The 72089-nt window shown below is 37.6% G+C and overlaps 2 protein-coding genes across 3 annotated transcripts in view; both read right to left on the minus strand.

The window, feature by feature from the left end:
- Positions 1-6952: 6952 nt before the first annotated feature.
- On the minus strand, positions 6953-43151 carry LOC139122498 (prolactin-releasing peptide receptor-like). Of its 2 annotated transcripts, none has more exons than XM_070687907.1 (5): positions 43071-43151; positions 26936-27475; positions 18113-18514; positions 10042-10257; positions 6953-8258 (listed from the first exon to the last, which is right to left on the minus strand). In XM_070687907.1, exons 2-5 carry the CDS (start codon positions 27341-27343, stop codon positions 8067-8069), a joined length of 1218 nt encoding a protein of 405 aa, XP_070544008.1. In that variant the 5' UTR covers positions 27344-27475; positions 43071-43151; the 3' UTR covers positions 6953-8066. The 2 variants fall into 2 exon arrangements, with proteins under 2 accessions (XP_070544008.1, XP_070544009.1); XM_070687908.1 differs by having other exon boundaries at positions 43027-43113.
- A 27557-nt stretch (positions 43152-70708) lies between these two features.
- LOC139123320 (uncharacterized) overlaps positions 70709-72089 on the minus strand; it is a 1789-nt gene continuing 408 nt past the window's right edge. The window contains exon 2 of the mRNA XM_070689475.1: positions 70709-71794. Within this exon, the coding sequence (XP_070545576.1) occupies positions 70709-71794 (1086 nt within the window). The remainder of the gene's footprint in view (positions 71795-72089) is intronic.

The following is a 72089-nucleotide window of genomic DNA, read 5'->3' on the forward strand; positions in this document are numbered from 1 at the left end:
CCCACGTTTCCTACCAGTTCGTTCCTTAGTGGCTTATATAAACATGGAGGTATCAGCTGTATCTCCATGACATAAGCACATCTCTTCCTGAATTTTATATTGTATCTATGTTGTTGATCTCTGCATTCTTCTTGTAGGGAAGCAAGAATACTCATGTTTGGATCGTTTTGTGTCTGACTCTGTTCATTAACCCTTGTCACCTCGTTCCTCATGCCGTGGACTTTGGCCTCAGGATGGCTGATGTATGGATTTCGTTTGTACACGATGATCAGCCTTTTCTATGTGTTCGAAGTTCCACACAGTGCATATAGGCTATCTTTTGTTGTGAACACTAGTGTGTCCTTTGTCACTTCGTTGGCTCGATGATGTTCCAGTTAGGAACTTTTTTTGTGATATGATTTTAGAGATTTTCTGTTGTTATCTCATGTGTGGGCAGTGTTGTTTTATCAATATTCATGAGGCCTAATGCATATTCATGATAACGTTTGACGCCCATGCCTTAACCTACTTGCGGAGGTAAAACTTACCACATTAATAGCCAACGGTTACCACCGAATATACATGATACACTTTAAACATACATTACACGCGAGAGTAGGTTTTCCTATTAAAAAAGTTGGAAATAACTCATATCATTTTAGCCCCTTTTCCTCACACTGAATGTTATATCAAAAGGTAAATTTCCTCAGAAGGCGAACCATGTCGAATTTAACCTTGGGATTGCGTCGGACGCCTTTTCGTCATTTCGTTGATGTATGATGTAACGTTCTTTTGAATAACAAATGACTTCCGTATTTACTCTACTTACGTCTGCACGCCTGTACCACCAATTTAGGGTCCATGATGATACGAAGCATTTTCGAAAAGTTTCAAAAATAGAGTGACTCGTCTATTTGTTAAGATAAAATAATCCCCTCGCACCATATCATTGTCGATTCCACATACAAGACAAAATCACAGTTACTGGTGTAGGTGTAGGATTGGGCCGGTCATACATTTCCCTAAACAGAGTTAACTTCTAGCAAGCGAGTACAAATCAAGTGGGCATCTAGGCATGTGTTTTCGTCTTGAGGTTTCCATATGGCTCGCTTCCATCGTTCTGGACGCTCGTTGTTATTCAACCATTAAACGGAAATGGATACATTGGACAATGACGATATTGATGGAACCAAAGTTAATCAAAGTTCATTTAAAAAGGTCACACCTACACTTCCGAGTACACTTATAGGCATACGGGAGAGTAAATCAACGGTACATCTGCCAAAACCAATTGACACGAAAAAAATTACGGTCACTCTGTCTTGTAAAAACCCACTTCCCAACACATTTAGACACATGGCGTCTTCTCTGAATTACATCCTGTAGGGCACTAGTGTCGTAAATCTTTTCCTGATAATACACATTTGATGATAGCAGGAAACGCCGCTTTTGATCAAGGTTCACTTATACATGTTTTTTCAGGGACTTTAATGACTGTATGACCCTGAAAATATTCCACTGAATCTTCTCACCGAAATACACACTATATAACGTATTCTTATGTTTTCAAATCTTCGCGGGGAAACATTTTTTGTTTTGTACTCTCAAAATTAACTTTGAAACATTTGGTACTTGAAACGGTTTTGCTGTGATTCTGCAGTAGTGACATGTAATTTACAAAATGACAGAATAAAATGCTAGATATTGACATGTTTTTAAGGCAAGCTAGTTTAGCATGGGTTCAAAATGACTATAAAATGCTAGATATTGACATATTTTTAAGGCAAGCTAGTGTAGCATGGGTTCCATCAAAGAAATGTAACATAACCGTTGAACGACAGAGATGGATTCCAGGAACGAAGATTTTTTAACATGTTTATTTGACAGTAACCTCTTTTCCTCAGCTCAAAGAAGTAAGATACAAATTCAACGTAATGCACGAAGTAAAATATTCAACTTAACACATGTTACGTAAAAAATTAACATTTTGTGCTTCAGCTTTCTGTTAAAGCCCATTTCTTATCACTAGTATGAATGGAAAGGAGTACCTTAAATTACAAGTATTATATTTATGTATTGTACATTTTCAAATAAAATCATCAGATTAACTACTTTATTCACTTTCTTTTTGATTTCAACTCTCCTACAATAATTTTAAAATTATGTCATAGTTTGAAACTCAGTATTTTTTCCCCTATATTTTCAATATATTTCAAGATATTACTCTTAGCTAATACAGTCCCAATATCGATGTTTATATGTATCACACATTTAACATGAATCGCAAAAAAGAGAATTTCTTATCTTCCAATAGAGTAATTTAAGACCTTTTGGCTTTCTGTGTATCATAAACTTGAAAAGAATGTAATTTTGTTTCTTGAGTCGTTTTCGTAGCTACTGTCCACAACGCCGACATCATCATCATCATCATCATCATCAACATAAAACATCAGTGACATTGATATCCACATGTTAGACAGGATGCGCTTACTATTTTTGAAACACCTGACATCACTTTTTGGTCTTTTGGCCAGAGGTCCATACATCTTTCTTTCATGCATTTGACTTTGTTGTGCGTACCGGTGCTTTACTGTGTGTTCTGTGCTGTTTTGTGTCTATGTTTATAACTAGTGTATTACGAACGTTGACCTAGTTTCATTGATTACGGATGGGTATGATTGCGATTATTATACAATAACATTCCATTTCAAAACCTGAAACGGCACACTTTTGGTCTGAACGTTTCCATCAAATTGTCATGAACAACTTTTTTTTTTTAATATTTTGTGTATTTTTCTGATAAAAACCATCATCAGCCGAAATACCATGAAAGTCATTCCAAAGTAAACATCTTTAATGGTAAAATGTTTGTTGACGTCTTACTTTTAACCATACTTACAGACAATCAATATAGATCTCGGAAAGCTTGTTTGGGATATTGGGTAAATGGTTTATCTAAATATTTAACAATATTTTTCTTTCTGTAAATAAAATGATGAGTTATTTCTCCATCTAGCACAGCTATTATAGAACAATTTTCTATACCATGAAAACTTTTACGCTACCGCAAGCTCTGTAAAACTTGGCATATATAGTCCTCTTTTAAAAATGAGAGACATTCGGACATCCTTTTTTATCTTATATTTTGCACAATCTAAAACATTATGAATTAATTTATCAATTCTCTTCTGAACATATTTTGGTAAACTTGACACCTTTACCAAATAAAAGAGATTAAATAAACCTAAACTTTCAATAAGTAAACTTGTATATTACCTTAAACCGTTTTAGAATACTTGAACGAAAACTAAATAAAGTCAATACTTATTGAATAAAATTCAAATCAACTGAAACTTTTTTTCGAAATCATTATAAATACCAACACCCGGTTTATTTCATCTTAATGTATAATCATCTATATCTATCTATATCTATATCTATCTATCTATCTATCTATCTATCTATCTATCTATCTATCTATCTATCTATCTATATATATATATATATATATATATATATATATATATATATATATATATATATATATATATATATATATATATATATATATATATATATATAGACATTCTCCTCTGATATTACTTTGTCACAATTTTTCCCCGTCATCACTTATTGAGACTGACTACTGACAGTACCACTGGTCACCATGTCTTCTATCGATGTCTATGGTACTGTAGCAAATTCTATGTTAGTTGCTGCTCCCTCAATATCATTGATTTGATGAGACTGTCAAATCAATTCAAAAAAACGTTGAATAGTGATATCCCCTTAAAATGCACACTAGTTTCCTTATAGCGTTCGCTGCTCTAAAGACTTTTTATAAAAGCTTGTCAAATCAATTCGTGACATACATGCCATTCGCTGTCTCTAATTTTTTTATGCACTTTTTCTTTTCCTTTCCCTTTTCCAAACCATAAAATATTTCTTACTTTTTCCTCAATGCTGGATTATTTAGCTCTTGAGCGAATTTGTTTCCCTCTAATTTTCATATACATATAAAAGGTCAAGTCTTCGTTTAAGGTCATTATACTCATAGCAATGAGAAATCAATGGATTGGCACTTAAAACTTTAGTAGTTTTTTGCAATTCTTCACGCATCTCATTTACTTCATCTCTGTGAGTGTTTGCTTTGTTACACAACGTTTAAGAGTAAATATTCGTATGTCTTGAATGGTATCATCGTAACAAATTTTATTTTTCTTTACGAAGTTTTTTGTCTAACCGATGGAGAATTCGGGGTGTAAATATTTACCAGCCAAAATTTATCATCTTCAGCCGCGCCCATGATACCGCTTTCACTATCAAAATACTTTCAATTTAAACTAATTCACTTTCTTTTGAAAACGAAATTGCTTCTCTTCGACTCAGGTGTGATCCATGACTCGAAACAATCCCGCTCCCCCACTCTTGCCCCTTAACTTTTCATCTTTAGCTGAATTGTAAACTTCTTGTAAAAAACAACACGAAATTTACGTTTTGCAACATTTTACAAGTGGTATAGTCACAAACTGAAGACTTTAAAGTCGCCGTACACAAACCTCAGCACAAACAACTTTCCTATAGCCGTATAACTTTCTATAGGGGAGGTTAATGAGCAATGACGTCATTTTTGAAGAGCGCCGCCATCGGCTCATGCGGAGAGGTTTTGTTTGTCTTGGAATCAAGCTCGATTCTGAATCAACTAGCGGCTGGCTGAAATCGTTATGCACATGCGCAAATCGCAAGACAGAAGGACAACCTTGTAAACAGTGAAAATCCGGTGGAATTTTGTCATTTCTTTCGTAAGTTACATATCTTTGAAAATAGCTCTCGAAAATTTATGATTTTCCAAAGTTTTTGGGGGCATTTTGTCTGTCCTTTTTAGAGGACCTGGAAAAGATGAATGAGATTTTTCATATGGAAACCGCTAATTATCCCAGTGACCTGAATAAATCACCTAACATTTCCATCCACAACCAAGTCAGGAACGCGACTGTAAATGTATTGAACGGTTTTTTATGCATAGCCTATTTTCCGTCTTTTGACAAATAGGATTGGCTTGTTTGACCTAGAAAATGGGGAGATGGGCGGTGATAGACCCTCTAAGGACAAGGATATATTAATGCTGACACGTCTATGCCGTGTGTGTGGCACGCAAGACCTATAAAAGCCTGCAAATGTCAACTTATATGCCAATGAACTCATGAAGGTGTGCCAGTGCCACCACAAAGTTGATCACGTCCGTCCAGACCTTTCCGACACCCCCCCTCCCATGGCAGTACGTACGTACGCGTACGTCAAATCGTCGGCGTACGACCACAAAATTACCTCTGAAAACTGTTTCACGCTGCACAATTCGATGACCCCCTGCTGGGATGTAGTTATCCGACTGCCGCAGTCTTTTTGTTGAGGCTTTCCGTTTGTTCTCTATTACCTTCATCAATGGGACAAAGCGAAATGTTTTGCCGTCGCTAGCCATTGTTTACGTAAGTGATTTTGAAATTCGCGGGATCAAGTCAGGTCGTAAGCCATGTGCGCATGAGCACCAAATTTACCCAGCAGCCTAGGCGAAAAGTTATATGGCCATAGGGCTCTATAGGGAAAGTTGCTTGTGCTCAGACGCCTTTTAACTAGGGGCGTGCCAATCACTTTCACAATTTTCGTCTGCTTAGTTTTTGCATTGGGTGAGGCACAGTCGGAGTCAGGAATTTGGGTTAGCTGACCTAATTGTACGTAATGCTTCACATACTGAGGGTGCTTGGTTTGAGCCCCGGCAGCAGTTTTGGTTGTTGTGTAAGAAAACAGTGTAACTGATAAATAACACTGTCTCTCCCTGTAATTGATCAAATATTCCTTCAGCATAGGTATCAGGATGGCGGAAAAAGACTTGGATAAATAGTAGGTGGAAATTGAAAGAATATAGTGGAAATTGGGACCCTTCGTTTCAATCATTTCCCCCTAAGTCTCCAAGCCCCCTAACCTAACTCTAACCCCAAAATAATTTGTCGCCCCTTCTTGAACGTAGCCTTTGACCTCATGTCCATAAAAACACAGATCTTTGACGTCATCAGTTTGTGGCTATACCATTTGTAAAATGGTGCCTTACTTTTTGTTAACTAGTTAAATACAAGAGATCTTTTTGCCTCTAACGTTTATCGTAGCAATATCTAAAATATTCATTTAAGAAGTGAGCTAAATAGAAAAAAACATTTTACATGTAAAGGTACACACCAAAATATCACAACAAAATTCAGCTTTCCACATTGATACACTGTTCTAAGTTGCTAAAAAGAAGAACTAGTCCTTTTTGTGGACATGGTTTTCCTCGTCCTTTTGTAAGCAGATTGAGGCGGTGACGGCCATTCTAAAGTGTTCTTGAATACTTCACGCTTTTTCTTAAAACAATACTCACACTTAAATAATTTCTCAATACAGGTCTTATTGTCTTTAAGTTCACTTCCTGTCTCCGGAGATCTGCATAGAGTTGATCCTATTGACTCAAACTCACTGTATCTGTCGCTGGTCATCATCGCTCGTGTTGATGCCGAAACTGTTTCTGCACCACGGTGTGCGTCCACTGCTACAACCATTTCGTTTCTCTACTGTTGTGACACCAGAGATGTCTCCGTTCTGTTTAAGGCCTCTTCTATGAGCTTCTCGGCTTCTTATGCATTACTTGAAACTGATTCAACAAGCCGACAAGCTCCACACCATTTTTCAGGACATACCCTAGCTGCGTGTCCAAATTTCCCACAGCGATACATTTCTTTCCCTTAGGCACTCCAAAACGCGGTGACTAATTTCCTTGCATCCCTACCAAACTGGAGTAGGCGTTTCTGAACATGTTGGTGGCTTATTACACATCAATCGACAAAAAGAGCATTCTCTGTCCTATCAGGTATCGATACTCTGAAGTTATACGCAAGACGAATACCGTTAGTATCGAAAAATGTCAGTTCTGTAGAATTCGGAATTACCTACCTTACGTAGCAATACCGGTTTCCATTGAAGTAGGGTATATTAACATCCTGATCAATCACAGATCATTCCTTCACTGGCTGACTACGTTCACAGAAATCATCGAGAAAAGCAGCAACTGTACTTAAACTACGTGGAGCGGGAGGTCGTGGATGGAAATGCGTACGGCTTTTTTGTTGCCTGACTCAGCAGTATTTAAAATCACATGAATACAAGATATGTTAAAATCCTCAACCAGCAGCTTTCTCTATCAATCTGCATTCCTTGAATAAATTACCCACGGTTCATTTGTAGATAAATACTGAACTCCAAAAATTCCTTAACTTCCAACCATCTATTTTGACTTCTAATTTCATCTCCACCCTTCTGTACATTTTGACAGGAGTGTCTTGCAAGTAATTTTCACTGTTCTCGCCGCTTTTCTGGCTTATACCTTCGAGGTTTTCGTCTTTTTTTCATTATTTTCGCCTTTTTGTCTTGACTCTCCCCATCGACACACTCCATCTGTTGATTAGTCTTCATTTTCGACGCTTTTTGCGGGCAATTTTGTGGAACTGCATTGACTAAAACTGCTGCCTCTAAAAACAGCACTTGAGAGAGCAAAATTGTGCTAAACTAAGCACAGTAACTCATGAAAGCAAAACAAATCACAGCAACAGCAGAAGAAACTAATTCTGCGCTGAATTGCTGCGAAAATTGAACAAAACTTACGAGCATGAAGAGCAAAGTGTTGACACTACGCTGAGCATTCGCGCATGCTCCCCAAGAAACGAAGATATCATGATTCCGGACATTCAATATTAGAATCATTATATTTGTATACTTGCTATCAGACTACTGATAATTGACAATTATTCTTCTTCGGAAGAATTTCTTTTCCGATATAAGTGATTAAATTAACAAATAAGAGAAATAGTGAGCCTTATTTATAGACCTTCAAGGTCTAGCACAAACTAAGACCTTGGTATCTCAACAATCAAAGCTGAAAGTAAACAGAGTCATCCATGGAAACACTTGCTGCAAAGTTCGAGGCACATCTGACTTCTTGTATTATTTTACTAAAAAGCTGTAGCCAATTAAAGGAATAACTTGTTATGTGGCTTAGTGTCCTATTTTGCTTCAGTAATCCTGGGTCGACGCGATTCGGAACTCTTTCGTCGTGTGTTGGTCAATGTGTCTGTCCCATTGGAAGACGGAGTGGACAGTGAAAAGAGACTCTCCTTGCATCGCCAGCAAATACAGGATGATTTTTCGGGAGCGCGACAAAGCCTACAGCGCATAAATGTATCCTTGATGTCAACCTGGAAAAAATTAAATTTTTGAAGTTGGTTACGGGGAGAGAGAGAGAGACAGGGAGAGAGGGGGAGAGAGAGAGAGAGAGAGAGAGAGGGAGAGAGGGGGAGAGTGTGGGTGTCTGTATGTGTATTAGTGTTTGTTAACTTTGTTTTGTGCCAGTGTGCGAACTGAACGAAGCATAGGGAAACCGCGCATAGTATATAAATTAACTAAAAGTTACAACTGAGAGAAAAATATGAATATAACAAACAGTCATCCAATAACTTAGCAGCAACAAGTCAAAATGATCGCGTGTATTTTTCGAAGGATGAATAAGAAATATAACTTCTTATTCTATTTTTTTACATTATCAAAAATCAGCAACACCTAACACCCACGAGTAACTGTTTTGTGTAAGAATATACATGAAGAAAACGTGTCCCTGTTTCTGTATAGCCACTTGAAATAATAGAAATAATACCTATAAGACGATTCACTACTCATGTCTTAATATTAAAAGTAGTACAATGCACTGCCCTACTCAATTTTAGCACACTATTTGCAACTTGCTACTTCTCACAGAATTCTACAAGTAACCTTGCCACATTGCCCATAGATGTTTAAAAATGTCAAACAAGATACTTGGTCTCAAAAGCCTTGTCTCGAAATTAAGGAGCTAAATATCATTCTTTGTCTCGTTTCGGCGTACCAATCGCTTCCTTTGTAATAATTTCTGTACTCGATCCTTTTCCTGGCCTGTGCTTGCGGTATTATGTAGCGACAGTAACCTTTTTTGCACATATGTGAAGACCATTTCATTTCCCTAATTACACACTTTCGCTCATATAAAATTGATCACAGTGACAGTTTCAACACCTTCCCGGAAAACACCGATTGAAAGATCAGCCACAGCGACTCACTCACGCTCACACAAGGCTGTGCGTGTACGACTTTGCATAACTATTGTTTATGTTATGCAAATACCGCACAGCTTGTGCGAGTGGACAATGCCATACTCGTGAGGGGACAGTTAGTCTGGTCTCCTGCCCCATTCTACCGCTGGCTGCGCTCCTAACGAAAATAGGGTCCTTATCTTCGTTAGCAACGCAGCCTGCGGTAGAAATGGGTCAGGGAACCAGAATGGGAGATAGTCCCTGGCATATCACGTGATAAAAACGCCAAGCTTGGCGTATTTCCCAATGGTTTGAAATAAATTAAGTTGATGAAGCCCTAAACTGCAACATCTGCCACTATATTCGTCCGTTTTCGTAAAAAGTTTCGCATGTTATGAATGGCGGAAATGTTTGTTTTTTTTCCGGAATAGGCGACCAAAAAGATAGCAAATGTGCAAAAATCAGCGTTGTGTACTTCCCCTGTAAGAAATGAGGCAGACAACAAATGTATCTTTACTCAGTCATGTCTTCCGTAGTTATGACTCTATACTTTGGGCATTCTATGTAGGTAGTTTTGAAATAGTCAAGAAGCAGTTACGTCGGTAGTGAGTACACGTAGTCTCAGAAAACTCGTCTGAGAAACTGGTGTCCACACAAGGCTCAAGAACAAATCTGCGGAGAATTTTACAAGGAAATATGAATAGTTTGAACATATGCAACCGACGGGACTCGTTAAGAACTTGGCATTTTCAGACGAAGGATAATAAGAGGATATTCGCCGTTCCATTATTGGTGACAAAGGTACTCGGAAAATATACAAGTGTTCATTATGTTTTATCAACGTCCGAAGTTAGCCAATACGTAAGCGACTACAACATGATGCTATAATAATAAAATAACAAAAAAATGTACCTACCCTAAACCTGTCGTTAAACAACGTATAGATGATGGGATTCATAAAACTGTTCGACATCGCAAGCCATAGGAAACAGGCATTGACTTTCCTCAGCGTATACTGCTCAATTTGATCACCAAAAGTTTTCGGCGAGAACGCCACAATTACGTTGAACACATGAAGAGGCAGCCAGCAAACAGCGAACATTAGAACTACTACGATCAACATCTTGATCACCTGTTGGTCGATATGATAGAAATTACCACTCGTTAATATTTACGAATTATGTAGTTTTGATAGAGGCTATTTCAAATTTTACTTCTTTATGAACGTTTGGAGCACCACGTCAATACATTTCCTGTCACTATAGGAGTGAAATTTATCTTAATAATGCCAACCCAATAAAACTTGAAACGATCGACCGAACAAAGCATTAGCCCTCTATCAATTTTTACATATCTCCGTTCAGCCATATCAATAAGTCATACCATGATAAAATATGAATCGGGTCAAAGATGAATGAAATTATAGTCGAATCGGTGTGTTGATTCTGGAGAAGAAGATTTTTAAAGATGAAATCACGATTTTCGCAAAATCCAATATGGCGGCCAAACCACGTGACCGATCAAAACGCCATTTGTAAACTTGAAAGAGACCACACTTAAGATGTTACATGTAAAATTTGCCACACACCAAATTTGAAGATGATTTGCCCTGTGGTTTTGGAGTAGTAGCGATTTTGAAATTTTCATGAAATCCAATATGGCCGCCAGGTCACGTGACTAATTAAAATTCAAGGGTTAGGTGCACACTTTCTCATTGGCCCTGATCAATGTGCCAAGTTTGATAAGTGTACGTGCAGCGGGTTTCCAGATCTAGACTGGCAAAGAATTGACAGAAGAAGAAGAAGGAGAAGAATTAAAGCTGCAAGCAGCGTTGGCGGGGCCCAAGTGATTAACATGGTGTCCAATTCTTGCACTGATTATATTATGTGCAAAATTTTAGCTTGAAAACAGTCAAGTTCTTGTAAAGAAGAATTTTGAACATCATCTCATGTTTGTCTGTTTCATGCAAAATACGATATAGGGACAAAACCATGTGACCGATCCAATTGCCTTTCACAAACTTGAAAGAGCTCTCACTAAGAATGACAAAAGTGGAATTTCACTTCCATCAGTGTTTTGGTTCTGGAGAAGAAGATTTTTAGAGATAAATTGCGATTTTTGCGAAATCAAATATGGCGTCTTAAACTGAGCACGGTTACCTACCAAAAATTTGTTTCAAAAGTACAAGACATATATGAATTAGATGCTACTCAAAATTGACAATACTGGAAGGTTAAAATATTCTATGAAATGAATGTATTCATCTCTGAAATTTAGGCCGTAATAATTGCAAATTTGGTTAAAAAATAAATAATTCCATTTAGTCATATATTTTTTCATTTCATCTTTACTGTTCAAAGTTTTACTTTTGTATAATTTTATGACAAGACTGTGAAAATTTAGAAAATCAAGCATGGTGACCCCATCTTTTGTCTTTAATATTTGATTATTCTCATATGCCAGAATTCAAAAATTTCCATGTGTTCTTCCTTGTGTTGCTCTCTGGCCTGATCTTGTTTAGGTAATGTTTCACTATCATGAGCGTCATTTGACACAAACTCTTCTTCAACTACCATGTATATCAGAGTCAGAGCTATCTCTGTCACTCAGCTCACGTATGCAGTAACAGTGACACTCCAGTAGCAGGGCGTTATCTGATAGTTACATTTGCCAATAGGCAGTAGCTGTATTAACTTTGATAATTTTGACAATATTTTTGTTCAGTTTATTATACAACTGTGTTCTTGTTCTACTCTCAACAGCATGTTGAACTGTCCAGTATTCAGCTTGCTAGCACAGCCTGTGTATGTGTACCATGCATCAGTGCTGACAACTGACTGTCAGTATGGTCTCTAATTAAACTATCACCTAATACATATTTATATATACAGATTTGTCGACAAACTGAACATTGTGTGTTTGAGCTGCTGAAGGGAGATATATTGGATAGTTATTGCAAAAATCATCAACGGTTGCAGCTTCTGCCCTGTTACTAGGCTCAAGTTTGATTTTTTTACGACAATCACACATGTTTAGATTTTTTCGAGATAAAAGTCATGGAATGTGACAAAATGATTGTAGATTCTGTTAAATTATTACTAACATTACAACATTTGAATGACATAAAGATGGTATTCATTTTTCATTAAATTACCTACAAAAAACTTGGAATCGGAAAATGTAAAACATAAAAGGACCACTAAATTTTCAAGTGCCCCCCTACAGGTAGAGCAAAATTTCCAAGCTCCATGAATTTAGCAAGCGATGCTCGGACAGCGAACAGCGTATCGATGACACTTGGGTCAGGGGTCATGACCAAAAAAGTCTGTGCGGATTCACGGCCAGCTTGAATCATGCCACGGATCGCGGAAATCACGGATCATAAATCCAAATGTTCATGTCTATTACGTAAACAGAACCCTAAAATATAAAACACATAATGTTTTGATATGGAATAACATCTTTTTTGTATGGCATCATTTTACAAGTGGTATAGCCACAAACTGATGACGTCAAAGATGTGCGTACTTATGGAAATGAGGTCAAAGGTTACTTTCTAAAAGGGGCGATAAATTATTTTGGGGGTAAGAGTTAGGAATGGGGGCTTGGAAACTTAGGGGGAAATGATTGAAAAGAAGGGTCCCAATTTTTTACTATCTTCACTCCTTTCCCTCATTTTCTAGTATCCTATTACTCTATCCACGTCTTCTTCAGCCAGCCTGATACCTATGTGGAAGCAACGGTTGATTAATGACATGGGAGAGAAGTGTTATTTTTCAGTTACGTTTTTTACACAACAATTATTACCGCTGCCGGGGTCGAACCCAGCGCCTCCAGCATGTGAAGCACTACCTATAACCTGTACTCCACGAGAACAAGTTGCGAGAAAGGGATGCAATGTTTCATATAAACGTTAGGATGATAATGCTAAGCAGGAACTGATTAATTTATAATGTTCACTTGTAATGATTTGAAAGTCTTTTACGCATTTTCCCTCTTTATTGAATTTATGCCTCTGCATTGATTGCTTTATTCCCTGTCTTTATTTTTTCTCTGCATTGTCATGTTTGCTGTGCAGATTTGTTATTGTTTGAATATTTTTCATATTATTTGTTGTATTTGCACAGTTAAAGTGTAAAATTGTCACTTGTTTAGGATGTTTTATATGTTGAAAACTTTGTGTCTGACATTTATTATTTAATTCGTCATTTGCTGCTTTTTTTACAATACGAAAGGTGTGTGTTTCGTTTTTTACAGAATACACTTTTATATAAAAGTGGTTCATCACTCAACATGTATGAAATGCAATATTTCATTGCTATTGTAGATGAAAGCGTGAACAACAATTCGTTGGGTATGCCACGGAAATAACAAAACAATTCCACCCATCGACGAAGTGAATTAGTACAGAAGCAAACGAAATTCGCTGCAAATATAATAATTTAAGGTCCATACACTGTCACTAGCATGACTTCGTATGGTTTGTGCATTCCCAGTGTCACACATCAGCGGCAGTGGCCCCCTGAGTTGTAAACTTAGGCGTGATATTAGTTTTTAGACCGTCTCAAAACATTTGGCATAATATGGTGTTATGTGCAGAGTTGCAATGAATCGATGAAGGGGACTGTAAACTTGAAGGATAGAGAATTGAAATATGTTGAACAAGTAAAATCCAAGCCTCAGCTTTATCGCCGAAACGCCTCCGCAACATGAACCCATAAAGATAAGCTGGAAATCAGTATGAAGTTGTGAAGCCAATCCAAGTTCGCATGGCATGCATCCACATGCCTTCAAAGGTGTTGGTGTGGGCGAAAGTTTTAGGATCCACAAAATGAAGACAATGATTAGCGGTTAAATGAGAGAACTGATGAGACTTGGACAACGAAGAATAAGGCCCCTGTCACCTATCAGAATAATACTGTAACCTGGAGGAACAAGGCCCCTGTCACCTATCAGAATAATACTGTAACCTGGAGGAACAATTTGATAAAGCATTGGCATTAAGTACGCCGGTCAACAGAAATGAAAAAGCAAGCACAAATATCGCGACCAATGACTCCAATCACCTAATGTCTGTCACTGTGACGACTCAAGCTGTATTTAGACTTCCGGAACTTGAATTCATATAGAGTTTTTTTTTTTACATCCGTGTATTCATAAATTTCCATAATACAACCTGGCTAAAAATCTATTGGGAGGCATGATCGCAAAGATGAAGGAAAAAAAATTGTGGACAAAAAATTAAACCAATCAATAACAGAGTTTGAACTAATATACAGGTGTGATTTTCAGTCTGTAGAAGAAGTAATGCAAATGAAGGTTACACCAGAGCAAGACTTGTCTCTACATTCAAACGCTTTTTTGGCAGGTATCGCAAGCTGGTAGATAAATACAATATCTCTCTTCGACAAATGATCACTGATGGCATCGGTGACATTGGGCCTTAGTTAGTGACCACTACCTATCTGACTTATAGATTGATATATGGCGGGTGCCACATGTGGGGCAGGATGCGCTTACTATTTTCGAAACACCTGACATCACTTCTTGGTCTTCTGGCCAGAGGTCCATATATCTTTCTTTCATGAATGTGACTTTGTTTGTGTACCGTCTATTTACTGTCTGTTCTGTGCTGTTTTGTGTCTATGTTTACAACTATTGTCTTCCGAATTCCGACCCACTGTCATTGGATTATGGATTGGTATGATTGCGATTATTATACAAAGATTTTTTGACCGTCATATTGATTATTATTTGCATTTGAATGAACTCTGAATTCAGTTATGTAACTGTGTGCCGTCTTTGGCAACGGCTATATTGAAAATAGGTCAATATGGCCATTGCCGTCGGGGTCAGTTTGTAGATGACAACAAATTTGATGAATAAAACGTGAGAGGGGACATATTGTACCCGGAATAAGATGGAATTATTGCCGCGATCACATGAACTAACTAACCCTAACCCTAAAAAGTCTGTGATGGTCTTCATTTGCTTGATTTTGTGTCGGGTGAAGCACAGTGGGGGCCAGAAACTTGGGTTAGCTGACCAAATTGTCGGAACTCCGCTTGCTTCGCTCGCTCCGTTCCGACAATTTGGTCAGCTAACCCCAATTCCTGGCCCCCACTGTACTTCACCCGACACAAAAACTAAGCAGTCGGAAATTGTGACAGTGATTTGAAGAAAGTGCAAATTTATATTATTTTAACATTATTAGTTAGTCAGTGCCGCAATTACAGGGCGTCTGTGTTTTGTGTACGGCGATTTTGACGTCATCAGTTTGTGGCTATACCACTTGTAAAATGATGCCTTTTGTTTCACTGACGATCAAGTTAAATAAATGCTCAAATATCGCGACAAGACTTGTGCATTTGCACGACATGAATGCGGAAGTACTTCCACTCGGCAGATGAGCCGAGCGCCTTCTCTGAAAACCTGTTTACGATATCATGTCACAGTACACTGAAAATTCTTGCGAATTCATCATTAAGGAGCCAATTCACACAAGTTTCTAACGTCAGTAGGGATATTTGCTTGTTGGCAGCAATACACCACCAACATTTCGCCGTTCAGGAGTGCCTTACTCGCTCTACGTTGTAAAAAAGCCGTTTGCTTTTGCCTTGACCTAACTTTCCAAATTCACGGTAGACTGTCCGCAATAGTCGTTGGAGATTTGTTCAATATATCTCGCGTGGTGGAAACCGCAATTATCCATAATCACACAGGCACCTACAGCCAAACACGGATTTCCAAACTTATCCGTAACTTGAACAGCCTCTTCGAAAAAGTTCAGTGACTCCAACCCGTTTGGTGGGTCAACGATCACATCGGAATGATCGACACCCGTTTCACTGATACATTGTCATCAAGAAGTTTTCTCATGATTTCGTGTTTCCTTGGCTGCCGCCTTTAGTAAAACTAATCCAAATGCCTTTCGCAAACTTGAAAGTACTCGTACTAAGAAGACATGAGTAAAATGTCAGTTGAATCTGTGTGTTGGTTAGAAGAAGATTTTTAATGATTAAATTGCGACATTTGCTATATCCAATACGGCGAACAAACCTTCTGACTGACCCAAAAGCCTTTCTGAAATTAAAAAGAACTACCACTAGGATTATGAGTGTTAGTTCAATCTGTGTATGGTTCTGGAGGAGAATGTTTTTAAAAATTAAATTACGAGTTTTGCAAAATCAAATACGGCAGCCAAACCATGTGACCGATCCAAACGCCTTTCGCAAACTTGAAAAAGATCACACTTTAGATGATATACATAAAATTTAAATTGAATCTGTGTGTTTGTTCTGGAGTAGACGATTTTTAAGAGTAAGTTACGATTTTTGCAAAATTCAATATGGCGGCAAAACCAGGTGACCTATCCAAATGCCTTTCATAAACTTGAAAGAGATAACACTATAGATGATGCATGTACAATTTCTGTCGATTCGGTATGTTTGTTCTACAGAAGAAGATTTTTAAAGATGAAATTACGATTTTCGCAAAATCCAATATGGCGGCCAAACCGAGTGACCGATCAAAACGCCTTTCGCAAACTTGAAAGAAATCACACTTTAGATGATATATGTAAAATTTTAGTTCAATCGGTGAACCGGATCTGGAGTAGAAGATTTTTAAAGATTAAATTGTGATTTCACAAAATCCGATATGGTGGCCAAACCACGTGACCGATCCAAACGCCTTTCGCAACCTTGAAAGAGATCACACTTTTGATGATAGATGTAAAATTTTAGCTTAATCGGTGAATCGGTTCTGGAGAAGAAGATTTTTAAAGAATAAATTGTGATTTCACAAAATGCAATATGGCGGCCAAACCACGTGACCGATCCAACTTACATTTGCAAACTTGAAAGACATCAATGTTAGGATGACATGAGTAAAATTTCAGCTTAATCAGTGTATTGGTTGTGGAGAAGAAGATTATTAAAAATTAAATTACGAGTTTTTGCAAAATCCAATATGGCGGCCAAACCAAGTGACCGATCCAAACGCCTTTCGCAACCTTGAAAGAGATCACACTTCAGATGATATATGTAAAATTTAAGTTCAATCGGTGAATTTGTTCCCCAAGGAGAAGATTTTTAAAGATTAAATTGTGATTTCACAAAATCCAATATGGCGGCCAAACCACGTGACTGATCAAAACGGTTTTTGCAAACTTGAAAGAGATCACTGTAAGGATGACATGAGTAAAATTTGAGCTCAATCGGTGTTTTGGTTCTGGAGAAGAAGATTTTTAAAGATTATATGAGTATTTTAGAATATCCAATATGGCGGCCAAGGTCACGTGACCGCATGCAATTTTATTTGCAAATTCTAAAGACCTTAGGTCATGCTTGCTATGCAAAAAATTTCAAATCGACTAGACCCGTACGTCTTCTGGAGAAGCCATCTTTAGGTTTTTGGAAAATCCAATATGGCCGCCAGGTCATGTGACCAATCAAAATTTCAAGGTTCAGGTGCACGAGTACTAATTGGCTCCTATTAGCCTTGCAAGTTTGAGAAGTTTTCGTTCAGCCGTTCGAGAGATCTAGGTGAGCAAAGAAGCGGCAGAAGAAGAAGAAGAGGAACTCAGTAGAACTTGAGCAATAACAATAGGGTCCCAGCCGGTCGGCTTGGGTCCCTAAAGAAAGAAAAACCCCAATGAAACCAATAGGGGCCAAGCCTAGTGGCTGGGCCCCTAATTATTTTTAAACTGATACAATATGTGAAACATAACGATGCGTGGGTGGATGGATTGTAGGATGGGTAGGTACGAAGGGAGGTACGTAGGCAGGCAGGCAGGTAGACAGGTAGGTATGTAGCTAGGTAGCGAGGTGAGGTATGTATGTATGTATGTATGTATGTATGTATGTATGTATGTATGTATGTATGTATGTATGTATGTAGCTATGTATCTATGTATGTTGGCTGGCAGTTAAAAGTTGCCATAAATATATGTTTACAAAGTAAGAAAAATACTAGTGTTTTCATACCTTCTTCTGGTCATTAGAATACATTTTGTCCATTTGTCTGTCTTGATTACTATGCAGTTTCCTTCCCCATAACTTTCTTCCAATCCTGAAGTATGCAAAAAGCAGAGCTGACAACGGCAAGCAGTACATTATTAAAAACATACATATTTCAATCGCCGTTTTAGCGGCAGTTGACGGCCACCATTCTGCGCATATGTAGACCACATCATCTGTGCATCTAAACGGTTTTGCTTCAGCAAAAGCGGTTGGTACAGATGCCAACGGTACTGAAGCCAACCAGACTGATGCTATTAGGAGTTTCACTCTGTTTTTGGTCACTCTTGCCTTCATGGGCCATATTATGGCGATGTATCGATCGATGCCAATCACAGCCAATGTGTACACACTCACAAACACAGACACCTATGGGTTAGAGAATGGAAGAAAGCATGAGTTGGTCAAGTACCATTGAAAAAAATTTGCTAATTACAAACTTCTTATTCAAACCAAACAGTACATCACGTGCATGGATTGCTTTTCTTTAGATTTTATTTACATGTTGATTTGACTTCAGTAACTACTTTTTCTACAGATAAAAAAAATCACGTACATATTACAACTTACTAAACGGACCATTTAACATTACACACCATTTTAAACCTTTTTGTATGTGCTTGATCTTTCTATAAAAATGAACTTTTTATTGCATATTGTGAATGGAATGGAGTACTTGAAATGTCAAATATTTCATTTATGTATTGTCCATTTTCGAGTCAAAATAAATTAATTTACTAATATACCCTTTTACAAATTCATTCTTATTCCTTTCCCAGAAAGAAAAATAACACCAGTAATACAAAAGATATAGGTCGAAGGTATCTTTTCTGATTATAAAGATGTGGTATGAGTCGCTAAAGATGAGATAATCTTAGATTTCCGCTCATGGCTATTTTTAGGGGCCCAAGCCTACCGGCTGGCCCCTATTGGTTTTATAGGAGTTCAATATTCTTCTTCTTCTTCTTCTTCTTCTTTTCGTTCTTCCGCTCCTTTTTTGGTGACCTAGAACTCAAACACCGCTCACCGCAGACCTCTAAAACTTGCAGGACTAATAGGTACCTATAAGATCTCGTGCACCTGGGTATGCAAATTTCGATTGGTCACGTGACCTGGTGGCCATATTGGATTTTTCAAAAATCTAAAAACGGCTTTTCCTGATGATCTAGGGGTCTGGTAAATTTGAATTTTTTTCTGTAGGAAGCATGACCTAAGGTCTTCAGATTTGGTAAATAAAATCGCGTGCGGTCACGTGACTTTGGCCGCCATATTGGATTTTTGAAAAATACCCATTTAATCTTTAAAAATCTTCTTCTAAAGAACCAAAACACTGTTTGAGCTAAAATTTTACTCTTGTCATCCTTAGAGTGATCTCTTTCAAGTTTGCGACTAACATTTTGATCGGTCACGTGATTTGGCCGCCATCTTGGATTTTGCGAAAATCGCAATTTAATATTCATAAATCTTCTTCTCAAGAACCAAAACACCGTTTGAAATGAAATTTTACTCATGTCATCCTTTGAGTGATCTCTTTCATGTTTGCAAATATCATTTCAATCGATCACGTGATTTGGCCGCCATATTGGATTTTGCGAAAATCGCAATTTAATCTTCAAAAATCTTCTACTCAAGAACCAAAACACTGTTTGAGCTGAAATTTTACTCATGTCATCCTTAGAATTATCTCTTTCAAGTTTGCGAAAAAAATTTCGATCGGTCACGTGATTTGGCCGCCATATTGGATTTTTTAAAATACCCATTTAATCATTAAAAATCTTCTTCTCAAGAACCAAAACACCGTTTTAGCTGAATTTTACTCATTGTCATCCTTAGAGTGATCTCTTTCAAGTTTGGGAATAACATTTCGATCGGTCACGTGATTTGGCCGCCATATTGGATTTTGCGAAAATCGCAATTAATCTTCAAAAATCCTCTTCTCATGAATCAAAACACCATTTGAGCTGAAATTTTACTCATGTCATCCTTAGAGTGATCTCTTTCATGTTTGCAAATATCATTTCAATCGATCACGTGATTTGGCCGCCATATTGGATTTTGCGAAAATCGCAATTTAATCTTCAAAAATCTTCTACTCAAGAACCAAAACACTGTTTGAGCTGAAATTTTACTCATGTCATCCTTAGAATTATCTCTTTCAAGTTTGCGAAAAAGATTTCGATCGGTCACGTGATTTGGCCGCCATATTGGATTTTTTTAAATACCCATTTAATCATTAAAAATCTTCTTCTCAAGAACCAAAACACCGTTTTAGCTGAAATTTTACTCATTGTCATCCTTAGAGTGATCTCTTTCAAGTTTGCGAATAACATTTCGATCGGTCACGTGATTTGGCCGCCATATTTGATTTTGCGAAAATCGCAATTTAATCTTCAAAAATCTTCTTCTCATGAATCAAAACACCATTTGAGCTGAAATTTTACTCATGTCATCCTTAGAGTGATCTCTTTCAAGTTTGCGAAAAACATTTGGATCGGTCACGTGATTTGACCGCCATATTGGATTTTGCGAAAATCGCAATTTAATCATTAAAATCTTCTTCTCAAGAACCAAATACCGTTTGAGCTGAAATTTTACTCATGTCATCCTTAGAGTGATCTCTTTCAAGTTTGCGAAAAAGATTTTCGATCGGTCGCGTGATTTGGCCGCCATATTGCATTTTGCTAAAATCGTGATTTAATCTCTAAGAATCTTCTCCTCCAGAACCAACACACCGATTTGACTGAAATTTGACATGTAACATCTTAAGTGTGATCTCTTTCAAGTTTGCGAAAGGCGTTTTGATCGGTCACGTGGTTTGGCCGCCATATTGGATTTTCCGTAAAATATAAAATTCCAAGTGAAACGTACAGTAACCAGCAGATGATGTTCAAAATCCTACTTTTTCAAGCTCGAATTTTGCACATAATATCATTAGTGCAAGATTTTTCAATCATGTTAACCGCTTGGGCCCCGCCAACGCTGCTTGCAGCTTTAATTTTAATTTGATTTTTTGAACTTACAGCACTGATTCTAAGTTGTTTGTTTCCTGTTGATTGGTTAGAGTTCTCTGTTATCTAGGCCAACGGCCATTCTAAATATTACCATGCATTCTACAATGGCTTAATAGCTGAGATAGATTTGGATTGAACTGCAAATCCTTCATAAAAGATCTCATTGATTCGATATATTCTTGACACTTCAACACTAATAATGTGATTAAATATCGATACTTCTTGACGTACACGTTATTGTATTCCTTGATAGCGAAAGCGACTGAAAAACCTCCTCATTTATCTTAATATACAGCTTATAAAATTTAAGTGAAAACGTGTCCAAATGATTATCTAGAATACTTTAAATACTAGTATTTCACTTAGAACGGACAATAAGAGAAAGATCGCAAGGAACAGGCATTGAGATCGATGATCGCTGTTTTGTTATTGCCGGGATAAGTCTACATATCCGTTGAACATTGAATGTTGTCTTGAAGTGTCATCTACAAGGCCAAAGGTTCAACAGTACGTTTAGGGCTTACATAGGCCTCACTGACTCGATAACGCCTTCAAGACTTACTTTAGCAATCATATACAATATTTCCATGGCAAGAAACATGAAAATATTTTCAAATTATTGAAGTTCATTTTGCCTTTTAAGAACAATCACCGACCTGATGTGACACTATGAGGTTATCTCTCGATATCACCTCTTGGTGGGGTCGTATTGCTGCGAGTGCGGTTGTGGGCCGCATCACGGAGGTCGAAGACGAGTGTGATGCGGCCCACAACCGCACGAGCAGCAATAAGACCCCATCAAGAGGTGATATCGAGGGATAACCTCTTTATCATATACCTATGCCCACGTTATTGAATGAATAAATCTCGTATATTAAAATATGATACGTTTCACTGTGGTTTTTCTTGATGGACTACATTTGTTTGCGTCATCTCGCTAGGGCGGATTGATATACTAGCGTCTGACGTAATCAATCGGCTGGCTCATTGACAATTATTTTACGGTTGAGCAGAGAAATGCTTGAACTCTGTCACCAAACATGTAGGATATCTACCGAAGTTTCCTTCACAGAGAAAATGAAGCATCTTACTAGATGGTTTATTCACTACACAGACACTGCATCGATGTAAGTTCAAACTTTCTTTAATAACTACGAAACTCAGGCTGAACAGCTGAATTATTTTACGGTTGAGCAGAGAAATGCTTGAACTCTGTCACCAAACATGTAGGATATCTACCGAAGTTTCCTTCACAGAGAAAATGAAGCATCTTACTAGATGGTTTATTCACTACACAGACACTGCATCGATGTAAGTTCAAACTTTCTTTAATAACTACGAAACTCAGGCTGAACAGCTCACGAATTAATTACTACATCGGGAGCGACATTGTTGACAATGATATATCCTCCACATACGCATGCAATCGGAAAACTTTTGTTAAAATTTCAATTAAAATCGGATGGACAATTTTAACAAAATCACGAATAAAATGTTTTTAAACTGATATTTGATCTGGAAGAGTCATTAAATTGGCGAGAAAAAAAACAAACACGGCAATTTCAAATTCAACTTCAATGAAACACAACAGTCACATGTTTGAGTCCAGCGTGTGAAATCTCATGAATGCGTGCACGAACGAAATTGGAAAAATCTGGTTTCGGAAGATCAACAGTCCTGGGAGTTGTCACAACTCGAAGAATCGTATATCACGGCCCTACGACGTTTGCGTGGTGGAGATTTGAACGTGGACGTGGCAACGTTAATGGTGAATGAACCGCCGTAAATAACCGCCCCGCTGAATATACCTGCTGTGGCTGCTGCCTGGGTTTGGTACGTGCTTTCGTTGATGGTCTTGTGAAACTGAAATGGTGGATTTGCTTGTCTTGCTTCCGTCGCATTTCCCGATGATGGAACCATTGCTGTTTCTTCCTTGTTACTGTTGGATAGTATGTTGGAAATCTCATTTTGTTGCTCGAGCGACGCTACGGCGTAGTTGTTTATGCTCTGAACGTTACGGTGTCCAGACAACTGCTGCACTTGAGTTGGGGGAATCCCGGCGTGGAGCAAATTTGTTATGGCCGTTTTCCGCATGCTGTGATTAGTTTTCTTCCCGGAGATTTCCGCTTTATTACACATCGTTTTGACAACATTAGCCAACTTGTTTTGACCCATTGGATTTTTGTTGTACCAAATATGAGTCGTGGGGTGTAATTGATACTGAGATAAAACGGACTGTCCGGAGTGTTCATTTCTTGGGGACGACGGCTAGCGAATTGACGATAAGTCTCGACCGGGCAGCTGTTCATGGCGTTGGGTGTCGCAAATATCTTGGGGTTAAACGGTCGTGTTGAGCTCCCTGCTTGCCCCCATCGCGTTTTTGTTTCCCGCTCGTTGAATTCGAGATATTCTAGGCCGCCGGCGGTTTTCTTCAGCATTATATCACCCCATTTCAGCTGACGATTTTCTTGCCCCCGCGGAAACCGAGCATTTTGGTGTTGTAAGTCCACACTGCATTGAAGAGAGCTTCAGGGGTTGATCGGCCGATAACTTCCTTGTCAACGAGAATTTTTTCTTCTTCCTCAGTCAGTCTGTCGGTTGCGTTTGGTTTGTTTCCCATTCCGTGCTTTTTAAGTTCTACTCTTTTCGCTGCGAGGCATTTTCGCGACTTCTCGAACAACTTATCGCGTATGATGGAAAACCCGTAGCCGCTGTCTTGTAAAAACCGATCGATACCTCTTTGATAGTTGGTAAGTGTATCAGGCTCATAGTCGCTGCCGTCCTTCTGGCGAGTTCCTAAAAAACGCTGCCAGATAGTCGTCAAGCTCAGCAGGAGGGATGTCACATATTCGGCGGATTTCGTTTGGCCTCATAGCATTCAACCATAGCTGAAACTGTTTGGTAGCCGTGTTGGTGTTTCGCACGGTATTTTTCTTTTTTTGTAGACTGACGAACTCCTCCCGGTCACTCTCAGTAAACTCTACATACCGTTGATGTTGTTGTTCGGGTTGGGGTGGTAAATTGTCAAAAACTTCTTCCGCAGCTAACAAATCTGACAGACTGAAAAGCTCCTGCAGGTTTTCACTGACAGACATGGTGGAATGGCAAGGTTGTTGTTATAGTGACCGTCTTATACCGGTGTCTCATGAAAATCACAAAATATTTCAGATGATGAAAATTGTGTAAAATGAAGTTCATTTTACTTCCAAATCGGTACGGTACATGCAAGTGTTGTGTTTGGTATTATTTTTCATAACGCATTTACCATGAATACATGAAATTTTTGAAAGTTGTGCTTTTGAATTTGCCGGTCCTCCGACATGTCGTCTGCGCGTCTATGCTTAGCACGGACGGAACAGCTGATCGGTCATCGATCTGTCAGTGCCCGTACGGTGTGATGCTCTGCTCTTTAATTTGTTCAAATTGGTAGCACTACTAGCAGGTTAATCCGATATCGACACATGTGTTTTATTTAGTTACCCCGCATTTCCCTATGCTTCAAAACCCTGCCACTTTTGGAGATCGGACACGAAATCGTAGTCAAAGTCAAAATCATAGACGGGCACCATGGTTTGTTTTGATTAGGGCACCACCATGTAAGTAGTCTGGTATGCAAATCAACAGGCCGTATCAGGCTTTGTTATGTAAATCAACAGGTCATATCACTTTTTCATATGCAAATATTCAATTGAACGAAAGAAAGACGCGCTGATCATTCCTTTCATATGCAAATCAACAAGGCGTATCACTTCATTGACATGCAAATCAACGTGATAAATCATATCACTGAACTCAGTACAGACACGATACAGGGCATAGGTATATGATAATTAAATATTATTCCCTAATATTTTTCTTCGTTCAGCTCGAAAAATACTTGTGACGTAATGACCGTGTCTATTTAAAGATAGCATAGGCCTAGAAATTTATCACAAACGAAGATACGCTATTTTTCGGGAACAAATATCGACTGAATCTCGACGGCGCGAACACTGTAAACGTCGCGCCTGACCGTGTTTGCAATGCTTACGGAACCCGCTGTAATGCGACCAGCTTCGAGTTAGTTGTTTCCGCAAATTATTTACGTAATTCCTTCAGATTATACAGGCGGTACGCTCTTGTGTTTATATTGTTCCGATTATTAATGTCGTAGTTTGTGAAAATATCGATTTCATTACATGACTTTTGGAGGCATGGACACCGCACTTGACTCCTTTGTTGCATTGAAAACCGTATGTCTACCGTTGTCTACCGCAGGAAAGTAAACAGTGCGTCGAAACTTCCAAACGTTTGCGGGGTCCATACGAATACGAACCTCCATGCATATCGGCGACAAAACTAAAACATGAGGTCTCAAAAATTTGCCTAGTTTATGTATTGTCAGACTTTAATAATCATGACTAATGTTTGCGATCTTGACACGTCAGACACATTTTGATCGTTGGAGAAACATCGGCCGTCATGTTGTTTGTTTACGTTTACGAGCACACCGAAGATCGACAAAAAAAGGTCCGACGCACCAAAATTGATGACATAGACGCGGGTTGTCGTGACGTAGAACGACCAGAGAATAAATCCCGTATTTTTTGTTTGGCGACGACAAACTTGGCTTGTGCATGTGATAATGGTACGGTAAGTTTACCTTCCGATCATATTAAATTGGACAATGGAGAAATGAAAAGTTAGTAAGTCTTACTGTCTGTCTGAAGAACACTAGATGTATGAAATTAAGTAACATATATTAATTCGTACTTTAAGTTATCTATATTATATCGCTCCATTCCTGTAGGTGTTTAAGAGACTTTAGGAAATCGAAGTCACGCTAATTTCGCCTTTAAATACAATTGTGCCTTGCAATTGTCATTTAACCTGCCAGTTATAGCAAAGAGAAATTCACGTGCTCGCCATTGATGGTGACATCAAAAAAAAAGACAACTCGTAAATACACCATCTGGACATTTTAATCATAGTTATATAGTATGGATGTAAATCTCGCATTCTAGTGTTCGTAATTCAAAGGATCTTTCACGCTCAATTCAAGCCTATCGTATTCACATTCACGATATGACGGTTCAGTAAGCCTTCGAACGATTGTTTCACTAATATATAAGAGAAGAAATAGTGTTTTGTTTGTTTTACACAAAACACTAAACGCAGACTATGAAAAGTAAACATTCATGAAACTAATAGACCAGTGGGGTAATCACATTACACATCGGTAACGTTAAAACGGACTGCTGATTCGAGTATGTCGATCTCTATTCCTCATTAATTTAATCGCATTCTGGTAATTTTCTCCGTCCGGAAATGGTAAATCTAATGCTCAATTGTATGAAATAAGTGCATCAATATACAATGCCACAAACATTCTTCCGAATACTTGCTGCTGGAAAACTTGTTCAGCAGAGGAACCGGCAAATCTCAAAACCTAAATGATCGACATCTTATTGTCATAGAATAGATCTGAGATAGGTAGCTCATGGTGTCTATTTATTTAATAACACGATTGAAACTAATTTGGGATAATTGGATCTTTATATTTTTCAAATTCTCAAAAGTGTTGGGTGCCAGATCGCTGAACGTTGCGATATTACAAATTACTCATAAAAATGTGTAACTTAAAAGAAAAGCTGACGAGGTCAATCGACATCACTTTACAATCGAATTATTCCAAATTAGTTCCAGTCGTGTCTAGTGTGAAAAGCAGTGTAAGACGCGTTAACGATGTGTGAAATAAACTTAATGTTACACACAGTAACAAATGGGGAATTCTACTTACATGTTGTAGGAATATCACTGTTGGGCACATACCAGCGCTGAATATCCAATGTCCATACATGATAGTAGGAAAGGTGAATGGCATGGAGAATATGGCCATCGTTAAATCAGCCAAAGCAAGGTTTATCAGAAACCTGTTTAAGACCGTTTTTGATCGACCCAAGAGTAGTACCATGATGACTCCGATGTTTCCTACGACAGACAGTGCTATGTTAACACTGAATGCGCAAATAAAGGTCGTTCTCCACTCGAAGGAAAGGGAGAGGTCTTCGTATTGGATGCTCTCGAGGTATTGCCCTCGGGTGTAATTTTGGGTGTAATGGGTGTAATTTTGTATTAAATTTCGCAGGACAGCTTCAAATGCAGACCAGGCATCTGATGAAAAGTTAAAATAATTTTCACGGGTCATGATCCTACTTTGCAGAGTCAATGAAATCTTCGAAGTATAATGTCAATGGCTATTCGGAGTTTTCTGGATCAACACTGGCGTTCAGCGCAACTGTAATTGTAACTGTGTCCGTGTCGTCACCAAAAATAAGAACTGCAAGCAAATCAACATAATATATGTCAACGGAAGTTGTGTGATGTAATTTATGTGTTCCTACGTTTAAGACAGCAGCTAGACGGAGAACGTTTGCGTATCGTGTAGCGAACAATGGGACTTATATTCCTTTTTCCACAAGAAATACGGACAGCCTTCTTTTTATCAATAAAGGCTCATTTACGTAGTTTTCTACACACTAAATTTATGAATGAAGACTCTTCACTGAACTAGATTTCTTAACTGCTCAGACTTTACGAGATTTATCATATATTCTTACTGTATTATTACTATTTTTTGTAATTTTAATTTTTTTCTGTTGTATTTTGAGGGCTCTGGTGTAAATTACAATTAGCTTTGTTACTCAAACCACCCTGAGGATAAAGTATAATAATAATAATCAACGCTTGCGACCGCTCTACAACAGTGTATAACACTTTTCGTTCTTGATTTTCGTTAAAGTAGCCACTGCTCCTGAATTCAATCTCGTATGAATTTATCTTAAAGACTTGACGTGACACCTGTCACTGAAGACGATTATCGATTTAAGATCTAATGTATCCAAGATAAATCCCAGGTGGTGGCAATCAGAACCCTAAACGCAATCCGTCGATATCATTAATTGACCCCATCTTGCAGAGATATACTTTGTATGTACAATATGAAAAATCGACTATGTACCCAGAATCAATAATGTCTACTTCGTCCCTTCTATAATATGATGTATCCGTGAAAGACAGTGCACTACTGAGACAAATATGTGAAATTGTCTCAACAGCAGCAGTGCTCAAGTAGCGAAGTCAATGTCGGGTTACCCCGGCCGTGTTAGCCAAAAGAGGTTTTTCATTGAAATTATAGACAGTGAACAAGATTGTGTATCTGCGTTTTAATTATAACACGATAAAATAAGGAAGATGTTTCAGCAAGTGGGCTGGGAACATTTTCATCGCTATCTTTCTAGTACATGTTACTCATGCATGTGTATGCCCACCACCCATCTAATCCCCGTCCTTCTACGCATAGGAAACATAACAAATCAGTTAAATTTCGATAGATGTGTACACGGATGTGATAGAGACTGAAGACTAAAGTACGCATTCGCTACGTACCTTCATATTCGTGAACCTGGCATAAGCGACGTTGATCAAGTTATGACTAAATTTAAAGTGAATTCATAAAATATCAAAGGGTTAACGTTTCAGCTATTCTTTTCGTGTTTTAACTTCTGTCACAAATTTGAAATGGAACATTACGCCAACATCTTACAACGAATGTTTCCAAAGTGTGGGCGCAGATGATATTTATAGCCAAGACGGAGTCAGCTTGGACTCTCTGTTGTGCCGCGCAACAAAGTAAACGCATTCACTGACGTTTTTTTCAGACAGAACACCCAAACTAAACGCCATCAAACAATCGCACAAATCAAACAAAAGATTCAATTTGTATCCTTTTTGTAACAAATAATTACGTGTGCAGAATTACTCTGCAGACGGATTAATTGGAAACACACTGAAATCATTCATCATTCCAGCGAGATATATATGTATACTGCAGACCGTAAAATGAAATGACAGAAAAACCGCAACCGTCTTTCTAGGGTTACCTGGATTCGTTCTCAGGAAAAGGACCTATTTCCCAGGAAAAACTACATGGTCAAATAGCCAACTTTGCGATAAAAGTAATCACCAGGCGTAATTTCCATCACTGCGCGAAGGACAGCATATTGTTTATTGTCCTCAAACAAATGCCTGAATATCGGTCTTTTACATAGTGTCTTTTATTTAAGTGTCCGAAAACATACTCAGCTGCGTTGAAGTCAGGCGAGTAAGTTGGCGTGAAAATGTACTGTATTCCCATGTGATACAAGAATAGTGCCAAAAGTTCACCTCCACGATTGTGATGAGTTGGGCAATTGTCAACAATGACGACGTCGCCAACCATGAGCGAAGGAGTACCATCGTCCATTACCGAATTTGCTGCCTAGAAACGAATCAGTGTCAGACGCCCCATGCACTACGTTTGCATGACAAATGCCCGCATGGGCGCTGGCTGACAAGTAGATTCAGCGTTATATTTGGTTGTTTAGCGTACCGCTGTATTTCAACACAGCAAGTGCCGATATCTGCATGTCTACAGGCTATTATAAACTCCCGGATAACTAAATCCTGATTCGTCAAAAAAGAGAGAGTAAGAGATGGCATTCAATTATTGAGTCGATGGTGAAAAAATACGATGGGTTCTAGAATAAAACAAAAATACGGTAAATCCTGTACAGAAAGAGCTTGAACGGCGCGGTATCACGTTTCCTGCGCCCGATCGAGGAGGTGATGGACAGTAGCTTCAGCGAAAGTGAGATAGCGTCAACCGAGCAATCTCCGCAGCACGCAGCTCAATTTAGATTGCTGCCTTCGTATTGCGAGTACTACACACCTTATCCGTGTTATGTGATGCCACCCTCATCACCGTACGTCTATGATCAACGTCCAGGCGAAATTCCGACAACAGCGAGCACACCGTCAGCGACTGTGACTGTGACCGACTCCTCCACCCCTCTCCCGCCAAACACATCAGCGACTAGTATCCGTACCGATGAATGGTTCCCACCCATTCCCTAAGAACCTCCACCATCGTATCCACAAACACCCTGAATGGCAAGGTTAGGAACACGACTGGTATTGCCAGTCTTACGAACTTGTTGACATTGTCTTGCATGTTCTTGTTTTAAAATTTTAGTGTTTCCATATACCCTATCCATGCTTAGGGTCAATTTTTCGACCAAAACGGAAAGCCTTCGTTTCTGAGTTGGATAAAATCGTTGAAATATTGAAATTTAACTTTTTTCATTAGTTTTTGTTCTAGACATGGATATGTTTATCTAACACCCATGATGAAATCAACATGTTCAAAACAGTCCTGGTAACGCCAGCACGCCCTTTCAACAAAAAAGATTTCATGACATTTGCTACATTGTCTGTATATATATATATGTTTTGTATGTAATAAACGTCAGTGGCTACGTTTATTTTGTTGCGCGGCACGAGAGAGAGTCCACGCTGACTCCGTTTTGGCCGTAAGCGACGCGTTGTTCTATTCTTGCCGTCGTTATGGCGCCTTTTAGGGGATGTGTATGTTTTGTGTTTCCTCGGGACCAAATATTTACATTATGGATAACTCAAAAAGAACTGATCCGTGTATTCGTATATGTTTCTGGATATATCTCGTTCTAGGTTATCTCTTCTGGTCCCAAAATCTATGATAATTTATTTTAAAATAGGAGCAGCAGAGTTGTAGTTTGTTAGATAATGTGTCACTGTCGCTTTGTTTTACTCTTGCTGTTGTTATGGTGTCAGTTCGGGAATGTCTGTATTTTGTCTTTGCTCGTGACCATATATTTACATTCTTGATAACTCCAAGAGAACTGATCAATGTATTCCTATATTTTCCTGGATATATCTCGTTCTTGAAACCTCTCCTGGTCCCAAACTATAGGATTATTTGTTTAATTACTGGAGCAGCAGAGTTGTTGTTTGTTACACAGATATTGATATGCATATTTTCGAATTGTAATTAGACTTGATAAATCACTTAGCCGCACGTTTATGAAACAGAATGGATAGGCCGAGCATAATACCTGTCATAACTTTATGTTTGTGGCATGAATGATCAGGTCTTCGTTTCCTAATGTATGTTAAATAGCTTACCGTTATGTACCTTGTAAGTCTTGGATAAGAAATATTACATCTACCTCCGATAACGGTCACACAAATGATAATGTGATTCAAAGAACATGAAGCAGAACTTTCTTCATTTCGAGTCAATTTGCAATATTCATCTGTCACATTTGCTAAATTAATCTACAAGCTGCTATCGGTAACATATCTGTATAGAAAACAAAATATCAAGCTATGTGCCTCTAGGGGGCGATAGCAGGCCACTCAAGGTTTCATAGCTATAGTATCAACAAACATAATCAAGGGTAACATGCATGTAGTAGTATTTATTTATTATTGTGACCTGCAACTCTCAAGTTGCCCAGCCCTATGGACGTATAAGTCACCATTTACATCTTAACAAGAACAATAACAGAAAGTGAGGAATTGTGCATGATTAAGCTAAAATCTAAGCGTTTTGGCCGAGAACAGAGTAACAGACATAATGATACGCCCATTATGATATTTGGTTTAATATTCATAGTACGATGAAAGCAACTTAAGGTAGTACGCTACCATTCTATATAGGAGAGCGCCCTCTTTTGTCCAGAAGATGTACATGTTCCTTTTATACTACCTAACCTGGTGAGCGTGAATAACAGGACAAAATGACAAAAAATCATGCTAGTGACCTTATAATATTTCTTTCAGAAGTTTTTATGAATCAAAAGAACCGAAATTATGTTTTTGCAAATCGACAGTTATTTTTATTTTGAAAGATCAGTAGAGAATAATTAACAATTGTAGCTCTGATATAATCTCAGGTAAAACAAAGGTCACAATCTCGACTTTTTGCTGTTTAGTAAGAAAATTTGCTTGGTGACCCCAACTTTTTTTGCTTCTAAATCAAAGAACACTGTCTGTTTGATAGATATTGCTATACTTTTTAACATTTTGAAAATTATTTTGTGCAGTTATATGAAGTTTATATTTTTAAAAAAGTCTAATTTTACGGTTAAAAGATAAATTTAGGGTCTAATATTTAATTTTTAAGACAAGACATCACAAATTTTAGTTGATTGTCCTAATTCAGCTGTCCTGGCGATGCAAAAATGTGGTATGCACACGGGGATCTCTCAATCGTTTGCGATAAAATAAAGATTCTGCTGGTAAGTGCAAATTTCGCAAAATGGGAGATTTAGTGGTTTTCTGTCAATTTTGGCATGTGTTTTTTCAAAAAAATTGCATGGGTACCTCATATTTTTTTCATATCTTTGCTATGTACACATCAAGATTATTTCAGAAAAGTCAACTTCAAGAATGTCCCAACATTTTTGGAATGGTAGCGTACCTCCTTAAATAACTGTTACACCATAAATTAAGATGAAGCTCGCTATTGATTTTCAGTGAGCAAAATTGCAGCAGATCAAAAAACCCACCTGATTTTACAGTAATACTCGTGTGTGAATATTAATGTTTTACATTTAACGGCTTGAGGATTGATTGCGCTTTTAAGGATGACAAGCCTCGTCATTCGTCAGTGTCACTACATAAATCCAAATCCCGAAGAATCAGCCAATTAGAAAGTATTTGTTGTTGGAAGAGAGAGAAACAAAACACCGACGCCAGATGAATGCAAACATCTCTTGCTGTTAATATGTCAAACGTTACATGGTTTATGGTAATTTTAGTTAATATGTGGGTAGCGATGTTTTCTTTCGCACGTAGCTTCTGAACTTACACAGCGTCCCGTCGTTTGTAAACTGTGAACTTTGTATCTCTTACATAGGAACTCAAATAGAAACGATGAATTTGCAATAAGATAATTGGAAGATATGTATGGAAACTCTTCCATATATCTGATATTTCATAAATATTCACAGAACCATGAAATAAACATTAACGCATTTGAACAACAAAAAAAGGAAATATAGTAGACATTTATTTCCTAACTCCGATAGCTTTATTTACATTTCTTGGTATGAAACAAACTGATGATATATAGGACTTTTTACCAAAGTGTTATGAATGTTAAGTGCTGACTATGATGCTTTTTGTCAAAAACTGTAGACACAATGTCTTTCTTGTAATCTAATCGGTTTTATAATTTCATTACCGGTTATTTTAAGCAAATTCTGAGTAATGCTAAATATGACCCAGGCATCAAACAAAGCAAGTGTCAGTTGTTGCAACCTGATACATACATGGAAATACAGCTGGTACATCGATTTATTGATGCTTTTGTTTTCAAAGTAGTGTATTTTTGGGATCCTTGGCCTCTGCTGGCAGTCTAGCACTTTGGCATAATTAAAGCCCCAGTATTTGTAACTTTTAACCTTTTTTTATGTTCGAATTACATATTATTCTCTTACATCCATCGTGAAATGTTGTTCAGTAAAGAAATAAGCCAAATTTGTGCTCCTGTAGTGATATACAAACGCTAAATATTGCCCGATCGAGTTGGATTGCCGCGCGGGTTTGTTGACAATTTGTAGGCTGTGCACGTGATCGAGAACGCCGATACTGATGACATCATCGAGCCTGCAACATTCCTGGGGCCTTGCCATGCCACGCCACACTGCCCGGGTAATCGCCCATGGTCGCCGGCTGAATGACCTGCGAATGGTTTTATTTTGTTCTTCTCCGTTCAAATACGTACTGCTACTGTGTTTCAGAGGATACAGAACTTTGGCAGAGGAGGCTAACATTCTATTCTGGTACCGTGTGCGTTATATACGGATTATTCAAACTGCAGTCGGCAGTGCACCGATGCGCACCCTGCAGTTGGTCACTTAGAACTCCGGGTACCGATGTAAAATCAAGACGACACTATATACACTTGGCTCACTTCTGTAGGCAAATAGCTATCAAAATTGAGTAACTTGAAGTAATAAATTTCAGCTGATTGTCGCTTTAGCGGCAAGATGATTGCGAAATCGAAGCAACATAGTTTGGCAATGTAGGCTGTCGAATGCAGTGAACGCGATGGCCTTTTGGCAGCAAGTAAGGGAACCGTCAGTATTTACGACCTGGGGGTCATTCAAAAATTGAAAGTGATAAGGGGGTGCTCAAAATGTTTTTTCTTTGTCTTACTACGGCGCGCCAAATGTTTCAAAAATATTTATCGATTCAGTGCAAAAATAAACTGTCAATTCGGTCTCATTAGGAAGGAAATAAGTAAGAAAAGTATAATTAAAAAACAAAAGACAGAAATGTCATCTAATACTTCATTTTAACTTGAGAAAAAATCTTTTAAGCGTAATTAGGAAATAAACAATTTTCAACGATTTGAAAAAGTCAAACATCCATACTTATCGACATACATACACGTATAATAGTTCGCGTAAAAGGTGCAATGAGTGCTGATTTTACAAAAAAATATGTTTTACAGTGGTACGTCCACAAAATTCACAAGAAAATCACTAAAAATCACTACTACCACTCGGAAAAAATAGTACAAAAAATAAAAATGTGAACTACATACAGAAAATCATTATAAAAGAATCAGACAAAAAAAGTCATGCATACATAGAATTATTTATGTACTTAAGAAAATTAAAAAGCACTACGTCTCATAATAAACGTATTATAGATAATCAAAAATATAATATGAATCACCAGCCGCTTTGACAGTAAAGAGAGAAAATCGGAGAAAAAATTCGGCAGTGATGGCTCCAGACAAAAGTGGATCTAATCTACAAAAAAATAAAATAAAATAAAATAAAAACGAAAAAATAAAAAACGCCATGAACAAAATACAAAAAAAAAAACGCGTGGGCCTGTGGAAAGAAAAAACAAATGAGGACTCGCCACAGCAAAAAGAAAAAAAGAAAAAAGAAAAAAAAAACCAAAAAAAAACCCAAAAAAAACCCACGAGCACTCGCCACAGAAAAAAAAAACACGACAAGCCCGAAATTACAATTATTTTATTCAAAAAACCCATGGTTCACGTTTCCTTCGATCGATGAATCCCCAACAGCGGCGAATCCGATCACCACATACTCCAATGTTTGACGAATTATTAATTGAGCATTTCAGTGATAACGTGACATCTTGAAACCTAGCTCTGTTTGGCTGGCTCTACTTGAAACCATACCTGATGAAATGGAGTGGGCAATATCACCTAAAGAACGTCCAAGTTAACAGTGAATAGTTCCAGAGTGTCAAGTTAGCTGAGCCATTTCAGGCAGTCCAAAGGTCAGATCACGAGCGAGACGTACAACCAATGACCCTTCATAGCAACACTGCGAACATATCGATGCCTTAGGCGCGGTATGGCATGGGAGCCCACTGCAGGCCTTCCACCGAGCCGCACTGTCATCGCCGTTTGGCCTACATTTCTACACAGTTTTATACGTGTGGTTCGATACATCGCGTTCAAATACCATGATAATAAACCACCTCGTTGTTTGGTAATTCCTCGTCTATCCTCAAAGATCACCCAAATCATGATAAATTGAATAGTTTTGAAGAAATCTGCCGCGTGTTGAGAGAACGTCCATCGTTTTCCGTGTTCGACAAGACGAGCAACGCAACTGTACAAGCCTTACGACTACGAGTATGGCGAGAGTGTCCGGCCTTCGCAACGCCAGACACTCTCACTATACTCGCAGGGCTAGACCGGCACATACACGACATGTCGATCCCCATTGCAGAAAGCTTTATATCTACACAGTCCAATATATGGAGCTACCATATTTGTGCAGTAGCCTATACATAGCTCTGGGTGGCTAGCCCTGCCACCCAGAGCTACGGTATACAGAGAAATAGCGGCTGCTTGATCAGTGTTTGTCAAGTCGGGCGCGTTCGCGTTCTACATGTACTAGTGAAAACGTTGCCTCGAATTTAAACGGAGTGTTTCAGCCCGAGTATTTTTGCCTTTGCCACACTCCGTTTAGAGGCTAATCCCACGGGATACGTGTGTGAACCATGGTTCGATATATAGCGGCCGCTGCTAGCTCTGCATGGCAGGGCTGTGTGTTACCTTGGTTATACGGGAGGCCGTGTCACGCCCGTAACACAAAGCCCTGCCATGCAGAACTAGGCCGTGGTATGCAATTTTACTATGCATACCCACACGGCGGCTGCTGTGTATCGAACCACACGTAACCGTGGGCTAGCGGCTAGCCATCGTTTTGTTGGGGTTTGGGCACAGACTGTCTATGGTTTGGGAGAGGCGGCCCTACACTTAACAGCGAGGGGATCGCTGGTTGCCTGCGTGTAGGCCTACTGTACTAGCGACGGGACCGCCGGCCGCTGGCTTACCATCTGGAGTGTACATTGGAGCGAGGGGACCGCTGGCAGCCGACGAACCACCACGAGTATTTTGTCCACTTTTAACCAAAGTGGTAACTGTTTAATATAGAATGGGACGTGTCGGTAACTTGGACGTCCATGAGATGATATTGAAGACTAGAAGATGAGAGTTATCACTGAAATACCCCAAATATCTTGTCCAACATCCGAGTGTGATAGTCCAAAACCCTCTGGCATTAAACTGTAACAATCATGACGTTGACAATTATTCAATTTTCATGTTGGGCTTTTTCTGCGGGGTGTCCCACTCTGTTTTCTTTTCTCGAACGGGCCTCTTTTTTTCTACTGAGTTTTTTTTTTTTTTTTTTTTTGGTAACCTCTTTTTTTTTTTTTTTGTAACCTCGCTTTGGTTTTTTTTCCAAGCTGACCTCGTTTTGGTTTCTTTACAGCCTCAACGCCGGCGCGATCTCGGTCGACTTTTCAATTGTGATTCTCTTTCTTTTTTTAGTCAGACCTGATGGTGGTTCGTTTTGTTTTTTGGTAGTAGTGTAAGTACTATTTGTGGTTTTGTTTTTAATCATTTCAATATTTTTTGTGTGTGTGCTTGATTTTTTTTTCTTTTTTTCCCTTGTAATCAGCATTCATTGCACCGTTATTTCAAATACACGTGTATGTGTGCGTCAATAAGTATGGGAGTGTGGTATTTCCAAATTTTTGAAAAGTTTATCTTCTCATTACGGTTTAAAGAATATTTTACAATTAAGCATTACATAATATTCTGCCCTTTTTTGCAATAATACTTTTCTCGTTTATTTCTTCCGTAATTCCATCGAATTTTTATTTCAATCTAGAAAGACGGTTGCACGTCATCTTTATCTGCACAGACACATTCAAATAAATGACACGTATTTTCAAATGAATCTATTTTTATGAAAAGGTACATTAATAAAATGCAATGATATGGACGAAAGAACTTTTTTCTTTATTATTCATACACGTTTAAGACCTTTTTTTAGAAAGAAAATTTGACAGTTTATTTTTACTCTATGACGATAAATATTTTTGAAACATTTGGCGCGCCGTAGTCTTACTCTGTCCTCAATGACATAATGATTTGTTGATTATATATGTTTTACTCTGATACATATTAAATAAAAAGAAAATAAATACTTTAACAGTACAAATAAATATCAACTAGATGAAGCAAGGCAAAAAAACTACAAGTAGGTGCTACTACTAGCAATACTTATTATGAAAGAGAAGATAGTGACGATGAGAATGATATCGTTGTTCATGTACGCAATGGCACCAGCGACATTAAAGATGAGGATCGACAGTGGTGATGATGATGTCACACAGCAGTTTTCTGCAGTCGTTACCAGGGTTGGAAGGAGAGGCAGGGTCATGGAGAAATGTTCTCGACAGATATCACTATAAGTGCACAGGATCTAGGACAAAACTGAACTGTTGTGAATTCATCCTTTATATTATCATAGAAATGTATTTTATTTGACTTGAGTTCAACAACCATTTGGACATTTAACCATATCATAATGACATGCTACCCATCCAAATTTAACAATACTGTATGGTCGGAGACTGCTTATTAGGTGAACTTTTATATCTACATATTATTACATGGGCTCAGGTAAGCCAAACTTTCTGTTAGAGAGGGGGTTACTCAAAGTCATCATGGTTGGCTGGGGTGCCACTCAAAATTTCGGAGTTTCTAATGTAATTCCTCCGACCCCCAGATCGTAAATAATGACGGCTCCCTAAACAGTTGTGAACGCCTGAGTCAGAACGATCTGGACCAGTATACGCACTGCTGTATCTCAGCGAAAATTTAGAAAAAAGCAATGGAGCTACTGCTAAGAAATTTACTGATTCTTGGCTCTTGATGCATCAGTTACTGAGCTTTTATACTGGTAAAAAGGCATTCTGAATACAGCGGTAAATTTCCTCCCAAACGAGAAAGGATAACACGCGGGCATTCTGCAATGGACGGTGTCAATTTTACCTTGCTGCAGGCCCCACACCAATCTCGGCCCGGCCCCGCTGCACTTGTACAGTCTACTACCTCCATGTGGTACAGCCTTACAGGTCTAGTAGCTGGCCAAACAAAAACAACAACGTCGCAGTGTAAATTCCGTAGGTCAGAACCGTTGATCATAAATTTTCAGAACCAGTGATGTTTAAAACTTTGTATTGATCACTTCATGTAGGTTTACGTGAATGACTTTCTCATCGAGCTGCGTCTATAATTGTCCCGGGCATTGTCCATGCAAATTTGGGGCCTGCCTTAGCTCCCTCCGATCCGATCGTCTGTAGACTACAGCCTGAGCAAATTGTACAGTTGTGAAAGTCAGATATGTATCATGAATTTTATACAAAAATATAAACAACAGAATCAAACCAAGAGGTTAGTTAGCTGTCGGGCGGGTGCGCAGGGGACGACTTTGCAGTGAGGCCGGGATCTCTCTTGCGTTCGAACTTCCATCGCATCGCAGCTACCCGATACTTGTTGTACTACTGTAGTCCTTGTGAGGATTAGATACCCGTTACGTTCGATATTATTTTGAAATACTTTTAAATTTAATAAGTAAGACTTTTGTACTGCATTCAAGATATAATTTTTCCTTTCTGAGCGTTTTCAATTACGCCGTACGGCAACGATATGCGAAGTTGATAGGCTGTGTTGCCTGCAGCGTAGCCTGGCCATACACAAAACTTCGTTTGAGTATATAGACGGAGGAGAATCAGTCCCGTCATTTATTTTCAACGAAATTTTCATTATACTCCATAATGGAAGAAACGACTAGTTCAATGACTACAATGGTGAAGTGTTGAATTTTTATTCATATATGTTTTTCTCTCCCAATTCATTCAGCAAACTTGATCTCCGTACCATCGGTCACAACGTGCAGTGCCTTGCATGAAGCTTACAATCGACTCGTCTCCGTCGTTAGTTTAGCTGTTCAAGACGCTTTGTTTGCACGGCTCATTATTGTCGGAACAATCTGTAAACACTTACATATTTATATCTTTCCGGTATTTCACCAAACTTTCGCGCGTTTTTCGCTGAGTCTCCAGTTTCGATGGACCAGACCTTTTCGAAGAGCCTATGGTTTCTACGGACGCCACAGTAAAACTTGCGTAGATGTGGTTGAGCATGCGCGGTGGTGTGATTACGTTTCGTTTCGTGTGTCAACAAAGCTGACTTCTGGTCCGGACAAGAAGTCATTTTTCAATCCTTTTACTGTTAATCGTGAGGCGGGCTGGGCATGCAAACCATGCGATTCAGTATTAATTATGGTCTACTTTCACATACTGAGGATGTCATTTTAATCAAAAATATGAAAAAAAATTGTTAAAAGTTACAAATACTGGGGCTTTAATTAAATATATGATGTGAAAAGTTTTAATTAAAGCTTATTTCGGAAGTGACCATTAAAGCACAGCATCATGCATATATTTTCAATGGTTCACATCCCTATACCAATAGGCAAATAATACCTCAGTGACTTTATTAAGCTCACAGCGTAACTCACTATTTATATTAAATATTGTTGATGATAAACATCATCGGTCGCGTCGTATATTTCTAAAGAGACAAAAATACTGGCCAGCTTAGATTTCAAGTCTAATGCATACCTGGGATATTTTTTGTCTATCCTACCTGATTGCGCTAAATTAGCTCATTTCATTGCATTTTGAGGATGTTCACATCTTCTATAAGTTATGTTTGCACAATAAGACTGTAGCGATGAACTTTTTAATTTCGGCTTCAAAATGTACTTCGTGTACGTACCCTCTCACAATTTGTTATGTCATCTAAAGTGCAGAGCAAATGACACGACAATATCTAGTCACATACTTTATCTGCAAAGAATGCTTGCTTGGACTAGTTTTTTCCTCATCTCATGTATTGTAAATTAAGTAAGTAGATTTTCGATTGAATTCGAACTCACAACGACACCAAGTCATATATAGAAGACATCACGGTCAATATCGCTTGGCAAAATCCCCACCCTTAAAAGAAGTGGGTCGAGCTGAGTTGTTAGAGTTTTTTCTGACTGCGATCCGTCTACTCTATGCATAGAGTTTATGAAGTACTCACACTCTCATACTCGCCATCATACATCGCACACAAACTTAATCAGAGCAACGAATACATGGCATTACTTGACGAAAGACAGCCTCGGGGGACAATTGTGTCTGTAGGCGAAGGATACGATCAAGATTGCTTGGCATGCAGCCAAACAATTAACACTGTCCTCATAAAAAAGATGCCAGTATTCGATACATTTTCAATTTACGTATCTCGTACAGCAAAAAACATATTTACGATCGCAATCTCTCTCATGTTCTAACCGAAGCTTTTATACTAGTGACATATTGTGTCAGATTACAATAGAGCGAACGACGTGCAAAGTCTAAGTGGCAAATTGGATCAAAGATGCGACGCCATCCATGAATAATATAAAATATATGTTTGTTTGAACTAATGTATAAGCCTTTGCAGAAGATACTAAAATCAGGATATAGAGCAAGGCCTATACAACACGTAAATATGACACAGTTACATCAAAAGGTAACATCAAAGATAAATATAATTTAAATTTATTTAAACGGAGATAGAAGCAAGGGGAAGGTTGGATAACACGTACCTATTGTTTTCTCTGCGATATTTTTGGAAATTATGTCTGCTTTAATTTAAAATGCTCTTTCTGCTTCTCAGGATAGACAAAATTACATTGAGTAGATGCAAAGGATTCAATGGTAACTTGTAGATGACGTCGTGGGCTGCCTAGTCATCATTGGACTGAACGTGAATCAGAACTTTTCTCAACTTGACAACTTTTTGTAAAAATGTTGAAATTTCATGTTTTGCATATAGGTAATCCGATTTTGGAAAAAAAATATGGCAGAAATAATTGAAAAACCTCATAAAGTAGTTTAAATATATCATTGCGCCATTCAATGATCAAAATTGTTCCATCGTTAACAGATTTTTGTCTTGGTCTAAATAAAGCATTTGATGATCATTTTCTAAAAAAACGTATTTTTGGGGGGCTAGTACTCGATGCTGAAGCAGAGCGTACAAAGTAGAAAGACGGCGCTCATAGTCGTATCGATTGAGTCAGACCCGAACACTGTTCTTCATTATATTTAAACGATCTCACTTTATTCTTAAAATATTACACATACAATTGATAATTTCGTAAAACATAATTGGTAATTTTGAAACTTTCATACAAATTTGCAAAGCAGAATTCTTTGCATGATGTTCGAATATATTGTCAAAAATAAGCCGTTCTCAGTACCTGCGGCTGAGTGTTGCGACGTTCCGCATGCACGTTCAATATGCTATGAAATAATTTTTACTCAAATGGATGTTATAGTAAGTACCAAATAAATACCTTGCATTAACAATCTATAGTCTTTCCTATTTCCGCTTGATTCCTTGATTCGAACTGAAAAAGCCCTACGAGAGACGCTAAGAGCAGCCACGACCGCACAACAAAAGCGTATGAATTCTTGTAAAAAAGTGCCTTTCGTTCTCTCCCAGTAATTATCATTCCTGAAAGCTGTACATGTATTCACGGAAAATTGGGTCTATGAATGTGATAAATATATAATCCCCCCCCCCCCCCGTATTCGTCACTCGTGTCTGCGTCGCGGACTCAGCGGCCGTATCCCCTCTAGTCTAGGGTTCCCTGTCCCTTTCTACCGCTGACTGCGCTGTACTAATGAAAAGGGTCAGGTATGCGTCAGCCATTTTGCCCAGATTTACAAAATAGCGGATGCGCATGGCGCGTGATGTCAGGCTGGAATGTTCGAAATAACTGCGCCCTTGACAGGAACTCAGCAACAAAGCAGGGAGGGCAGTTACATGAACATTACACAAGTCTTCAAGAAAAGTCTGTTTCATTATGCAAAACGTCGTACGAGGTGATTTATTTGTAAAACAACGTACTAAATCCGAATGACAGAATTGAGTTAGTTTTTGTTTGTTTTTTAAATTTGAAACAACATATAACACTGCAGCGGACGCAGCAGACGCAGGTGCCCCCCTTAGCTTGAATTAACACGTTCCATAGTGTCTTCCAACCAGTGCCGTGAATAGAATGGCACATACCTCACCCTATTCGTAGAAAGGGGGCAGGGAACCAGACTACCCCTGTCGCCTACGTCTCGGAGGGATACGGTCATTACACGGGGAATCACTCGTCCGCGACTCAGCCAAATTTTTTCGGAATGCGGGGTCGATTATGATATAAATATATGCGCATATACGCATATATACTGTACATGTGTAAAATACATTAAGTATACACGTACGTATACTACTAAAATGCATAAGTACAGTGTACACTTGGTGTGCAAGGATCTGCTATACGTATACTCTTGATCTGCATACGCTACGCATATCAACATTGTGTTCCATATACTTCAATATACGTAAACATATTAAACGTATATCAAGCATTCCGCGAAATAAGAGAATCCAGCCCAGCATATGATTAATGCATAATACTGTACGTGGCGTTGGTACATACAAAATAACGGATACAGCTAAATGACCATTTATAGCGATAAAATCCTATATCTGTACATTTGTTTGCTCACCTTGCTGCTTACCTTAAAAAAAGAATGAGTCTTAGACGCAATCTAACGTTACTTGCCTTGGATGTGTGCAGTTTTAAAACCGAGATCGTTGAGGTGACAATTTTCCAGTTGGCTAATCCATCCCTCACGATGCCTAAAGAATGTTCTACGCCCTGTTTATACATTACAATAAACAAAGCAATATGGGAGTGTCACCACCAATAGCTAATGGATGGCATTGTATGGGCAGGGTAACATTGAATAATATTTTAACACAGAATAAATTCATGCGTCAATCTTTTGAAGATAACGAGATGATCCGAACATGACATTAATATATAAACATTAAAAAAACCACATTCAATAATTTAAAACGTCCTTTATGCTTGGTTTTGGGAATATAAAAGTGAAACCGGTTCATAAAACACGATCATTCACATCATAATTTATGCTGCTTTCAAGCGACAGCATAATATTACATTACTAATAGTAATTTATATGACCTGTTAGGCAAAGCCCTGCGTCACTTACATATTATTATCGTAATTTCAAGGGTTCCCATTTCTATTTACCGGGTAACTCGTAGTCGACAATATGTTATTTCACCTGTTGTTATATTACAGCGTCGCCAGGGACCAGTAAATGCCTAGGAAGGGTGAGATCAATTTAGAAACGCATCCTTTAACCGGGGAGTGTTATTTATAGGTCTGGTCACATAACCAATGGCATGCACATAATCTGCTACCATTTGTATTACATTTGTATTACATTTGTTTTGCTAATATATACGTTTCTATTTTATACGGAGAAAATTCGACCTGGTTTGAATTCTAGGGGATAACATCAAGTTTGTTATCATCGTTTGCATCGATGTGATTGAGGACGAGAGGGGTCAGAAAATTCATGCCGTCGGCAGTTATCAGCCTGTAAGCATAGCTGTGAAATACAAATACAAATGTAGGACAGACTGAAGAAGGTAGAGGAAACTCAAAGATAATTTGAAATATCTCTGAACTTAACAGAAGCAGAAGTAAATTGTTTAAAATCAGAGAACGATACATTGAGGAAAAAGCTTAATGATCTGGAAATTAAACTTATAGTCCCAAACCAACAATTGGGACACTTACAAGAAGACCAACTCAGGCAGGAAAGACACTCCAAGGGTAACAATTTGCGATCCGGCAACGCAGAAGAAAAGAAAGACGAAAATGCAGTGGGCATTCGAGGACAACTGTCCTCTAAATTCAAAGTATCGACCGAAGTAGCAAAGAAGGCACATAGAGTTTGTATGAAGCGAAACGGCATAAGATTCAACATACTAAAAGAAGCAAGAGCTGTTACAAGAGAGAAAGTGTAAAAGAGAAATCAGCTAAAACCTATGATTGATGCAGCGCGTGCAGATATGAAGAAAGTTAGATATAGAATTGGTAATCTGTTTATTGACGTAAACCTCTACCGCGAACAGGCTAGAAGCATACCAGTACGCGCCAAATACAGAGACACTAAAACAGGTATTGAGAAACGCGATCCATTACGGCAATAATGAGAAGAAAACGGTATTGTCTTTCGACCATCCATTTAGTTTGAATTGTTTTTGAATGTAATACTAACACTCAAAGGAATAGTGAAAGATATTATGTAAACTTTGGACCAAAGAGTGCTATGTTGGCTGTAGGTGCTGACAAATACAAAGCTAGTGCTCGACTTGCAATTAAAATGCAAACTCAAATTAAACCGTTATTCCCAATGACAAGAATATCGAGCAATTAACATAGATACTTTTACCATTCTGCCTTTGTATTTGTGCTATGTAAATGGTAGACGTCAGCGTTTTGCGTGTGTGAGGTTCCCTGATTTTCAACCGTTTGTTTAGTACACGCCACTACGCATGATATCAAGTAAAGAGAACGTTTAATGTGAAACAGAATGAGGAATAAAACAATTGAGCAATTTACGAGGAACTGAACTAGCAATGATAAGAATGATAGCATATAAATAATTAACATGTCAATTGACTGGAACTTGACAACCAATAAACACTGTCGAAATTAAATTCTAGGTATGACTAAGGGAGCCTTCAGTAATTACAGGGGGAGGGCCGGGAGGACTTTTGCGCACACCTGTACCGTAAAATGTGTGCTCCCCTATCCTCCTCTCTAAAATGTGACCCTCCCCCTTGTCTGACATTCTAAAACTTGACCCTCCCCCACCACTGCAGTATTCTCCCAAGGAATAGCTGAAACAGCTAATGTACATAACATTTGCTTCAATTGTTATAATATGAAACTTAGTGAAATGAATCCCTAGAACTATATATTTACTTCACAATTTCCATTCTTAAACGTTATCCCCTATTCATTGATATTGTAACTATTAAAAGTGTCAAATTCTTGTCCTTTATTACCAATATTATATAGCAGTACAAATTAGGGTATGAAAGGGTGTCTTAAGCGTTCGAGTTTCTTTTGGCGAGATCAATGATTTTAAATTTCTAGTACATTACATTTAATTTATACACAGGGCTAATGTCATGAGTTAAATTGATTCTCCATTACTTTAACCATTTCCTGACTAGTTTTAATACGCTCGTGGACACTGTATTGTCTTCCGGCGTTATGTGGTTGTTGTTGTAGTTGTCGTTGTATTTTATTTATTTAAGTGTCCTATGTGGATTTATTCACAATTTAAATAAAATGAAGTGTTTTTGTATTGCCACATCCAGCCCGCTTGGCTTGTAAGACACCTTAATAATAATGAATACCACATTGAAGACAAAAAAGGATACATTATTTGTAAAGTGTGCTTTTCCTTCTCGAAAATGCCTAATAAATGTAGTCTACTACATCATTACAGAATTTTGTCATAAGTATACATAACTTGTTATCCTTGCTTAAGTCATAAAAATCTGGCATAACAGTCAATATATTGTCTAAAAGTGACTTACGGTAATCTTCATACAGAGTACATTTTAACAAAAAATGAAATTCATCTTCAACATGAAAAGGACAGAATTCGCATAACCTCTGTTCCACTGCAAGATTACTGAATCTCCCCGTATCTATTTTAAGTGGGAGTATGCCCGTCCTAAACTGGCCCATGAGAGACCGCTTCCGGCGAGACATACGACCTGTCAAATACATTTCTTTTCCGTATTCCTTTTTAAAAATACAATGCGTTCTTCATTTTGACTTCTGTTGCACATCTAGTTCCCATTTTCTAGCATGAAAAATTCTTAACAATTCATGAGCTTCTTCTAATTTTATCGTTTCTCGGTTCATAAATTTATTTTGAAAGCCAATTTCTGAGAGAACACTTTTTATATCGTTAGACCAATTCTTTGTTTGCAAAGTATAATCCCACAGAAACACTGATTTCGTCATTCTGTTGTCTTGTGTTTTCAACAGTCTATTCCGGAAACGTAACATATTGCAAGCTTTCGACGAAAACTTGGGTTAACCCACCCCACGTCTCCATTTAAAGCCAACTTTGGTGCCTATTTGTGTACACCCATGAAATATCTCAATGCTCGATCTTCTATTGTGTCACAGTTTTTAAACTGACCAAATCCCCATATCCCCGCACAGTTGTCCAAAATTGGTATAACACAAGAATTGTACAAAGTAGAAAAAGTATTGTAATGGAAATCCTTAAATCTATGAATTTTAGAAATAACAGCTCCCAAAGCTCTTCCTGCTGTATTGCATAAGATTTTTGCCGTTACTTCGTAATCTAAAAACTCATTGAAAACCACACCTAGATATTTATACTGAGACATCGTTTCTCAATTCCGTCCTTCATATTTAAAAACAAAATTTGACAGCCTGACATTTTTATTTATAAAATGAACAACTTGTGTTTTGTTTTCGTTTACTACCATACGCCATTTCTTACACCAATTTTCTAGACACTCAACAGCCTTTTGGAGATTTTCTTCATTTTCAGCAAGAATGGCTATATCATCTGCGTACAGCAGAATCGCAGCCTCTCGGTCACCAACTGGAACTCCAATATGGAGATTGTTTACCTCTTTCGCAAAATCATTCAAATAAATAGAAAAGAGTGTAGGTATCTCCCTGTCTAACACCAGAATCTGTTGAGAACGAAGGGGAAAGCAAACCATTTACATTAACACAAGAAAGTGGGTTCTCATAGAAAATCTTAATTGTCTTGTACAATTTGCCTGAAACACCATTTTCAAGTAACTTAAAGAACAACATATTTCTGTTTATCCAATCTAATGCTTTTTTCATATCTATAAAAGCTGCAAATGTTGACAAACCTGACGCTTTTCTATTTCTGATAATACTTGTCATAACATAAATGTGATTGATACAGGCCCTACCTTCTCTAAAACCATTTTGCTCATCGACTTAAATATTTTCTGTGTCAAAATATTGAACAAGTCTGTTATTTATAATCCCAGAATACAATTTACAGTTGACAGAAGGCTTACTCCTCGATAATTTAAAGGAACTCGGGGATCATTCAATGCATTTTTGGGTATTGGTTTGATTATAGCTTTTCTCCAAATATTTTCTGTGTCAAAATATTGAACAAGTCTATTATTTATAATCCCAGAATACAATTTACAGTTGACAGAAGGCTTACTCCTCGATAATTTAAAGGAACTCGGGGATCATTCAATGCATTTTTGGGTATTGGTTTGATTATAGCTTTTCTCCACATACTAGGTATTTTCGCAAAATTAAAATAAAGTTAAAATAACTTGTGAATGTGCAGTGGTGGGGGGAGGGTCAAGTTTTATAATGTCAGACAAGGGGGAGGGTCACTATGTGAATTCCCCTAATCATGTGAATTTCATGAACCCATAAAGGTTAGACGGGTGTATCACACTGTTGATTCCTTAGGCACTTAAATTGGCTGACGCACGCCCACTTTAAAAGGCACTAAAAAAAACCAGTTGACAGTATTACAATTGAATAACAATACAATATGTGGTTTATAGTACTGGGCGCCAAATGCTTCAATAATATTTATTATAAATCCACAAAGACCATTCAAATAAGACGTTGACATTGTCTTTACGCCGTTTTCTTTTCTGTTTATGCACATTTATGTACCTCGTAATATTCCCGTATATTTTAAATCAAAAGCTATTTTGGATTGAAGTGTATTTCACCATATATACTTAGACGAAATACTTCTTTTCTGGCTGATATTTTGACACTCTATGGTCCAAATTATATTTGAGAGAATAATTTATATTTTTAGTCTCTAACGATAGATATTTTGATACATTTGGCGACGTACAATATAATCAAAATCACTGACATATCAAATACATTCAAAGGATGTTTACAGAAAATTAACCCCTCTTTTTGAGATAAACATACAACATTAATGATCGTTCGTTTACCACTGAAATATACATGATCACATGCAAAAGTACGTCTTCCTTTTACATTGGAACAGAACTCATATCATTTAATACTAATATGCTTTTAGTCCCCCTTTGCCACACTAGATATCAAGGATTTACTTTCCTTGGAGGAAAATTATGTTAATTCAAACTTTGGTGAGATTGAGAATGAAATTGGGTATATTTTTAGGACACAGTGAGTTAAAAGCGTCGGATGTCTTTCTCTATTTTGTTGATGTTTGAGGTTGTTTAGAATAACAAACGACTTTTTCATTTACAGAACATTTATGACACCACACTTTTAGATTCTATGGTGATACATAGCATTTTTGAAAAGTTTTAATACTTGTAATGATCTCTTCGTGAAGATAACACAAACAATTCCTTTTGCACCATATATCATTGCCGATTTCCCCCATACGAGACAAGTTGCTGGTGTAGATTTAGGATTAGGGCGGCAATACATTTTCTTGAAAAAAAAACAACACTAACCCCAAGCAAGTAACAGTGCAAATCAAGTTGGCATCTGGGCATGTGTGTTACTGTCCAGGTTTACGAATGGCTCGTTTCAATCGTCCTAGACGCTCGATTTTCTTCGATAATTGAACAGGAAAAGATACCATAAACCGAAGTTACAGTTAATTTTCAAACGTCACACTTACGCTATCAAGTACAATCATAGACATACGAGAGAGTAAATCAACGGTAAATCGGCCAACACCAATTGATGTATAAAGGTCACTCTGTTTGATAGAGACCCACTTCGTGACACGCATCATAAAAAGTCGTCTCTGCATTACACCCTGTAGGGCATTAGTGTTATAAATGTTCTCATGACAATTCGCGTTTGATGATAGCAGGAAACGCCGTTTTGACATTAAGGTTAACTTAAAGATGCCTTTTCAAGTAGTCTACCGGAGTTTATGGACCCTGAACATATTCCACTTAATTTAGTAACCGAACTAATGACGTTTTCTTCTGTATTCAAATCTTCGTTGGGAAAGATTTGATTTGTGTTTTCAAAATTAACCACGAAACACGATAGGTACATCTCAAAAGATTTCACTGTAATTTTGCCGAGATAACACTACGTTGCGATTTACTAAATTACTGATAACATGACCATGCTGCTTTGGTACATACTTGCTAAGGTATTGGCATGTTTTAGGCAAGCTGGTTTCATCATATGTTCAACGAATATCGATTCTAGTAATGTAGGAAAATGATTACCGATGATTTCTTAGAGAGAGATGACTCGTTGAATACAAAGCGGTACTTCCCGCCATCAAAGAAATATCACACGGCCGTTGAACGACTGAGATGGATTTCAAAGAAAAAGATGTTATTCCTGACATTCAATATAAGAATCATAATGCATATTTTCAATCTAGCAACTGATAGTTGACAATTCTCACTCTTGAGATTAATTACATTTCTGATACAAGCGATTTAATTAAAAGTTGTGGCATGTTACATTCATATCATAGCTGAAAGACAGGCGTAGTATATATTGAACAAATGAAGCGACGAGGCATCCATGAAAACACTTGCTGCACAATTCAAGACACGTCTGACGTCTTGTTTTATTTTGTAGCTACCAAGCTGCAGCCCCTTAAATGCGTTAATCTACTGTTATGTAGCTCAAATGTCTAGTTTTGTCTAAGTAATTCGTGATAGCCTGGGTCGATGCCGATGTGAACTCTTAAGTTATGTGTTGGTTGATATTCCAGTTCCCTTCGAATACGGAGTGGAGAGTGAACACAAACACTTCTTGGATCGCCGACAAAAGCATGGTGATTTTTCAGTACCGTGACAACGCCCACATCGCATGACTATATCTTTGATGTCAACCTGAAAAATCAGTTTTAGAATTTGATGAGAGATAGATAGATAGATAGATAGATAGATAGAGAGAGAGAGAGAGAGAGAGAGAGAGAGAGAGAGAGAGAGAGTATATGTGTGTTAACTTTGTCTGTGTGCGAATTGAAGAAACGATAGGGACTCCGCGCACAATATATAAATTAGCCATGCAGTGTTACACTTCAACAAAACAATTTAATATACAGTCGTCCGTTACCTTTGCAGTCACAAGTGATAGCTTTGATATTTGGTAGACGGGTTGTTAAACATGAACTAAATGCGATATATTGAAATTATGATGAAATTTGTATTTTGGGGGCAGTGTTTTTCCATTTTTATTCAAAAAAAATCGTTTCTCAAATACTGCTCGTCTGATAGTAGGAGGTCGTGCGTAAATTGTATGGCATATGTTGGTGAACTCATGTGGTTCATTCAGGGTGTACTTTGGTATGCCAAAGATCACCATTAAAACTCAATGTAATAGGTTATTTCTCACAGGTTCAACAAATGAAACATATTTCTTCAAAACTTTGCGGATTTGTTTCATTTTTCGTTTTCGATTGAAATACTGAACTAACGTATTTAAAAGTTGGATGTTCCGTCGGTCGCTGCTCTCGCGGCAACATGTGACGTCATAGAGTGTAGTTACATCAGTTGCAGTATTCTATTTTGCGAATTCCCCTGATATTCAAATTTATACAGCATTTTACATACCCAGATTCGTACTTTCAAAAGGGTTCCTATTGTCAGTCGACCAATAGTTACGAGAAGTATGGTCTAAAACAGATTTAACTCTATTTTATGCCAAAAGTCTCCTTTGTAAACCTTCTATCGAAAAATTACAACAACAAAGGTGACTGTTTCAGCTTTAACATGATATATAAATCACCGTATCAAATGAAATAGGTGCCTCTAAAGTCAGGAATGAAGTGTCCCTCGCAACCAACCAATGTAAAATTTGAGCAATGGCGACCTGGCCTGCCCACAATCCTCGGGTCAAGGATTTCCTCTTGGTATCATGTTGGGTGAAAAGGAGCAGTCATCATGACGGGTATGTAAAATGCTAATTATCAGCTTGGTACTTGAGGGGGCCATCATTATTCACGGCCTGGAGGGCCTGGACCTACGGGGTCTCAAAATGCGGACAAAAAGAAGGGAGTACTCAATTTTTGGTGAAAAATTAATTGAAACACCTCTAAGATTGCACCAGACTACACCATTGCACGCATCAATTAATCACAGCTTTTCACACAAGATAGAAAACCCCAAACTCTGACACTTTCCACTCAGCCTTTTGCGTGTTCCCCCTCCCTGTAATTTCAAAGTCTGCCCTGTCAGATATCCTAATGAAAATCCTGTCATGATATCAATTCTAATTAAACAATACTGTATGGTTGGATACTGGTTACTGCATGACCTAATATATTTTGTTGTGACTGAATTTCATTTTTTTGCCATACAAATGAAACATTGCAAGAGATTCAGGTGAATCGGAAAGAGTGTGTCGTCGAATTTTAATCTGTTATTCCCTATGGCAATCTGCACTGAGTGTTGGTCGATCACGCACCTTATCTACTTTGTTTTTGGCTTGCGCTTTGAAAGTCGTCGTCCTGACTATCGGCATTACAATAAAACAGACTTCAGGCCATAACACATACGCTGCACCGGCGAATTTTTCTCTGAGTAATATCCGGTTATAATAAAGAACGAGCATGGGCGTAAAAGAAGTCCATAGAACGAGCGATGGGATCTCAGCTTGACATCAATGGACGGGACAGGACAGTGTTCTTCCTTGCATTTCTATGAGTTTGCCGGGTAGGGCTACGAGTAACAACTTTAAAGAGCAGTAAACAAAACCAAAAAAGTTGAATTTTGGTCATTTTAGTCTATTTCAGTTGGTTTTGCTTTACGAAGCACTTTGATGGATTTTGTGCGGATGAATTTTCAGGATTTTAATTATGAGAAGGAGCGTACACCCTGTTTGATTTTCATTATGTACAATCGAGTTTCAGTCAATCTATATATCCCATTCCAAGGGTTTGTAGGGCGGGGTCGGTGTACAGTGCAATTCGAACGTTGTTTGTATCAATCGCTGTAAGAAAACTAAGTTAAAATACATGTCTTGTCATGGCCTTAATGCCGTCTGAGCTGGCTTGGCTGTACTTTCTGTACGTTTGTCAGAGAAACTGAGGAATCATTAGACAGAATGTTTGTGAGTTGTTATTTTCAAAACTAGATGTCTTTCAAATAGTTAGTGTATAGTACCATAATGTTGTGATTTATTGTTTTAAACAAAGTTCACGTTACTTATTTTGCAAAGGCATACACTTAACATATAGGTACAACCTATTATTGCAAACATAAATATAGTACAGGTACTTCCAAAAATAGTGTACCAATACTTTCTTTTACAATCATAACTGGAGAGTAACAAGAATGACACATTTAGAAAATTTTTTGCATGTTTTCGTGAATTCCATTCCACATTTCATGTAAAACATACATATAAAATATGACAATCCGTAACATACAGTGGAAGCAATCCTATCCTCATGCCGTTCTAGTTAAAGTCGGTCTTCATTAAGTTTGACAAATCTTTTGTGAATTCAGCAGTATTCGTTGCAATTTATTATTGTTTTTATTACCCCATTTATTTGGTTTTCCCCAAACCTATTGTTCTCAGAGGAGAGTGTTGACCTGTTCAGAGTCAAGAGCCTTTGTTTACAACTCATTATGCTCGTAATTTAATACAAAGGCAAATGCTCGTCATTCGTCTCTATTTGCATGAAATATTAATCCTCAGAGACATTGTGACATTGGATAGTAGGGTCATAATTGGTACACAGTTAAAATCTAGTAAAATAATGATGAAATCTGCAGTTTTGTATTTTGGAGGCATTTTTTGCAATTTTTTGTCAAAAAATGTACTCTAAAAACTGCTGGTTTTATAGCTGTGATATTTGTATACAGGTTTCTACATTGAAATAATTATGAAATCTACTATTTTTTTCGGGGTAATTTTTTATCATTCCTGGTGAAATAATTAGTTTCTCAAAAGCGTCTTGCCTGAGAGCTTTGGTTGACATGTTCTTAGGGATGATCTTAATGTTATATGTTCAAATTATGATGAAATCTTCAACTGTGTATTTTGCAACTATTTTTGACATTTTGTCAGGCCAGCCACTTAAGATTACCACCTTCTTCATCAACACAGGTTTGCAAATAGTTATTGATAACGTAACACAGTAGCTGTATCGGCCGTTAGGTCGTTAGGTCGTTAGGTCGTTTATCATTCAGACCGTCATAATCGTTAAGTCCAACAAGAATTTGATACGTCTTGCCATTGAAATATATAAGGTTAGATGCGAAGATAAGCAGAATGCCACTTGATAACGAGGTTCGTTTCTTGAATTGAAACTGTAAAGCTCCGATATTGTTTTATAGATTGACCAAACGCTGTACTTTTTACCATCCACAACATGGTGCTGAAATAAAGTAACCAAACATGAACCCACCATAAAAGTGTCATTTAAGAACGTGTAGATGATGGGATTCATAAAACTGTCGACATCGCAAGCCACAGGACACAGGCATTGACTTTTCTCAGCGTATTCTGTCGATCCGGGTCATCAAACATATATGGTGAGAACGTCTCAATTAAGTTGAACACTTGAAGAGGCAGCCAACACACAGTGAACATTAGAACAACAACGATCAACATCTTGATCACCTGTTAGTTGAAGGATTGCAAATTAACGCTCGTTAATATTTACGAATTATGTAGTTTGGATCGAAGCTATTTCCAATTTTCCCTTAAACGATTTCCTGTCGCTGTAGGAGTGAAACATGTCTTAATGATGCCAGCCCTATATACGACTCGAAACGATCGAATAGCCATTACATTTACGTTTATTGATTTAGTTTCTATAATCTCGTTCTAGTATATCGAATCAATGTATGTATGTATGTATGTATGTATGTATGTATGTATGTATGTATGTATGTATGTATGTATGTACTTGGGTTTTCGTACCTTCTTTTTGTTATTATAATATATCTTGTCCCTTTGTCTGTCTGGATTACCAGGAGGTTTCCTTCCCCGCAATTTTCTCCCAATTCTGAAGTATGCAAAAAGCAGAGCTGACAGCGGCAAGCAGTATGTTAGTAAAACCATACACATTTCATTTGCTCTTTCAGCAGCAGGTGAAGGCCACCATTCGGAGCACATGTAGACCACTTCCTCTCCATAGTTGAATGGTTTTGCTTGAGCATAAGCGGCTTGTACTGATGCCAATGGTATTGAAGCCAACCATATTGATGCTATCAGGAGTTTCACTCTGTTTTTGGTCACTCTTGCCTTCAGGGGCCACATTACAGCCATGTATCGATCGATGCCAATGACGACCAATGTGTACACACTCACAAAAACAGACACCTTGGGGTTAGAAAAAAGGAAAGACAATATATTTGGATCAAAATACCATTGAACAAAGTTGAGTAGTTTCCAATCGGTCATTCCAGGCATGCAGTCAGTCACATTTATTGATTACATATCTTTCTTTATGTTCTCTTCATGTAATTTGGGCTTAAAACATGATTATTTTTTTTCTACATATCGAAAAAAATAAGGTACACATTTGAACTTACAATTTACAAGATGAAATAGTTAACATGGAACATCATTTCAAACCTTAAATGCTCTCTACTTGAGCTCTCCGTCAAATTTCACTTTTATAACATAGTGATCATTGAATGAATTGCTTTAAATTTCATGTAATTATTTATTTTTATTCATCGCCCATTTTACAAATTAACAATACAATTCACTAATTTACCCTTTTCCATTTTAACTCATCGTGCAATAGGTTTAAATTTAGCTACAGTCTGAATAAAATAATCGCAATCATACCCATCCGTAATCCATAACACTACGTCAAAATTCGTAATACACTAGTTATAAACATAGAAACAAAAAAACACAGAACATACAGTAAAGCACCGGTACACACAATAAAGTCAATTTCATAAAGAAAGATATATGGACCTCTGGCCAAAAGACCAAGAAGTGATGTCAGGTGTTTCGGAAATAGTAAGCGCGTCCTACCCCACATGCGGCACCCGCCATATATCAATCTGTAAGTCAAATAGGTAGTGGTCACTAACTAAGGTCGTATGTCACTAATGCCATCGGTGATCATTTGTCGAAGAGAGATGCTGTCACAATAGGGCAAAAGTGCGTGACTAGAGCGAGAAACTGACACTTTCTCGCAATCGGTGAGAATCTGTTCTTATTCTCACCGCTGTCAGTGAGAAAATTTTAATCTCCACTGGAGATTGGTGAGAAATGCACTCCTTGGCGAGAATCAAGTGTGAGAACAAATTCTCACCGGTGAGAATGGAAATTCTCACTAAGTACAGCGAGAATTGAAATTCACTGGCGAGAATCATCAAGACTCGCCGTTCATTGGCGAGAATCATAAAGACTCCGAACGGCGAGTCTTGATGATTCTCGCCAGTGAATTTCAATTCTCGCTGTACTTAGTGAGAATTTCCATTCTCACCAGTGAGAATTTGTTCTCACACTTGATTCTCGCCAAGGAGTGCATTTCTCACCAATCTCCAGTGGAGATCAAAATTTTCTCACCGACAGCGGTGAGAATAAGAACAGATTCTCACCGATTGCGAGAAAGCGTCAGTTTCTCGCTCTAGTCACGCACTTTTTCCCTATAGTGTGTATTTATCTACCAGCTTGCGATAACTGCCAGAAAAGGGTTTTGAATGTAGAGACAAATATTTCTCTGGTGTAACCTTGATTTTATTTATTTTTCCAAAATGTATTTTCAACATGTTTCCAATACTCTGGGCAACTATACAGTCAAAATATCGATATTTATACGTATCACACCCTTTACATGAGGCGGTTTCTAACTTTCAAAAAGAATAATCACAGACCATTTGACACTCTATGTATCATAAATTGTCAATGGAAAAATGTAACTTTGTTTCCTGAGTATTTTTCTTAGCTAACATTCACAACTTGCTTACAGCAAAATTACAATTACATTCGATTTCCAAAGCTAAATTTAAAGAGTAATTGCTTTGTTTAAGACTTTTTCATCACAAAATTATAAATGACTTTCCGTTTCATATTTCCTATTGTACCTGAACACCGTGAATATCAAAAACATGTTAACTATACATTTCACATGCCAACATTTTTGTCCAAAAATTGCAGTATAAAATTGGAGATCAATTTAGTGAGAAATATAGGTAAACATAAAAACATATACTTCCTAGACACAACGCATCCGCGACTTATAATAACACGGACATCGCTATATGAGAAGAGCTGAGTTACGAAAACAGTTACCTAATGTATTGAAAGTTAACAAGCCATAAAAATTCGCTACTCGTAACATATGAGACTGGATAAAAATTATGTATAAAATATAAAGGAGATATCTTTGGATTGTTATAATGTCTCTATCGATTTGCGCTGAGAAATATACCTATACTAATCACTGAGAGAGTATTCTTGCACTTAGATACTTGAGGATACGCAATTCAACGTTGGCTATAAACACGCCATCATTCATCTATGGAGCAATTTGATGCAGGTAATGTGAAATAAGATATTGGATGTCCATTTTGATAAATTTTGTGATACGTGGTGTCAGCTTTGTGTCAGGATCCTTCATCAAACGTAAACTTCTTATTGGAATGAACGAATGAATGACCCAGAAAGCAAGCTGCAAAAACGTGTAGCTTACATAAACAACAAATAGGAAACTGGTTGTGTAAATTATCAAATAAAGGGAAAAATGTAAAACGAAACTTTCATACGAAGAATAAAAATCACTACTGGATACCATCGGCATAAGATTAAGATATAAAATTTGCACGCAATCGCAAATGAAGAATCCGAACTGATCAAATCATGCAAAAATGACTGGACAACGAGTGGCAACTTAGTTTTTTTGGAGATATGCCAAACGGTCCAGCGGTAGTCAAGCGATAGTTCTGTTTTCCTCTAGATGTTTACATCATAACGCTTAATGCATTATCTTACTCACCATGAGCAATGTCTCGTAGGTGCTTACGCCAAAAAGATGCAAAACGTGTCCTGATTCATTGTCAACTAATCTTCAAAGATCAAACGTTTGTCGAAACGATTTATCTCGATAAGTAAAATGCACATACATGTATTACAGGTCATACCGAGAGTTATCTATTATGTATATATTAACGCATACTTCAAAAAACTTGAATCAGTTCAAAGGTTACAGTGAATTGTCTTGTTGCTACTTATTTGATGATTAATAAAGATGACGCTTTTATGAGAATGCTATGACTTTAAGACGCGATGATCTCAACAAATACATTTAGAGAAAGGAAATCTTTCACCTGAGGTCAAATCAGAGTTACCATTTAGTCCAACAGGTGCCGATTCGAAATAAACCCATGCTTGTGGAACACGGATAGGTACGAAATTGATGATCTGTCTCTCATTTATGTTGGGATTGCATTTTGTGCCTTGCAGTCGAATAATAAAATATTTACAAGTCGCGAAAATATCTCTACGTATCAAAGTGATAGAAGAGTGGTTTATGCTATATCTGTCTATTGAATGGCATCTCAGTTTTATTCTATTTACCCTGAGCCCCCCCCCCCAAAGTCTAACCCAGTCAAGTCATGTAGAATTAGAATGCTAGATGACTAAAACTAAAATAGAAATTGGCTCTTTTTCAATCGTATAACAACAGCTTACTTAAGGCTAGGCCGATTTAATGGCAAAGACCAAGATTATCTATGCTTCCAATTAAATGTGATTGTTCGATTATATGTTTCAAAAAGTAAATCGAAATACAGTGAGTTACAGCTATTTTAGGGTCAAACGCACACGATTGAAGTAAAAAAAAACCATAAAACTGATGATGAAAATCGCATTTTATAGCTACCAGCCGAGTAATGAACTTATTACACACCAGTGACGTTATAACGTACTACTGATTCTTTTTTGTCGATCTCTAATGCTCAGTGATTTAATCGTGTTCACGTAGTAATTCCCTCCACCCGGAAACGTTATCAAAATATTATGCTCAATTATATGAATTCAGTGCACCATTTACGATGCCGTGAGCAATGTGACATATAAATGTAACTCCGACGGGAAAACTGACACGTCAGCGGGGACCGGCGCCAGATCACCGACAAAATAATCAACATATTTTATCATAGAATAGATCTAAGACAGATAGCTCATAGTACCTATTTATTTAGTAGTGTGAAAAGCAGTGTCCGACGCGTTTACGATATGTGATATGAACTCAACGTTATATAGCAACAAAAGGGGAATTTACTTACGTGCTGTAGGAATATGACTGTCGGGCACATACCGGCGCTGAATATCCAATGACCGGACATAATAGTAGGAAAAGTAAACGGCATACAGAATATGGCCATCGTCAAATCAGCGACAGCAAGGTTTATCAGAAACCTGTTTAAGACTGTTTTAGATCGACCTACGAGTAGTACTATGATGACTCCGATGTTTCCTACGATAGACAGTGCGATATTAACACTGAATGCACAAATTAAGGTCGTTCTCCACTCAAAGGTAAGAGCCATTTCTTCGTATGTGGTGTTCTCAAGGTTTTGGTCTGGTAGACCTGGTTGGTATTCCTCTTGTTGGTGTTTTCTACGTAGGGTCTTATTTCGTATAAATTCTCGCAGAAAAGCTTCAAGATAGTTTAGATAATCTGATGAATGGTTTGTATAATTTTCACTGGCCATGTCTTATTTTGCAGAGTGTATGAAATCTTCGAAGTGAGAATGTTAGCGGCTAGATATGTAACTCTGTCATCTAGAAGTTTTCAGGATCAGCACAGGCGTTCAACGCAAATAAAATTAAACACTGCGCATCATGTCGTCACAAAAGCAAGACCTGAAAGCAAATCAACAACATACGTCAGCGGCAGTTGTGTGAAGTAATTGTATCTATGTATATAACCACATCACAACCACGATGAAAATTTTGGTAAATGATTTTGTTAAAACGTTTTGCATTCAACAGACTGTTCACTATTGCTGAATTTAAACATGACACCATCGTTAACTTTTGACGTGATGCGTGTGACGTAGAAGACGATTATCAAAAAGAATGTAGCGTATCTAAGCTAAATCCGAGGTAGCAAATGACAAAACCCTAAACGCTATCCGTCAACGTCATTAATTGACCCTATCTTGCCGAAATATACTTTTTATCTACATTATTAAAATTCGACTGTGTACTCGCGCGCAGTCAATGATGTATACTACGTCCCTTCTATCAAATGATGTATCCGTAAAAGGCAATGCACTGCCGAGGCAAAGACGTGAAAGCATCACGGCAGCAGCGGTAGGCAGGTAGCAAAGTTAATGTTAGGATATACAAACCTTGTCGTGTAAGGCAAAAAAGGTTATCTATTGAAATCGTAGAGTCTGAGCACGATTGTGTACCGGTATTTTTATTGTAACAATAAAGTTAGGACGATGTTACAGTAAGTGGACCGGAAACATTTTAAGCGGTATCTTTGTTTTCTATTTAAGTCCATAACGATACTCAACACAAACCTGAAATTAAGCTCTTGATACAAACGAAGTTTTAGATTTGTTACAACTGCACCTGGTGCTTATGGTAGTCCTATAAGCCCCCCGGGTGATTTTTGTTCGCTCATATATTCTTTTATTTTGCAAAAGTGAAAACTTCAAATAAATTGCTATGCTTTTCAATTTTTTTTGTCTCGCAAAAACCCGCATAATACATGTCATAGAAACCGATGTAATGCGAAGAAGTTAATAAACAGGTTTGTTAACAGATTGCAGTGTGTAATACTAACACGATCCTTATCTATCCAGTCTTTATCGATCACAGCTGCTGAATTTGCGATGTTTTTGAAGTTGGACGGACCGTAAATGAGCAAACAAACAAGGTACATGTAACATATCTAATCCCTCTTCGTTATAAAACATCGTTTATAACGAATCAGTTAAATTTCGATATTGGTGCATATCATTCTGGTGGAGAATGAGGATCGAAGTATGCTTCCTCTACGTGCCTTCATCTTAATGAAAATGACATAAGCGATACCGGCCAAATTATAACTTTAAATTTAAAATGATTACATCAAATATCCAAGGATCAACGTGTCAGCGATTCTTTTAGTTATCATTAGATTTTCGTTTGTTTTTAAATTTTGAAACGCGACATCACGTCAACATCTTACAACAGATGTTTCCGAAGCGTTGGCATAGATAATATATCACCGTAGCATTGTTCTATTCCTGTCGTTACGGTGCCTGTTTTGGAATGCTTGTATTTGGCTTTGTTCGTGACCATTCATTTATATTATGGATACCGCCAAGAGGACTAATCCGAGTATTCTTATAAATCCATTGACATATCCCAGTATTGTAACCTCTTCTAGTCAAGAAATATATAGGATAATGTTGCAATTAGATTTGACACTTAGCCGCACGTTTATAACACAGTATGGATAGGCCGAGCATGTTACCTGTTATAAGTTAATGTTTGTGGCTTGAACGATCGGGTTTCCTAATTACTAATTAATTTTAAAGAGTATGTCATTATGTACGTTGGAAGCCTTGTCGAGAAATATTATCTCTACCTCGGATAAAGGTCACATAAACAAAGTATATTTCGAAGAACATCAAGCAGAACTTTCATCATTTCGATTAAATTCCGTATTTGCTAAAATGATCTACAAGCTGCTGCAGTTGGTAACATTTATGTTTAACGAAACAAAATTTCAAGCAAATGTTTCAACAAAGGGAGACTACCAAAGTTTCTATGTCAATAGCATCAACAAACATAATCAAGTTGCATGATTAAGCTATTCTAAGTGCAAAATCTAAGCACTTTCGCCAGGAACAGGCTAAGCGAAACAGAAAGAATGATGCACTCAGATAATCATGGTATTTGACTTGAAAGTCACTAGTGCAATCATGATAGCCACGTGAAGTGGTGCTGCACAAAACGCTGGATATTTTGCACAGAATCACTTTTTTTGCAAATATCTATTCGATTTTAAGTAATTTGTTAAACAAAGGCTTAAACATGGGTTCGACTTTAAGCTTGTCAAGCAGACGTAAGTTCGGTGAAAAAAGTGTAAATTTTTGCAAATGCAAGCAAATCACAACATTTTAAGAATTTACTCAAATATGGCAAGTTGTCTGAAATGTTCATACTATATTCTTGAAAAATTATAATTTAAAAATATGACCATTTTTTGGCGATTTAGTTCTTTCATTTTGTAGAAGAAGTATTTTAGTTTTGCTTGTCATTACTTTAACCACTATTTTGACTGTTAGTCTTTCATTCTCTGCAATTTTGGAATTAGAATAGAAAATGTAAAATAAAAGTCTTTTTTTCTACATGTACTCTTATTTAAGTGAAATATCAAACTTTTTTGGAAAATGATATCAATTTATACCTTCAACACCATCTTTGAGGTTTTCTACCTAAAATATATACCAATTTCATCCTTCGAGCAAACTATTGCTACCATACTTAACTTAAGATCATCTCCTTTTGGAAAATATATAGTATGGTTGGTTCCCTTGTTATCTTTGATAAAATATATTCCTTTGACAAGAACTGTATTGGCTATGTGCAGCACCACCTTAAATCACATGTTAGATTAAGATGAATCTATGTCAAATATATTAAGCGGACAAAATTATACAAGGTTATTAAACATTGAATTTACAGGGATGTTTGTTTGTGAATATTCTTGAGTTTTATAATTCAACTATTCTTTATCTTTATCATAAATTAAACACAAGGTATTCTCCGTACTTATCCATCAGAATATATGACTTTTTTACGCGAAATTTTAACTTAAAAAATATGACAATGTTTAAACAGCGTGCCTAATGTATCTACTTAAAAGGAACTTAACGACTGCATGAATCAAGGTTTTGATTGTGCCTTTAAGTCTGACAAACCTCGTCATTTTCAGTGTCATTCCGTAAATCCAACTCCAAAACAGGCAACCTATTGGAAAGCATTCGTTTTTGGGAAGGAAAGTAAACAAAACAACCAACGCTAGATGAATACAAACATCTGTTGCTGTTTATAAGTCAAACGTCGCATGTTTTAAAATGGTAACGTTTGATAAATATGTGGGTAGTGATGTTTTTTCACTCGTAGTTTCTGAAATTACGCAGCCTCACATCGCCTGTATATCATGACCTTTGCATCCATTACATGGGAACTTGAATCGAAACGACAAATATACCAGACGATAATTGGAGGATATAGTGTGGAAATTCTTAAATATAATTTCATATCTAATAACCATTCGCAGCCAATCAAATAAAAAAAGGAAATACAGTAAATATCTGTTTCTAAACCTTGCCAGCGTTATTGACATTGTTTGATATAAAGCAAATATATGACATACGGGTTCTTTTGACCAGAGTAGTACCATTGTTAAGTGCCGATTCTGATACTATATGTCGAAAACAGAATGTTCTATCGAACCAGTGTCTTTCTTTGAACCTACATTTTTACGGGTCTACATTTTGATAATTATAGGTTATTTTAAAACTAATTCCGAATAATACTTAATATGACCTAGGCATCACATAAAGCCAGAATGTAAGGCATATAACTAGCAATACAGTCGATACGTTGAGTTATTAATACTTTATTTTTCAAAGTAGTGTATTCCACAGTACAGTAGAACTCCAAGAATTCATCACGATTTGTATCCTCGCAGGTTCCTCAGTGAAGTCTTCCCTGCCTCTCATGTGTACACAAATTTATAGACAATGCTTAGTTGTAAAAATGCTGAAACCGTACTTTTAGGTACGCCATTCTTCTCAATTCTCATTTTAAATGATTTGGAAAAGTATGCATAATTGAGAGAGGAGATAGCATTTCTGTAAAATTTTCCACTGATTTTGTCTTCGGCCATACCAAATGATGTGATGGAATACGATGGTTTTCAATCGGGGTCGGCCCCACAACGCACGGAACCCAATCACCTAGCAGCAGAGGCCGCAAACAGAACCGCCCGGCTAAATGCCCAATCTCAAATAAAGTACGGGGAGAAGTTGCACCTGTTTTATGAAAAAAAACAGGATATTGATTTTTTGTCGATAAAAATGACAAAAGAAATTTGCATGCTAAATTTTCTCAAAAAACGACCCCTTCAGTTCGTTATAACTTGCTGCCTAAAAGTATTTCATTTGTAGTACCTACAGAATGTGACTTTCATGGTAGTTAAATGGTTATTTGGAAACTTTCACTAAAATATCTTAACGTACTTTTACAAGATATTATTTAACACTTATTCTGATGCTGCACATTATTGTTTATATGCATAACTAAAAAAATTGTAACAAAAGTAGCCTGCAATTATACAAATCAAAGAGAATTGTAGGTAATTTATTGTATTATGTATATTCCAAGCATCCTAGGAAAATGCTGGCAGCATAGAGCTTTGGCATTATAGTTTGACCAAATATCTCATGTGATAAGTTTCAATTGAAATTTACTTGGAAAAGTAACCATGAGAACACGGCGTCATATATTTTCAATGGTTCACAGCCCCTATACCCTTAGGTAAATCGAATCAAACCTTAATCACTTGCAGCGCACGATGTAGTTCTCTAACTTCTCTCAATTAGGGGATAAGCATTACCAACATCACCACGTTGTTGTTTATTGCTGTAAAAACAAAATACGGGCCAGCGTAGACTACAGGTCCAATTCATACCTCAGATATATGCATGTTTATCCTCCCTGATTGCGCCAAATTAGTTCAATCTTTTGAATTTTCTAGGATGTTCACGTCCGCTTTACGTTATGGTTGTACAATACTGTGAATAAGACCGTGACGATGAAAAGTAACTTTTAATTTTGGTACCAAAATTTTTAGCTGGGGTACGTACCAAACTAAATTGTTTATATCACCCATAGTGTAGAAAAAATGACAAGACTAGAAATGCGAATAACATGTAGTCGTATTATTCATCTGCAAACAGTGTTTGCTTGGACTTGTTCCTCACTAAATGTATTTTGAAATATACCTATTTACAACATTGTAAAAGAAATGGTGCAGAATGAACATTGCTGCTATGACGGCACATCAAATTAACAGCAACTTTAGATACAATATGATGAAGTGCATTCCACTGTATCTGAGGGGTCCAGCATATGATTAATACATAATATTGCATTTGAAATAGGTAAAGACAAAAACGCAACAGATTGAGCTGAAATGCCATTATCTGTGATAAAATATTATAGCTGCTAGTTCGTTTTGTTTACCTTGCTTGGCTACTAACCTGTCAGAAGAGTGAACCGTAGGCACGATCGACGGTTGATCATCTTGGATGTGAGCAGTTCTTAAAACGCGACTGTTGTGGATACAAACTGCTAAATGGGTAATCCGCCTTTTAAGAGGTGCCAAATGAACCGTCCACGCCCTGTTTATGCAATTTACGCTAAGCCATTGGGAGTGCCGCAACAAATAGCTAATGGATGGTATTCTATTGGCAAAGTAAACTAGAATAATCATAGAAATACGATAAATTCAGGCATCAATCATTTGAAGATAACAAAATGTTCCCAATATGACATTCCTATGCTTAAATTTAACAACTAGAGTACACAATTCAAATTCTCCTTACGGAAGGTTGGGGAATATAAAAGCGAAAACAGTTAAGAGTAATATAATCAATCCCATGATAATTGAAGCTTATTGCCGTGTGCAAGCGACAGCATAATATTAAAAGTGTAAAATTGTCTATAAAACTGCACGGCACAATCCAGTTCCTCATAAATATTATTATCACACTTAAATGGTTGCCAACTATTTACCGGTTAACTATTAGTCTACATCATGCCGGTACATCGTGTTTTTTCACCTGTTTCAGGTAACAGCGTCGCAAGTGACCTAGTTGTACACGGCCCTGTTAGGGTAAGATTAACGTAAGACCCGCCTCTTTTAACCAGAAAGTGTGATTTATACCTCTGGTCAGATTAAACGTCGCAACGTGCTTGTGATTAACTATAACCAGCTGCCCTTTCTATGACATCTGATTTCCCAGTAGACAATTTCGTAGGGAGAACAGTCGACCTGGTTTTTGATATTGTTAGGAACAATACCCACAGCCTATAGTGTAGAGCTACGTTACTAGCTTGGCCTCATCCTTTTTACGGTTCAGACATTTTTAACAACCTGCTCATTTCATACAGTCGTCCGTTTCAATGCAGATTCAAGCCTTGAAATATTGATCTTCGATTACGTACATAAGGTCTATTTTAACTAAAAAATTCACAAAAGGCACTCTGGACTTGTATTTTCTTAGAATCGACACTTTCTGTTTTTGGTTGTATGGATAAGTATGCTCATTTTTAGATCGTAAATATTCATTTTCCAGTGGATTATGAAGTGTCAATTGGAGGAACAATAAGGCGTTCTCCTCGATATTTTCACGACCACTGTAAAGGAATATACTTAATGTTCAACATAAATGGGCATTATATTACGCTTTCTTCAGAGTTTTATGTTGTAACTTTGAATATTGCTGATAGCACCAATTTGCTATCGTTCGAATTTTAACCATTGCAAGGTTTGATAAATATTCCTGATGTATATTTCTCTGTCACTGATTCATCCAAAGAACCATCATAATCCCTACAGTGGTATGACCTCTACCTGGCTATGCAGGCAGCGTGATCACGTCTACAGCTCCCCAGTCTAACGTAAGTGTTCGTAGGTGCTTTGTGTGAGCCTATCTGCATTCAGCTACTTTGTAACGTTCCCAACTACCTTTCTCGAGGTCCTTCATTTTCATCCTAACGGGTATACTTGTGGAAATTAAAATTTTTCAGGTTGAAGTTATAACTCATATTCATTCTTTCTGTAGACGAAGACTAAGATCACAATATTTTTGCATCCAGCAAAAATTTATCGTGCTCCCATCCAAAACATTCAAGTGTTGGACACTATTATACTTTTCGTATCTCGTACAGGGTAAATATATTAACGATCATAACATTCCTTTGGTATGCACATTTGTAAAACATCTCACTGAGTAAACTTGAAGCCTCGCATTTTTACCGGAAATTGTTTTCAATTTGTAAACAGGTGTTGGGGTCTTTTAATACCGTCACATGAGTGAACATGCTACAACAAAATCTTTTAAACTTGTTTCATGTGACAATAGAGCGCACGATGTGCTAAGTAAAAGCGACATTTTGGATCAAAGATGATACGCCATCTGTGAATGATTGAAAGGGGTTATATTCGATTTTGTTCGAATTGCTAGCCTTTGCAGTAGATACTGAAACCGAACCATCGAACATGGCACATATAGAACACGATAACATGACACAGTTATAGTATGACAAAAACTAAGGAGAAATTTACAAAACTTACCTGAGGTAATGGCATAATGCTGTATATAAAGTCTTTGCAGTGGAAAGTAAATTAATTGCGTCGTTCGAACTTATTGTAGACTCCCTAGAATATCGTCAATCAGCACAACAGCAAACCTTCGGGGGATTTCGGGCCAAATCAGAAACGATCGTAAAACGTCGGGATGTGAAAAATACGCTCGGGAAATGACATGTTTTTATCGATATCTCGCGATCCGCGCGCAGTCGCCACGTCAAATATCGACCGTTGGCATGAAAGAAATGTGTTTTAAAAATGTTACCAAGTGGGAGTGCCTCATTAAGGAAAAATACATTTGAACTGCCCATATTCAACTTTGATCCTTGAAGGGAGTAACTACTTCTCTTGACACATCATATTTGTTATTGTAGACAATCGTTATATATACTTCTTTTGATCAGTTACAAGTTACATTTTGACATATATGCGAATGTACTGCATTGATGTATGTCTTACTATGAGGGGTATCAAAATTCAATATGCCAGCCTAGAATAAGAACGCTTTACGAGGTTTGCCGTTCAATAATTTGAAACCATTCACTATCTCGTGAGACTTGAACCTCATAAATAAGATATTATTATCAAATAACCATTACATGGACTTCTGTTTCGAGTTCGTTTTGCGAAAGTACATCATACGTCAATGCATCCTAATTGCCTCATTGTCATTAATCCAAACCATTTTCTAGGTATTACTCGTGTACGTTGTATTCAGCATATATTGCCATTTTGGTAAATCATCTTGAACTAAAAGAATATTAGAAGTAATATTCAAAGACTTAGGAAACTTACTCGATAGTATGAAACAGATATTTAAGACGTGTATTTGATACATCTTCAATATAACACCTTTTAAAGAGGCACTCCCACTTGGTAACATTTTTAAAACACATTTTTTAATGCCAACGGTCGATATATGACGTGGCGACTGCGCGCGGATCGCGAGATATCGATAAAAACATGTCCTCAAAAAAGTAAAAGTTTGAATTCCGGTGGCCCACCTCAATTCAGCTTCCGAACATTGTTGTTCTGGGGCCATTGTCAACTAAGCTATGGAGTACGAGTCTACGCTGACGCTGCTCTACGCCACAGCAGTACCACTCGCGTCGGTGAGCGGTCATGTCCCATGGGAGAAAGCCGAGTTCTACTGACTCGGCAAAAAAACGAAAAACAAAGTTTGCTGATTCCACCAGAATTCGCATAGGTGACTAGCACAGATAGGTGCGGTTGATACATAGTATGCATAGTGGCCGCCCCGTGGTATGCGCGCATACCACACGCGGCGGCCGCTATGTATCGAACCACGCGTAACTGTGTGGCAGACGACAAAATGTAGTCATCAGAGGCAACTAATATTTTACACGTAAAAACTGATATCTATGTGGTATTGTTTAAAAATTTAATACAACTGATTGAGAATAATGAAAACGACAAAAACTAGGGAGAAGTTTTTAAAAAGAATTACCAGAGGTAAAGGCATTGATAATGATGTATATAGGCTAAAGTCATCACAGTATGAAGTAAGTTATTTGCGTCATTCAAACGTTTTTGGACTCCTTAGAATATCGTCAATCAGCACAACAACATACTTTCGCGTGATTTCGGGTCATAACTAGAAACGATCGTAAAACTTCGGGATGTGAAAAATACGCTCGGGAAATGATATGTTTTTATCGATATCTCGCGATCCACGCGGAGTCGCTACGTCAAATATCGACCGTTGGCATTAAAAAATGTGTTGTAAAAATGTTACCAAGTTGGAGTGCCTCTTTAAGGTTTAAGTAAGAGGTATGTGACAGGGTTTAAAATATTTAACCCTGTCTGTACATTTTGATTCCCACGTCTGACTCTTGCATATCCGTATGGGAAATACATTTTGGATTGTAACAGGCATTTGATGCGCATATATATATATATATATATATATATATATATATATATATATATATTATATATATATATATATATATATATATATATATATAATTAAATCATCTACTCTTCTGTAAACTGTATACAATCTGTGAAAGGCATCGAGGCCATCAAATTTATTTAAACATTTTCAAGACGTGTAACAGGCTTCTCTTATCATTCCCAGGTAAAAGGTCCAAACAGCGCTCATGAAAGACAATCCTGCATTCACGTGGACTGTATGTTATATGTACAAATAATGATGTATGCAAGTTTGTTTTAAAAAATCTATAATGGTTATTTCGTAAGCTCCAGCAATCAATACCTAACCTGATTGAGTGTATACTTTTACGACTGTATAAGCTCGAACTGAAATAGAAGTATGTTGTTTCATTTAGGGTAATCATTTTGCTGACTAACAAGGAGATCGTGGAAATGTTCTTGTTATATTCCAATGGCTACAAAAACAGCAAACAGTAAATATCCTTTCTAGTATGTTGACTACACTTGAAGATTTAACCATGCCTACCTTTTGAGTCAAAAAGAATTTACAGTGAATTTCAAAATAGCTTGGAATTACAACGTGCTTGCGCGATATAAGGCAAACTTTTTTTGTGATAGAAAATGACGCCACCTGCATTCATTACAGATGCTCGATAAATTTTGCAACAGTACCCAATATGGCGTTCACCTTGCCACAGTCAATATCGTCAGTGTTGTCGCATTCCCATTGAAAAACTCACCCGTACACTTACTGCTTGAGCATTCTTATAATGCCTTTATCACTTTTTCCGTCGATGAAACAGCACAGAACGCTAACGATGTTTTTTCGGTACAGTGCGTACGGGTTAGTTCAACGATTAGTGTTTCCTGCATTGATCGTGTTTTGCTCGTGAAAACAGTCGACGTCGAGAATTGGGTTAGATTGTTGTAAGATCTATCAAGAAGAACGTTTGCAATGGATGCAATTGGCGTTATTTTCTATCTCCAGAAACATTTTTCTAATAACCCAAGCACATTGTAATTCCAAGCTGTAATGAAATTCACTGTAGTTACCACGAATTTGTCTTTTTGTCTCATTATATCGCTGATTCAAATGTTACCGAAAAATATTCAATATCAGAACAGCAGGCCTGATTGTATATTTTTCCATCACCGTTTGAACCAGTACTTTTGACAGGAATTTGACCTCACCATTTGAGCTCGGATCTAAATTCATTGATATTGCTAGTACAAAAAGATAATCAAAACTTTTTTATTGAACATTTTAACTTGGATTCAATCTAGTGGATTTCATAAAGGTGTGGGGAATATTTAGTGTAGAGATATTGGCCGCCGATCATTCCCAGTGACACTGAAGAAACTCACAGTTCTCGATCAACAATAAAACATTGGTTTATTACGTTTAAACTCACAGTACAGAGCAGCACGCCGCATCCATGTGCGTTGCCATTGTAGGTTTCAAAAAGCATGATGGGAAATCTGGTAGTAATGAGAATTTAACCCCAGAATCACGACAAAATAACACGAATAAATTCAACTATGAAGCAAACTGTTGCTCAAAACTTTGTAACAAATATGTCAATGTTAACACAGTCCGCGCAAATAAATCATAGTACATGCACAGTAATGAGTGTCCTGAAAAATGTGCATTTTGGTCAAAGTTCAGCCATCGCCTGTACGTAGGTTCTCATAACTGTGTCCAAGCTCTAGAAAAGTCTCTGTTGATGTCATGCGCAGTAAGCGTTCAAAGCATCGACTGTAGTATGTCATATTTTGCCAAATTTCCGGAATCAAAATAAACGCGGTAAACAACAATAAACAGAATTAAGTTTTGGTCTAAACAACAACAAATAACAATAATAAAGTCGGTAGGTTTTCCACACCCTCCCCCTATTAAAGTTATTTTAACTTTAATATAGAGGTTTCCTAATCGTCCTCATTCTCGTTAGCAATGACACCAACAAGGCGATCTACCGCAGCAGTCTTTGCTCGCCGAGCAGGGCGTCTCAACTCTTGGTTGGTTGAGATCTTTCCTCTTCATCAGCTGAAGTGCATGTCTGGTTAATCACAGGGTCAGCTTCTGGTTCAGCTATAGTGCCAACCCTGTTGTGTCGTTAGTTCCGCTGACTTCCAGATCACACACCAACTGGAGTGGCCTCTCAACAACATAGCCACTGCCTGTCCGGATCTTGTATCCTCTTATCACTCCATCCTTACCCACTATGTTGTCTACAATCCGTCCTATCTTCCAATTTGCTCGATTCTTGGTCGTGTCCTTGAGTAGAACAATAGAGTTCTTTCTTGGTAACTCCTGATCCTTTGCTTCAATCCTCTTGCTGTAACGTTCCTGCAAGGCGTGAAGGTACTCATTCAACCAACGTTTGCGAACGGTTTCTCTGCAGGATCTTAAGTACTTCAGACGCTTGCTCATCACATCTCTCGAGTCATCCATGTCATCGATGCTCTCCTCCAGAAACCGCGCTGGTTGTCCACGCAACAGCAGGTTTGGGGTGATCACTACTTGCTCGAAGTCTTCTTCCATATAGCACAATGGTCTGTTGTTCATGAACGTCTCCACATCGAGCAGAACTTCCTCAAGCTCTTCAAATTTCAGTAGTGCTCTTCCTATAGCTTTCGACAGACTTCTCTTCATGATGCCGATGAGTCGTTCAAAGAATCCACCCCACCATGGAGAACGTGACATGTTGAACTTCCACTCTATGTTATGTGTTGTCAAATAGTTGAACAAATCTTCATCCTTTTGCAACGTCGACAACCACCGTTTGGTCGCGATGAAGGTCTTGGCGTTGTCGCTCACCATGACTCTTGGTGATCCTCTCCGTGCAACAAACTCCTTCAACTGTCGCTTGAATTCATTCACAGACAGGTCTCTGCAAAGCTTAAGATGCACAGCTCTGGTGCTGGCACACGTGAAGAGGGCAATGTAAGCCTTTCTGGTCTCATACTTTTCTGATTTGTACATCAGTGGCCCTGCAAAGTCCACACCTGTCACATCGAACGGCTCAGTGAATACCGTTCTGTAGGTGGGCAGGGCTGATGTAGCTGGAGCATCTAACACCTTTGCACGATACTTCGCACAGTAGCTGCATTCGTGTCGTATAGATTTGACTATGGATCGTAGCTTTGGGATCCAGTATTTCTCTCTGATCTCACACTGGACAAAATGCTTGATATGCGTTTAGCATATTTACGTATATTGATGTATATGGAACAGAATACTAATTGCATATGCAGCGTATATCTTTGTATATGGAACATTTCAATACGTTGATGTGCGTAGCGCATTTCTATGCAAATCATGAGTATACGTAATGCAGATCTTTACACACTAAGTGTACACTGTAGTTTTGCATTTTGTTAGCATACGTACTGTATACTGAACGTATTTGACACATGTACAGAATCAGCATATGTATATATATTGTTGTATATCAAACATTTTGCCCAGT

This window comes from Ptychodera flava, chromosome 22, assembly GCF_041260155.1.
Source record: "Ptychodera flava strain L36383 chromosome 22, AS_Pfla_20210202, whole genome shotgun sequence".
In the NCBI taxonomy this organism is placed as follows: domain Eukaryota; kingdom Metazoa; phylum Hemichordata; class Enteropneusta; family Ptychoderidae; genus Ptychodera; species Ptychodera flava.

Bases quoted from the DNA above. Each gene is read 5' to 3' on its own strand.
- LOC139122498 (XM_070687907.1), bottom strand. From the start codon at position 27,343: ATGACCCGTGAAAATTATTTTAACTTTTCATCAGATGCCTGGTCTGCA. The intron at 10,258-18,112 runs GTATGAAAACAC...ATCGACCAACAG, and splicing joins ATTCTAATGACCAGAAGAAG to GTGATCAAGATGTTGATCGT. The intron at 8,259-10,041 runs GTAGGTACATTT...AATTTTTTCCAG, and splicing joins TGTTTAACGACAGGTTTAGG to GTTGACATCAAGGATACATT.